At 42.4% G+C, this 72,089-nt stretch overlaps 1 long non-coding RNA gene across 1 annotated transcript; it reads right to left on the bottom strand.

Moving 5' to 3' along the window:
* Positions 1-20,190: 20,190 nt before the first annotated feature.
* Positions 20,191-54,539, bottom strand: LOC310841028. The gene is made up of 3 exons (XR_014562268.1): positions 54,212-54,539; positions 53,415-53,491; positions 20,191-20,440 (listed from the first exon to the last, which is right to left on the bottom strand). It is a non-coding gene; the product is annotated as an uncharacterized lncRNA (long non-coding RNA).
* Positions 54,540-72,089: the final 17,550 nt, after the last annotated feature.

The raw sequence follows: 72,089 nt of genomic DNA on the forward strand, positions 1-72,089 counted from the left end.
AAAATTTAGAGAAAAATCATTGGGGGGAATTATTTGGATGGGAAATTAATTGGCCTTCCATTTTTAAATAAATTCTAGTCAGTATTTTTAAATCTTCAAGTATAGATAGAAATTGGCACATGCAAATGTGTGCCAACTTTCATCCATTTTTTTTTTTTTGGTGGAGGGTAGTTTCTTTTTTGGCAATGAATACATGTCATCCTACATAAAGGACAAGTTGGATCATTAGAGTGTCACACAATTTGTATGGAGCTGACTGAAATGAAATTTACTCTGGTGAAAATGGAAATGTTGCTGCCTCTTTGAGAGTTTCTTTTCCAATGTTTTGGAACCTATTGATTTCCTCCTCTCTTTTTTTGCCCTGGAAATGCCAATTCTTGACATCCTGTGCTCAGTAATACCCATGTTATTACCTGGGGAAATGTGGAATTGAGGTTTAAGCACATACCTTTGGCTTGGCTCACATGTGAGTTCACATACCACATTCATCCCAAAGGTAAGGGTTGTTTTCCTTAACTATTCCTGTTAGTCCCTTCATAGGTTTCTATAATGATTTCCCCAGGCGATTAAAAACCACAAGGATGAATATAAACAACAACTGCCATTTTTGGTTCCACTTTTCACTTTGTTTGCCTTTGTTACTGGAGTTAAAATGAAATGTAATTCACCACTACTCACTTCAGTCATGGCATGTAGTTCTTTCTCACTTCCTTCTTCAGAGTTCATTTGTCAGTTACCCCAACAGCTTTTACTTCAATAAAATTTTCCCCTGGCTTCTCCTGGGGCCCAGCTTTTAGTTTTCCAGGAGCACCATAATCCTTACAGCCATTGTGAAGACTTAGGCACCTATTGCTCCTCACTTCAAGAGACAAGGACTATGACCATAAGCGATGGTGGCACAGCCACAGTCTATGGAAACTATTCTATTGTTGCACGCAATCCCAATCTCTAAGTGGTGCGAGATTCCAGGAATTCCAGGCAGTTACTCATTGTTTGGTTTCCTTGAATGAGGGACAGCAGAGATTGTGGTGTCTTTATGATATATGGTTTATTTACACATATATACAATCTGAGCCTACAATGGAGGGGCTCACATCATTAACACTCCAAGAAGATCTTGCTTCTCCCACAGCCTTGGATTCAGGTAGAAATCAAGCATGGCTTTGTCTCTCTGGCATCTGCCTGCTTCTAGCTCACACATTCCCTGATCAAATCTGATTTCCCACTGGTACACTTGGAGTCCCCTTCATCTTCTTTCGTCTTTCTTCCCCTGGACCAGTCCACTCCACCCCCTGCCCCAAATTGCAAAACAAAGTTATGCCACAAGTCTTTATCGAGGGGCACCTTCTTCTAGATAAGTTAACCCAGTCCACCCAAAATAGTGGCCCTCTCTGCTTACTCTCAAACAATTTCATGGGCCCAAACAAAGGCAAGTAACCTTTCCAGTGGTTTTTGTCCCCAAAGCTCATGGGACTGTGGGTGACCCTGGCTACTTAAGGGCAGCACCCTGTACAATGATTGGTCCCCACCCTGCAAAGCCATCTTGGAGCACCCAAGGGGTAAAGTCATTGGAGGGTTTTATCTCACTCAATTCAGCAGGTGCTGCTGGTCCATGCTCACAGGATTTTCCTGCATGTTTTCTTCCACTGTCATTTCCTCATGTGCTGGCTCCTCCTCCTGCACATTCACACACACCTCCAATTCCTCCTGCTCATGCATGGATAGCTCTTGCCTTCTAATCTTGCACCACTGGCACACATAGAGTGAAGAGATCTATAATGAACGGCTCTTCTCCTCCATCTCTGAGTTCACTCTCCTCTGAGGTACTTTCTTGCTGCATCCTCTCTTCTACAACAGGCTCCCAGGGAGTGCAGAAATACAAAAATGACTATTTTGGAAAACAAAAGTAATTCCTTTCTGACATTACTGTGCAACACACACAAGCAGCAAAAGCATACCAATTTGTTCTTGGACAACGGAGGGGAAAATTATTTTCCTTATGCCATGCAACAGGAACAAGTATTTGTTTGTTTTTAAATCAATTTATTTCTTATGAAATAAAATGGTGCATCTTCCAATTGTTCAGAAACCATATAAGACCACCTCTTGAAAAGCCAGAAAAAATAAGCAGGTAATAAACCAGGTAGAAGGAGCTCTTAAAGGGGTGGAAGAACAGGGAAACTTTTATCCTAAGTTATGGAACTTACTCTGCATTGGGGTATGTGTGGAATCTTCATTAAATGCCTTTCTGCAAATGCTGAAGATATATCCTTTTACCCTGGCTTTTGACACTTGAGCTGTATTTTTAGGGTCCACTTTATTTCTGTGCTTATTAGTTGTTTTTACCTGTTTTTACTATTGTGTTGAAACCTGTCCTGGGACTTTAGGGTGTAGGCTGGGTAATAAATAAATTAAGTGGTGACAGGACTGCACAAAATGAAACTGAGAGCCCATGTGGTATCTGGACCACAGATTGTCCACCTGTAACCAGTCCAATACTAGCAATATCTCAGCAGGGGAACTCCTATTCCTTGAAATCCTTTGTTGAGACTGAAGCTGGTTTTTTTTTCCTTCCACATAAAAGGCATGTGTGTTACTATCTATGTCTGGTCCCTTCTAAATTTTAAGGAAACATTTCTGTTTTGACAGGAACTTAGGGGTTAAGTCTGATATCTGATGCTGTGTATATGCTGATTAGGGGATTTATGACAGGCCTTATGGTTTTAATATTAGACTTGTTGCCTAGTTGCTTCTGTCTCATTTGTTTGATGATGACCTGAAAGTGTTGCTGTGCAATGCCAGGTCAATGATTCATAAGACCACTGCCATCCATGACTTGATCATGGATGGAGGACTTGACCTGGCTTGTGTAACAGAGACTTGGTTGGATGAAGCAGATGGGCCTGTCCTTGCCGCTGCTTGTCCACCAGGTTTCTCTTACGCACAGCAACCCAGGTCATGTGGGCAGGGAGGGGGGGTTGCAGTGATTTTTAGGAAGTCATTAGTTTGCACCAGGCGTCCTATTGGGAAGACACGGTTTTCCGAGTACATGTTCTGGAAGTTGGGCAACAGGGGCAGTACAGGATTCCTTTTGGTGTACCGACCTCCCCGCTGCACCAAGGATTCCTTGCCCGAGCTGCTTCAGGTCGTGGCGGATGTTCTCCTGGAGACACCTAGCTTGGTTGTCCTAGGGGATTTTAACATCCATGCCGACACGGCCTTACAAGGGGCCGCTCGGGACTTTGTGGAAAGCATGGCCTCCATACGGCTGTCCCTGAATAAGTCTGGCCCAACCCATAGCCGCGGACATGCCTTGGACCTGGTGTTTACCTCTATGGATGTTGGTGATCTGACACTAAGTAAAAGTGAAATGAAAGAAGTGCCATGGTCAGATCACTTCCTGGTGCAACTGGACTTCTCTGCGACCCATCCCCTCTGCAGGGAGGTGGGACCGATTCGGATGGTCCGCCCCCACCACTTAATGGATCCAAATGGCTTCCAGAGAGTGGTAGGGGATGCTTTATCCCATGTTGATGGCCTTTCAGCCAATTCCCTGGTGGCCCGCTGGAATGTGGAGTTAACCAGGGCTATTGACTCTTTGGCTCCGAAGCGCCCTCTCCGATTGCATGGAGCCCGGAGAGCCCCGTGGTTTTCCACGGATCTGAGGGCAATGAAACAATCGTTGAGACAGCTAGAGCGCCGGTGGCGGATAACTCATTCCGAATCTGACCGGACACAGGTTAGAGCTCAACGTCGAGCCTACCAAGTGGCGATAGCGATGGCGAAGAAGACTTTCTTCACCGCCTCTATTGCATCTGCAGAAAACAGCAGCAGGAGACTTTTTCAGGTGGTTCACAATTTAGCGGAACCACCTGCAACATCAGAGCCCAGTACGGGCCACATGTTCTCCTGCAATGATTTTGCAAAGTTTTTTGCAGATAAAATCGCTCAGATTCGGGAAGAAGTAGACTCCACCGTGGGAGCAGGGCCGGGGCGGGAGAGTGCTAGAGTCCTGTCTAGTCAAGTTGTGTGGGATCAATTCCAATCTGTTACCTCCGAGGATGTGGACAGGCTGCTTGGACGAGTGAAGCCAACCACCTGTCTCCTGGATCCTTGCCCATCCTGGCTTATAAAAGCTAGCCGGGAAGGACTGGGCGATGGGCTTCGTGGGGTGGTGAATGCTTCCCTCCGTGAGGGAGCCTTCCCCGACCCGCTGAAAGAGGCGGTTATTAAACCGCTTCTTAAAAAAACATCTTTAGATGCGGCCACGATGGCCAATTATCGCCCAGTCTCAAACCTTCCATTCTTGGGCAAGGTGATTGAGCGAGTGGTTGCTGAACAACTCCAGGCACGCCTGGAAGAAGCGGACCATTTGGATCCCTTCCAGTCGGGATTCAGGCCTCATCATGGGACTGAAACTGCCTTGGTCGCACTGGTTGATGATCTCCGGCGGGCTAGGGACAAAGGTGAGAGCTGTTTCCTAGTTCTGCTGGATCTCTCAGCGGCGTTTGATACCATCGACCATAACATCCTTCTGGACCGTCTTGAGTGGCTGGGAGCTGGGGGCACTGTCCTACAGTGGTTCCGCTCCTTCCTCCTGGGCCGTGTTCAGAAAGTGGTGGGGGGGATGAGTGTTCAGACCCTTGGGCGCTCACTTGTGGGGTGCCTCAGGGTTCTGTCCTCTCCCCCATGCTTTTCAACATTTACATGCAGCCACTGGTTGAGATCATCAGGAGGTTTGGGCTGGGTGTTCATCAGTATGCAGATGATACCCAGCTCTACCTCTCTTTTAAATCAGAACCAGTGAAGGCAGTGAAGGTCCTGTGTGAGTGTCTGGAAGCGGTTGGAGGATGGATGGCAGCTAACAGATTGAGGTTGAATCCTGACAAGACAGAAGTACTGTTTTGGGGGGACAGGAAGCGGGCAGGTGTGGAGGATTCCCTGGTCCTGAATGGGGTAACTGTGCCCCTGAAGGACCAGGTGCGCAGCCTGGGAGTCATTTTGGATTCACAGCTGTCCATGGGGGCACAGGTCAAATCTGTATCCAGGGCAGCTGTGTACCAGCTCCATCTGGTACGTAGGCTGAGACCCTATCTGCCTGCAGACTGTCTCGCCAGAGTGGTACATGCTCTGGTTATCTCCCGCTTGGACTACTGCAATGCGCTCTACGTGGGGCTACCTTTGAAGGTGACCCGGAAACTACAACTAATCCAGAATGCGGCAGCTAGACTGGTGACTGGGGGCGGCCACCGAGACCATATAACACCGGTATTGAAAGACCTACATTGGCTCCCAGTACATTTCCGAGCACAATTCAAAGTGTTGGTGCTGACCTTTAAAGCCCTAAACGGCCTCGGTCCAGTATATCTGAAGGAGCGTCTCCTCCCCCATCGTTCTGCCCGGACACTGAGGTCCAGCTCCGAGGGCCTTCTGGCGGTTCCCTCAATGCGAGAGGCCAAGTTACAAGGAACCAGGCAGAGGGCCTTCTCGATAGTGGCACCCACCCTGTGGAACGCCCTCCCATCAGATGTCAAAGCGATAAACATCTACCTGACATTCAGAAGACATCTGAAGGCAGCCCTGTTCAGGGAAGTTTTTAATATGTGACATTTCAGTGTATCTTTTATCTTTGTTGGAAGCCGCCCAGAGTGGCTGGGGAAACCCAACCAGATGGGCGGGGTACAAATAATAAATTATTATTATTATGATAGATTTTATTGCTGCTGGTTTGTTTTTAATGACTGTGCATCACTTTCTTTGCCTGCTTATGGAAGAGCAGTATATTAGGGTAGTTGAGCTTTGTTTTAGGCAGACCCCAAAATTGTTGAACCTTTTTAAAGGAAACCACCAAAATTGTTGACAACCCCCCCCCCCAAAAAACGTACAGGAAAATCGAAAGTCAGGCACCCCCAAACTCGGCCCTCCAGATAGCTTTGGGACTACAGTTCCCATCATCCCTGACCACTGGTCCTGTTAGCTAGGGATGATGGGAGTCGTAGTCCCCAAACATCTGGAGGGCCGAGTTTGGGGATGCCTGTCTTAAGTATATGTATATTAAAAATATAGGTGCTGACCCGTAGCCTCCTCTCACAACAAAACAGAGCTGAGCCTCAAAGCCACAGGAGCTGCTAAGGAAGGGAAATGGGGTCACTTTGCATGCACAAGGTCCCAGGTTCAATCCCAGACATGCACAAGTAGGACTGGGAAAGATTTCCTGCCTAAAACCCTGAAGAGCTGCTGCCAGTTGATGTTGACAATAGTGGTCCCCACTCTGCCTGGTGCCTGCTCAAATAAATGCTGCAGTGAGGCAGCAGTGATGCCAGAGTATGTCAAGTCACCAGAGCACTACATGGCGCATGTATGGTGCCTGCTGGAATGCATAACCTGGCCTGACTGCCTCTCTGACTGCTTGTTCCAGCAGAGACCCTTCCAAGCTGTCCTGCTATGAGGAGAAGGCACCGGGAGGAACAGTCTATTTTTTTTTATAATGATTTTTTATTGATTTTCCAACACAAATTAAAACAAAACAACACAATACATAGACAAACAAAACATATAAACATGTATAATTTCAAAGCCTCTTTTTCATAAACCTTACTTCCCAGACTTCCCCTTACCTCCCCCTTTCTGCATCTCTGTTTTAAAATTTCTTCAACAACCCCTCGCTCAATTAGGAACAGTCTAAGCCCGAAGAAGGAAGCACCACTGCCTCTGAGTCACCAGCTCAGGAGAATACAAATAGCTAGTAGGCTCAAGACAACCACTCATGGTTGGCATCGTGGGGTTGGTATCTCAGGTGTAGCAGTAGCATGAGGTTCACTGCCAACCTTCAGATCAGATGGCCCTGCTGTTCTCACTTCCTGTTTACCTGCAGGAGTTGCAGGAGCAAGGAAAAAGAGGAGGAGCTTCCATTAGGCTTTTCTTCTGAACAGAGAAGAAGAAGGTGAATGGGCACAGTTACTAGGATGGGCAGAAGCCCTATCTTAGACTGGGTAGTCCTCTTTTGAGGGACCAGCCCCATATCTTTACTTGTCCTCTACAAATCTGTTATTCTGGGTGCTGTGTGGTTTTGATTTTTTTCCCTTAAACCCCTTGTTTGGTTCTGCTAAGCTGCTGGGCCATGGCAGTGTGGCCAGCTTTGTTCCTGGTGGCAGCAGCTGTGTACACCGTCAGAGCTGGATGGGAGGAAGAAGAGAAATGGGTGTAGGAAGAGTGAGCAAGTGGGTACTTCTTGGCACACACAGCAAGCTTCGAAAGAGCAAGAGAATAGGGCATTGTCTCGGAGTGAGATGTGGCTGCTTTAGCCAACATTTATTCTCTCTGGCGCACACAGCACAGCAGCAGCCCCTTCCCTTGCCAGGCTTTCTTGCTTCTGTGCTACAAGATCCAAATCGGCACAAAGAAAGGCACCAGTTGGTGTGACTGCTGAAAGTGAGCCCTAATTAGTCTGCCAGTGGCATGGGGGAATCTTAAGAGCAAAGGATGGCTCCTTGACTGAATACACCCTCTCTTGGTTGCTTCTGCTGCCGCCCTGTTTGTATTTCTCACTGGAAAGCCACAGAGGGCAGCTGTGGCACATGGCACTGAGGGTCATCATTACTCAGGATGGCTGGATTTGTCCATTACACCTCCTGTCAGTTTTTCCCTTTTTCCAATCTCAAGTTCAGTTTTCACTTCACATTTGCACATCAGTTTTTAAAAGAAGTCTTCATGAAAATTCATAGGCATGCAGGTCATGTAGTCACAGCCTTCCCCACAACCGCGAGTTGTATTGTGCAATTTTATTTACTATACACGTTAAGAGTCGTTAAGAGTCGTCAACAGGCTCATCACAGCTATCTGCCAACCACCCATTCCCACCACCCTTCTGAGTAATACCCCTCCCCACCTTCTCACTATATAGAAGCGTCTGGAAACTTCTGTTTCAGTGTATCTGAAGAAGTGTGCATGCACACGAAAGCTCATACCAAGAACTGACTTAGTTGGTCTTTAAGGTGCTACTGGAAGGATTTTTTTTGTTTTATTTACTATAGTTTCATACTGTATTGTGCTATTTTAATTATAGTAATTATTCCTAACTTTGCATCTATAAATATAAATTAACAAGCAAGTTTTATGCAAATTGACATCCTCTTGGGTTCTCTCTTTTTGCAAGGCATATCCTATCAGTTTGTTTTTGGCAACATATAAACATATAAACGGCTACCCTACCAGCAACAGGAGTGAAGAGAAAGGGGTCTCACTAGAGCCTGGCCTCAGTGCTTTAGGTAACATTGTTGTTATTTAGTCGTGTCCGACTCTTCATGACCCCATGGACCAGAGCACGCCAGACACTCCTGTCTTCCACTGCCTCCTGCAGTTTCTTCAAACTCATGTTGGTAACTTCGAGAACATTGTCCAACCATCTCATCCTCTGTTGTCTTCTTCTCCTTGTGCCCTCCATCTTTCCCAACATCAGGGTCTTTTCCAGGGAGTCTTCTCTTCTCATGAGGTGGCCAGTATTGGAGCCTCAGCTTCAGGATCTGTCCTTCCAGTGAGCACTCAGGGCTGGTTTCCGTAAGAATGGATAGGTTTGATCTTCTTGCAGTCCATGGGACTCTCAAGAGTCTCCTCCAGCACCAAACCCTAGTTTGCCCCTAAATGTTCACTCAGTAGAGATCGACACCAAAGCCCAGTATCTTGCCAAGGCTCTTCATACAATCAGGTGTGTTGTGTACAAATGGCATATTAGAGAAGGAAGGGCTTGGCAGTGTATTCCTACTTCTGCTCACATTTTTCTTTACCTGTCAGACTGAATGCCTATTGTTTATGTGTATATGTAAAGTACCTGAATAAAGCTGTTAGGGGGTTGATAAAGTCCACACTGGGTCCACCAATCCTCACAACTCCCCTGTGGACAGGTGGAGGTTGAGTCGTTCTATGGGATAATGCCTGTATCATGTATGGACAGCAGGGATTAAGTGTGTCCTAATGCAGCAAGTCCCCCAGAATAAGTCAAGCACAGACATGCCATTAGGGTACATAGAAACAGTAACAATAATGCATTCTGAGTGGCTAGCTGCTGCAAGAACCAGAGCATCTGCTTGGGGCCTGATTATCCCCCACGCAGGGCAAACCTTATACAAACACTTCTGCGGATCTAATTGTAAAGTAAATTTTGAAATACTTTTTCATGGAACTCTCCACCCCCGTTCTGTCCACACCAAACCATAGGGGGAAAGCAAAATGGTGAAGAAATCACTTTTGTGTGTGCAATGTTTATTGAACTAAGAGAGGCAAGTTGTCCAGTGTGATGAGAAACAAATGTAAAAATCCCTGGCTTCGCAATTCTTTTGCAGCACACAGAGGGTTTAACTAGCAAGCAGCGCTTTCTATTTCCAAAGAAGCGAAACTTTGGTGGGTTGCTAGCACTTCCTAGAACAAAGGCCTGCAAATAATTAAAAAGAGGAAATGCAAGGGAGAGAAGGACTCTAAGAGTTGCCTACAGAGGAGTTGCTTGAAGAGTTGCTTGTTTGTTGTTTGTATCTTTGCTTAGTGATTTGCGCTTAATTGTCTGAAGGAACTGAAAATAAGGAAAATGAAACATGAAAGGCATTTTGGAGTGATCCTGGCATGCCCTCCAACAGTTCTCTGATGAAAATAGGGATGTCTTATTCCATAATAATAAAAATAATTTTATTATTTATACCCCGTTCATCTGACTGGGCTGATAAAAACACACTAAAACATTAAACATAAAAAACTTCTGTATGCAGGGCTGCCTTCAGATGTCTTCTTAAGGTTGTACAGTTACTTGTCTCTTTGGCTCAGGGGTTGCATAACTCCCTATCCTCCAACATTTCTCTGATGAAAATAGGAACATCCTACCACATGCTCCAATGCAGAACATTCCGGGACCAAAGCAGAAACTGGTGTGGCTTTTGTAAATCTGGGACATCCCTGGAAAATAGGGAAAATAGGGACACTTGATAGGTCTGTCCTGGATTGATATAATTTTGAGAAACATCATGCAAATAACCAATGCAATGTTAGTCATGCTCAGATGTTGAAATTAATGGCTGTAGGGTTGCCATATGTTCGGAATTTCCCGGACATATATGGAAAATCCGGATGTATGACAAGCCATATTGATAGTGTCATTTTTGCTAAATTTTATATAAAAATAGCTCTAATTAGCTCTAAAGCAACAAATTTGTCGGGTGGTTTTGCAGAAAACGTTCAACTTTGGTCAAAAAGTGTGGGGGGGATTTTCACTTTTTGAAATATGGCAACCCTATACTAAATTAGGTCCATAAGTTTCAATGAGTCTATTCTAAGTAGCACTAAGTTGTATGTAGCCCAAAGAGTGAGATCCCAATTTCCTCATCTCATGGCAACTCTAAAATATGTTCCTGGCAAAGCTGGTATTTTCACTGGAGAAAGGGTGACTTCAATTTTGTCACAGATAGGTAGCCGTGTTGGTCTGCCATAATCAAAACAAACAAACAAAAAATTTCCCTTCCAGTAGCACCTTAAAGACCAGCTAAGTTAGTTCTTGGTATGAGCTTTCGTGTGCATGCACACTTCTTCAGATACCAGTTGGTCTTTAAGGTGCTACTGGAAGGGAAAAAATTTTTTTTTGTTTCAATTTTGTCATCACTTTCCTTCTTCTTTTTAAATGGGAAAATATTATTATTTCATTGTTTTAAAAAATGCAAGGAAACCAGTACAGTGGTACCTCGGGCTATATACGCTTCAGGTTACATACGCTTCAGGTTACAGACTCCGCTAACCCAGAAATAGTGCTTCAGGTTAAGAACTTTGAACCTGGCTTGATAATAATATACAAGTCTGGTAACATATACAGTGGTACCTCAGGTTACATACTGTCAGAGCTGCCCTAGGTCCCAGCTCACAAAGGACCAACGCCAGTTCTTATTATACACAAAAGTCTTTATTGAAGTTCAGTTTCGATTTCAAAGCCGTGGCGCGCAGCTCTACGTCTTGATCTCTAGACCGCTGAAGCTCCGTCTGAATCTCCCCCCCCCCCCAGGCACCAGTTTAAGACTCTAGCCCTGCTCCACCTCTTCCTCTGCTCTTTCCTCCTCTGGGTCCGCCTGTCCGCTGGGGTCTTGTCCTTTCTGGACTCTTCTGACGCTGACTCCCCTGAGTCTTCCCCCTGCATCCGACGGGCTTTAGGACCTGGTTCCCAATCCGGGTTTTCTGCTGTGCCGCGCGCCTGTACATTTGAACTTGGCGCCCGCGCCCAGCCGGCAACCTTCCTCCTGACCGTTACACTGCTCCTGTCACTGCTTCCCCCTTCGGGGGGGCTAGCTGGGCCTGACCTCCCCTCCGTTCCCTCACTCTCCAACAGAGGCGTGGTCAGCCCTGACTCATCCTCTCTCCCCGCCGGAGGAGACGCTGGCCCTGATGCATGGGACTCTTCCCCCCCACTACGCTCTGATGGGGGAGCTGGCCCTGATCTCTCACTGCTGCTTTGGGAGTCCCCGCTGGCCCCTTGCTTCTGGTGCTTCCCCCCTGGGACCCCCCTTGCCCTGGCCATCGGCGCCCCCTTCTGGGAATCTTCTGATTCGCTGGAGAAGCTCATGGAATCTCTCGGGCCACTGTCATACTCCCCTACGCTGCCCTCCGATTCTTCCCCTTCGCTCTCCATTTCCTCTCTCCCCTGTCCCTCTGCTCCTGAGCCCCTGACACATACGCTTCAGGTTACAGACTCTGCTAACCCAGAAATAGAACCTCAGGTGCTTCAGGATGAGAACAGAAATTGTGCTCCGGTGGCATGGCGGCAGCAGGAGGCCCAATTAGCTAAAGTGGTGCTTCATGTTAAGAACAGTTTCAGGTTAAGAATGGACTTCCGGAACAAATTAAGTACTTAACCTGAGGTACCACTGCAATTACAGTCACTCCATGCTGCAGCAATGGCAACTGACACTTGGGCAATTAAAAGGGGTTATTAAAGGTGCTGGTGGTGAGAGGGGATTCATTCATTACTTGTCCCCCAGCTGTAATCAACAGGTAGCAATAAAATAGGCAAGTCATGCAAACAGGAAACTCTTAACATAGGAGAAGAACTTTGATGAACTGAACCTACTTGTTAGAAACACAGTAAAAGTATATTAGCTTTGGAGAAGGCATCCCTTTCTTATATTGCACTATATTAAATATGTTGTGTGAAATCTGTTTTAATACGACTTCCTGCTATTATGGAAAAGCAATGCATCAGTGGTGCAAAGGCTCTGGTGTGGAAGCAATGTCTGTGTTTATGCAAAGAGTGCCTACGATGTTACCACTGTGCTTCTGGATCCAATCATGAAGAAATCAGAAACTGTACCACATATGCAATGCATTAATTAATCCCAACATCCGCTTATCAGCCATTCTTCTGTCTGAATAAATATCATCTTATCTTTGAGCAAAAATAATGGTGGCTTGAGTATGCTCAAGTGTTAGCAGATACAGATCCATCTGTTTTAATGACTTATATCTGCTCATGCAGCAAATGGGCTTGAATTTCCTATCCCGATTCAAATCCAAGTTTAATCATAATGATGTAATAATTGCTATGTGATCACTGCAATCACACTTTCCATTCTAAAACACTCCACCCTTTCCGCTTAAACTGCAGGTTTCAATGCAAAAAAGTGCAAACAAAAACACCTCCTTTCTTTTTCTTTTCCCTTTTCCGCTATTCTGATGTGCGCACAAAGTCTGCAGCCTCATTGATGCCACACTGCTGCACAAAAATGCTCTTGCTCACAAGCCAGCGCTCAGCGTCGAATCACATCATGCTTTTAGAATCAATTGTTGCTTGACTGTGTTTTCAGTGTGGGAAAGGAACATTTTCAAAGTTATCTTTTATTTAGAACAAATGACATCTTAGAAATGCTTTTAGAGTCCCGAAAATAAAAACAAAGCACTTTTTTCAAGCGACATTTCACTGTGGCTGCAGTTATTTTTCAAATCCAATTTCCTTTGTCTACACATTTCAGTGCGGATGACATGCCGCTCACATCAACGTGAACATATCCTGCTATGAAATCTTCTTTTATTTATTGTGGTGTAACACTTATCCAAGTAATACAATGATTTCCATTCATAGGGGAGTTGTGTGCAGATCACTCCCGTCATAAAATTGAGAATGTGGGAAGAATTTATGCCTATCTTCCACTTCCAAGTCAGACATGGATATTGCAAGCCACTCCCAGTTTTGGCATTCCTGTCTATAGTGGCCCCAGCCAACGTTATCTTTAATCACATGGGAGCTATTTCTGGGATGAGTCCAGCGAACACCACTCAGTAATGGCAGAAGTTTGAAATAACATGGAATAAACTCACAGGAAAGCTTCTTTCTCTGCTATGACAATGTGCCTCAAATCACACTTCTCTCCCACACTTCCAGGGGAAGGGATTTTCTGCTCAAGTCTTCAGGCTATATTCAGCCCACCCTTTACGAAAGAAGTATTGGCATGCCTATTAAAGGCAGATGTGCCTTCCTTTAGTGGATTACTGTAGCAACCCACCCTCCCATCTATATTTTAAGCAGCAAAGGTTTGTCCAGTGGCCCTAGGGATCCACTAGAAATGGTTGGACTCCTATTCCTATCAGAATGGATGGGCGCTTTCCCCACTTACTCTGTGTTGTGAGATTGTCAGGTTTGTTGTTGTTTAGTTGTTTAGTCGTGTCCGACTCTTCATGACCCCCTGGACCAGAGCACGCCAGGCACTCCTGTCTTCCACTGCCTCCTGCAGTTTGGTCAGACTCATGTTGGTTGCTTCGAGAACACTGTACAACCATATTGTCCTCTGTTGTCCCCTTCTCCTTGTGTCCTCCATCTTTCCCAACTTCAGGGTCTTTTCCAGGGAGTCTTCTCTTCTCATGAGGTGGCCAAAGTATTGGAGCCTCAGTTTCAGGAACTGTCCTTCCAGTGAGCACTCAGGGCTGATTTCCTTAAGAATGGATATGTTTGATCTTCTTGCAGTCCATGGGACTCTCAAGAGTCTCCTCCGTTGCCATAATTCAAAAGCATCAATTCTTCGGCGATCAGCCTTCTTTATGGTCCAGCTCTCAAGTTTAATTGGCCAAGGCTGGAGAGAAGGAGGGACATGAGGGGCAGTGGCTGTCCTTCCAGGGTTCCCTACCCTTGCATTAGAACAACCAGAGCTGTTTCAGTCCCAAATATAGGCTGGGAACCAGCATGGAATGTAGGGGTAGCCAACAAGAATCATGTACACCACCTTGAACTCAGTGGAAGATAAAGGTGGTATATAAATTTAATAAATAAAATGAAATAAACAACCTGCCCTCAAAATGTTTTGAACTACAGTTCCCATCATCCCCAGACTGCAGGACCAAGAAGAAGGGAGTTATAGTCCATAACAAGTGGAGGACACCATGTTGTTCACCCCTGGACTAGATAATCGATGCCATACAAAAGTGATAGCACAGATTGAACTACCAAATACCAAATTCAGAGTGAAAAGCAGCCCATGTCTTCAGCGATACAAAACAGCAAACAGGGTTCTGGCTGCTCAGGCAGCAATTCCTCCCATGCACATGCCATGGCCGTCATCATTAAAAGCCTGGCTAATAGCTTCGTTTCCTTCATTCCTGCAATTTTTGTATTTTTTTCATGTTGTAAGCTGCCTTGAGCACAATTTTAACTATAGAAAGGCAGCATACAATAAAATTATGTCTGTCTGCCTGTCTGTCTGTCTGTCTGTCTGGACTCACTGGTCCCTGGATATAGTCTGAAGGCATATGAGGGCACTGCCTTGCTTAAGCTGAAGCAGCTCTGGGCCTGGGAATCACATGTACATTGCTTGGGATCCATGATGGAAGAAAGGTGGAGAAAATAAATAAGAAAATAAATAAATAAATCTGAGAAATGTACCTCATATGATTTCCCTGTGTTACATAACGGAGGCCGTAAAACCTTGTGAATCAGACTCTTTCTGATTTGGAGTTAAAATGATTCTGTTGCCATTGTTCATTGGCATTCAAGCAAATGCCACAACATGATATTCAAATCTCCATGTGTTTATTTCACTCAGCACTAATTGCCTTGCTGACAGCCGCAACACTACCTCTGCAAAGAGCAGTGTGCATTGTTGTGGACACCCTGCATACTCAGCACTCCTGCCTGCTGTGGGTACTCTAACCTTCCCGGCAGAACAACAAATCTTTTGATTTTCTTTTTTTCCTTTTTAACCAGCTTTGCTTGAATATAAAAAACAATTCACTCAACACTTCCCTACATGATTAAAAGAACACAATTTAGTCCTTTCAACAGAATGTGGTGTGTGGAGTCCCCCAAATGCTTCAAAGTCCCTTGACGCATGACTCACCACATCCTGATTCAGCCCAAGATACACGTCAAACCATTCACAATATCATTTAAAAGCACACCAGCTTAATAAAGAAGGCAGTTTGTGTTTGTTTCACTGCATGGCTCTTTGAATTGGCACCAACGTTGCCCCTTCAACGTTGGTGTTATGTACTGAAGTTCTCACCCTGGGCCAGCAGGGGGATACTGTAGTTTTCACTCAGGTCCACATATGCAAATAAGGGATTGAAAGTGATGTTCAGTGATTGGATAGTTACAGAAAATAGTTACTGTTGCGTTCTAGTGGAGCTCTATATAAGCAGGCTGGCTGAACCCTTCAGTTCAGTTCTGTTCTGGCCTGTGAATAAACAAGAGCTGTTTGAAGAATCCCTGTGTCATCTGATATGTTCACCCACAACCTAACACTTGGTGCCCCAACTGCACCCATTTGGAGGAAGATCAGAACTTGCCGTGGTGACACAAGTCTTGAGTGCATTAAGATGGGCTAATGCAATGCGCTCTACATGGCGCTGCCTTTGAAGAGTCTCCAAAAAATCCACTTGGTTCAGAATCCAGCAATGGTGCTCTCAGGAACATGGATACATAGCATATTATGCCAGGTTTAGAACAGCTGCATTGTTTACCAATATGTTTCCAGGTTCAATACAAGGTACTGTTTATAAAGTCCTAAAAGGCTTGACTTCTGGGTTCCTAAAGAGCTGTGTCCTCTCATACCATCCTGCCCACAACCTAATATCTGGTGGAGAGATGCATCTCTACTTCCTAACACAGGCTATGGCAATCCTGGTCAGGAGGCATGAGGGGTTCATTGGCTGCACCACTTCCATGCCTCATTTCCTTTGTGATTACTACCGCCTGGTTCTGATGGGTTTGCTTAGCTTAATGTGGCTGGTCTTTCATACTTTCTACATTATCTGTTAGCTTATACAGTGGTACCTTGGGTTACATATGCTTCAGGTTACAGACTCCGCTAACCCAGAAATAGTGCTTCAGGTTAAGAACTTTGCTTCAGGATGAGAACAGAAATTGTGCTCCAGCAGCGCGACAGCAGCAGGAGGCCCCATTAGCTAAAGTGGTGATTCAGGTTAAGAACAGTTTCAGGTTAAGAACGGCCCTCTGGAATGAATTAAGTACTTAACCTGAGGTACCACTGTATAGAGAATCTGGTTTTCAACATGTGGCACTGTCTCTTTTATAGCTTTCCTGATTTTATGTTGCTCTTTGTATTTTTAATTGTGTGGGTTTTTTCTAGGAATGGAACTGTTAGCCATCTTTGTATCTCTATCTCTCCATACTAAAATGTGGTGCGTACTGTATCTTAAATGACCGGATTGTATCTGAGCATTTCTGGCGAAAGCACTTTGCCTTTGGCTCTTGGCCCTCTTGTGTGTATTTATGAGTCTGCACCCTGATGACTTGTGTGTGCCCCACAGGTACCCCATAGCAGGCAGTATACTGCCACTGGGAAAGGCAGAGAAAGCACACAGCACCATAACTTCTCAATTCAACAGTGCTTTTTTTCTAAAATAAATATGTTTAGGGGTACTATCATCCTCAGTGTTGTTTTCATGGGATTGTTCCATTCTGCGTTTTAATTATGGGTGTTTTTAGTTAAATGTTTGTGTAACTGGTTTCTACACCTTGTAAACCTATTTTGGCAATAAGTAGTACATAAAGTCAACTAAAGACAACTTACCATGCCCTGCCCCCCAACCTCTCTCACTGCCAAGGAAAAGCAATAAATGAATAGAAAGATAAGCTACCCAAGTGATGCTGACACAAAACCCCTACACATACACTATGTAAAAGAATTTTATCACCCCCACCCCTTGCCCTTCCCTTCCCTTCCAACCTTATACTGTATACAATATAAATATCCTACACTAAACGTAACAGATCAGTAGAAATGATTCTATGACCTGAAAAAGAGACAACACATGTACTTTTGTAACCCCCCCAAAATCCTTAATAATAATTATTTTTAAAAGAATCTCCCATGTGATTATTTGTCAAAAAAGGAAAGGAAGGAAGAAGTTTGTTCCATTTTCCAAGAACAGCTATCAGAGCTGTACCCCACTATCCATATTAGTCCTGAATGATATTACATTTTATATCCCAACCTTCTTCTACAAAGGATTTCAAGACACTATACCCACAGGGCTATATCTAGGAATTTTCCCTTCCAAGCACCGACAATGTACAGACACAGTTGTGGCTTCAAGTTCTTCTAGACAATACATGCACGAACGCTTCTACTGGTAAGATTGAGATCAAGGGAAGAAAATCACTCCAATTGGTCAAAAGGGCAGTGACTGTACAAGATAGGACTGTACACCTGTACAATTCCTCCTACCAATAGCGCCTTGAATGTATTTCAGCAGAACCTGATGCTACACTGGTAGTGGTTCACAGGGCAGTAGCTTCAAATGTAAATGACAGCCTGAGACTATGGATGTCCCATTTCCTGCTTTGTATCTCATAAACCTGCCTGGGTGATTTAGTGAAGCTTTGCTGGTATAAATGGTTATTAATAACCCATGCACAACAGTGACAGCTGGTTGTAGTTGCTAAACCAGACAAAAGCAAGCAAGATTTGTGGTCAGCATTCCTCAAACATTTAATGAGAGACAGCTTCCATCCCATAGAGTTTGGCTGCAAGCTGACTCACCCAAAGCTGACTCTCGAGTTTCATCTCTTTCCAAGGGACTCCAATCCCAGTCCCTTAATTTATGATGGGCTTCAGTCTAAGAGCAAAAGTGGTGGCAATATGTAAAAGGAGACAGGAAAGGGGGGGGGGAGTATTTTTACTCTCTATACTCCATGGTTGTTGTTTTTTTTTAAAAAAAGGAATTTCCTGTTGCTCCATGTGGGTCCATTAACATTTCAGTTAGGAAGCAATGGAATGGCTTATTTGAAAAAGATGTATTTATTTTCCTTCACCACCTGGGGATTTCCAATGTGGAAATGCAGTGCAATTCATGACAGCTGTCATTCCGTTTCACTTCCACTTTTCCTTTTGCTCATTTTGCTTATGTGAGCTACAAATAAAAGGTTTTAAAAACAAAACAACTAGTTGCCTGTAAATGTCTGGTGTGTGTGTGTGTGTGTGTGTGTGTGTGTGTGTGAGTGGAGGAAATTCCAGACTTGCTTGGACATAATTTCTCACAGAAATTTCCTTGAAATGCAAAATTTCCTAATACTGAGGCCCATCAGCAAGACGCAGTCCCAGAGCCAACTCTACAAGAAGGAAGAGCAACCACAACACTGTGGCACTTTTAAAGCTTAAGGTTGTTGGCTGTGACATTTCAGAGATTGTCACAAATGGTTACTAAGGATCTATTTTACTTTAAAAGTATCATGTCTGAATATTGTGAATGAAACATCCGAATGGAGAGGTGGGGCATCTATTTTGAAATTGATTGTACATTTTTTATAAATGTGGCTTTTGCATTTGAACCCAACATCACTCGTGTCACTGGTGTTAGCATCTCGCTTGTGATGAACAGCCTTCAATGCTTAAGGGTGGCTGATTGAAATGTATCAGTGAAAACGCAAGAAGAGCCCTGCTGGATCAGGCCAATGGCTCATCTACTGCAGCATCCTGTTCTCACAGTGGCCAACCAGATGCCTATGTGATACCTGCAAGCAGGACCCAAGCCCAAGGGAAAACCATCCAGAGCAAGGTGCGCTGGAGAGACGTAAGCATGGCCAAAGAGAACTGCCTGAGCATCAAGTTAGGCCGTAGCCATAATGTGTTTTCTACAAAGTCAGAGAGTTAATCCATCTAGCTCAGTATTGGCTACACTGACAGGTAGCAGTTCTTTAGACAGGAGACTTTTCCAGGTCTTCACGGTAAGGGGCGGAGCAGTAAAATTCTGGACTGTACCATTCAGATTGCAGGTGAATTCTCTCCATGCAAAAAGCTCCTTTCATATGGTTAGCTAGCTGTATATGTGGGGTGGTGGTGGGGTGGTGGTGGGGGGTTTCCTATATGGTTAACTATCACATCATAGAAAAAGGCTTAGCCTTCTCCATAATATGTTTGTGTAACTGCATGAAATGTGCATTTTAGGTAGATAAATCTTACAAAATAAGAGGCCCTTAGCCTCATAGTCTAATGTGGCACAGTCAAGAATTCAATTGCTTCAGTCCAACCTATTTTGTATAAAATATAGATCAACTCTGAGTGTTATAGTCCCCACAGGGTGGGCTGATTGCAACCCCCACCCCCCACCTTTCCTCTTGCCCGAACCCCATTCATATAGATCATTTCAAAGTATGGCCATTTCAAGTCCTATAAAAACTCAGTGTGAATGCGAATGCACCGTTTGACAGCAAATTGAGTGGTCATCAGAACTTTCCCGCAATGTCTTAAATATTCATAGAGCATGAGGAAGTGCTGTGCAGTCATAAACTCCTTTTGATGTTTACATAAGAGATTGTGAAAGAACTATATATCTCACAGTCACATAGCAAATACCACAGTGCCCAAAGGGCTTCAGGCAAGCTGCTTTTCCTTGAATCTAAAGAAAAGTCTGCTAGGACCCAAGAGAAGCAAAAACCCTCACAAATGCTTGCACAGGAAGTTCATCCTAACTTGTACAGAGAGACCCCCAGCAAACTCTTCACAAAGGAGCATGAAAACATTCCCACAGACTAAGTAGCAGTGCAACTCTATACATGACTACTCAGAGGGATGTCCCACTGAGTTCAATGGTGCATGCTTCCGGGTAAGTGTGTTTCTGGGATGTGCATATAGGATGTCAGTCTTAGTCAAAGGGTCTGCCTTTCCATATACATAGCCTGAGATTTCTATTATGAATGAACAATGAAGACAGATAACAGCATTTAGAACAGTCACAGTAGATTTTTTCAGCCTCTTCTGCCTTCATGAGTTAGGAAGGCTATTTCATGGTACACATATGTTCATTTATGTAAATGTTTGTTCATCACCTTAACAATATGTGGGTGGGTGTCGCACACACACACACATATAACTGTTCCAGGCATTGTAGAAGAGGAGTTGGTAATGGCACAGGCTCTAGCCAGTCTGCACCTGCCACAGCTGGATTTGCTTCATTCAAACTGTATCTAAATCTGTGGGAGACAGACAGAGAGAGAGAGAGAGAGAGAGAGAGAGAGAGAGAATGGATAATGTAGTGAGAGATGTTAGGTAAATGAGGAAAGAAGAGTACTTGCATACAATCACTTTAACTCCCAATTTGCTGCAGCTCCCTCCTGTGGTTGGCCTGCTTTGGGTGTCCTGCATGGCAAGAACCCAGGAGGCAGTGGCTATCTGCCTTGCTGGCCTGGCTTCAGAAGATTCCCTGGGCGTTCCCCAACTATAAAAGGTGGTCCTGGCAGCAAGGCCAGGCTTGCTTGGAACATGGCTTCCCCACCCACCCTTTCTCAAGATGAGGTCTTCTGTTGAGAACATGGGTTGCTGTTGCCTAACAATTTTAGCTCACACCTAATTGGCCCTTGGTGGTGAGGATTTTGCCTTCCACCCAATAAAAGCTGTCCCAATAAAAGCTGTTTGCATTGTTAGGCATATTTACTGGTAATACATATTTCTGTCACAGCTCCAGTGGGAAAAGGCACTAGGCAAGATCTGGACCTTAAGTGAGAGCCTCACATGGGGTCTTGGGGACAATGTGTTAGTCCTTGGTCTTTGCCCTGGTTTGGGTGGGGGAGCTTTTGCCTCACAGCCCACATTTCCAGCTGGAACCATGATGCATGGCCTGCACCACAGTAGGGTTAGGCTGGCAACACCCAGCAAACAGGTTGAGGGTAGGATCAGACAGTAGGCTGCACAACCATTGAGCCTTGCCCCATGCTGAGCTAACCCCATGTACTTCTGAAATCAATGCAACTGTGGCCTATTTTTGTCTATATTTGGTCTGATTTACTCTCATTCTGCTCCTGGAGGCAAGGCATCCGTGCATATGGTGCACAGTAGTAAGTATTCACAACATACTATTCAAGAACTGGATATGATTTCCCATTTACTCTGGGTGCACTCAAAGAGCCCCTGAATATTATGGTCCTGTTCACTGGCTGCAAATTTGGGGGCCCATTTCTCTGACTTGCAGGAGGGTGGAATGTGCCTCTTGCCTTTAGCAATGATGGCATGTGTGGCTTCTTCTACTTTTATCTTAACTTTATTTCGCTATCAGGACTTCCAGGTACCCATTGGCTCATGCCATATTCTTGCTGCTGTGTCGTGAATGAAAGGCAGGCGATGGGAGAGGAAGAAGAGCTCTCTCTATAAAGTGCTTCTACCACTGCTGAACAAGGAAATAAATTCTGTCTTCACTTACCTGACCTGACTATTTCTCTTTTCAGCTTCATGGCAAGCTACAGAAGAATCATGGTGGCACGATAAGACTGGACCATGATCCTCACTTGCACATTTTTCTGTAATTCTCCCCTCACTGTGGTGGCTAATGCTCATTGGGAGTGGTAGAATAGAAGGGAGAGGAGCCAACAATAGGTGGAGACAGAGTCAATGCCAAGTGGAGCCAATTTATTTTAGTTTTGCTCCCTTTGTCCTCCTTGTTGAGTCCTACCAAGGCAATACTGAGATGGAGGAGGAATAAGCTGACAACTAGCCCCAGTGCCTGGAGTGGACATAAGTAAAGAGACAGGTGGGTGGGGACTCTGAAGACATACTGAGGTTGGTGGAACAGTGCTCCATTTGCCGTACTGGACCAGCCTCCACTATCCCCGCAGGGGTTGGATGCTGGAGGAGGAAGAAGGCCAACATTTGCCGAGTGATGCTCTGAACGCTCTGAAGAACTGGCCAAGCTGTTCCATCTTGGCTGGCTACTCAAGTGTATTATTAAAGGATACTGGGATATGTTCTCTGGCACACACTTTCAATTTTCTAGGGGAGCTGGCCAAGGGAGGAGTGGATTTGCCAGTCCCCTGAGCACATTGATATTGTAGCATTAACAACATCTAGTTTGAGAAAGGAGGAGTGGAAGAAGGATAGGTCTCTCAAATCTTGTTTCACCCCAGGGGCTTTTGGTCACTGATTGTTTCATTTTATAACTGAATAAAATAAAAAGTGAAACTTCCTTCCATAGTAGAGAGAACCTGGCTTGCTTCAATCTATAACAAAAGTAAATAAAATGCATTACAAGAGGTTGGTATGCTAATACTTTATTGACGGGCATGCCAGTTAGTTTGAGCTAAAAAAAACCCCCACCCCTGTTCCTAATAAGAAGTTACAGCAGTTTCCCCCACTGGGTTAAAACAGCTAAAACCTTCAGGATTTCCCTTGTGTTTTGAAGCAATTTACTTCTTGAAAACAAATCCCTCACTTCCTCTTCTAGCAAGGGAAAAATGTTTTATTGCTGCACTGCTTGGTTTTGCAATGGCATGCTGCCACACACACACACACACACACACACACACACACACACAAAGTTTCAATAAACACAAAACAAACTGTCAGCATGGTCATATCTGTAAAGTTAAAATGAAAAGCAGAACTTTAGCAGTGACCATTAGCTTTCACCAGGACAGTTTTTTCAAGATCTTTGTTCATGTTGAGACCACCACTGGTTCTTCACACTAGTCTTTATGGTGAATCTTCACCCATTTCTATTTTCAATTAAAAAATAAACCGTTTGGGGGCAAAATATTGCCTGGAGTATTTGTGGAATGCCTCAGTGAGTCATCTTTCCCCACTCTCTCCACTACTCCACTGCTTCCTCCTCCTTTTTTCTGGTTAGGGTTTCTTTCTCCTTCCCTAGAGTAATCCTTGCCATTCTGAGTCCACACAGTGAAGTGGCGACATCAGGTTTGGCCATATGATGATGTCACTAAGGGGGACTGATGCAAATTTAAATGGAAAGCAATGTTTCCAGAACCGGTCACAAAGATGTTTCCAGACAACTGGATTGCAGATTTTCTTCATTTTGAATAAATGAACACATTTGTTTTCTTTCACTGTAGTCTCTGAAAAATCCCTGGAAGGTGGTTGTTTGAAAATATCCCCATTCAGCAAGCAGCAGTGATTTACCTGCTAGGTGGTGAGGTAAACACCTCTGCCCCAACATGATGTCTACAACTGTGTTTTAGTCTGTAATTCTCTGTTAAACTTTTGTTCTTATTTGTTTATTTTTATTTTTATTTATACAATTTATGCACTTACTTAGTTATACCTAAGCCGTGTACAAAAAACTCAACACAATGAATAGAAAAACCAGTTAAAATTATAAAATTAGAATTCAGTTAAAATGCCTGCTAGAATAATAATAATAATAAAGCCTTCAGTAGATGCCTGTTGTTTAACTGAAAGGGGGGCTTTTTGACCTCAGCGGGAAAAGAGTTCCATAAAACTGGGCCACATGGCTCCTGGTGGATACAAACCATACATCTGAGCTATGGGGAACCACTGACAGTCACACTGCCCCCAGATACCTCCGTGATCAAGCAGGGCATGGATGGTATTCTGGACCCAAGTCGTTATAAAGGTAAAGGGACCCCTGACCATTAGGTCCAGTCATGGCTGACTCTCACTTAATTGGCCGAGGGAGCTGGTGTACAGCTTCTGGGTTATGTGGCCAGCATGACTAAGCCACTTCTGGCGAACCAGAGCAGTGCACGGAAACGCTGTTTACCTTCCCACTGGAGCGGTACCTATTTATCTACTTGCACTTTGAGGTGCTTTCGAACTGCTAGGTTGGCAGGAGCAGGGACCGAGCAACAGGAGCTCACCCCGTCGCGGCGATTCGAACCGCCGACCTTCTGATCGATGAGTCCTAGGCTCTGTGGTTTAACCCACAAGAACCTATGCTGTTATCCACTTCAAGAATTACTTTCCAAACTGAAAAGTGGGCTCAAATATATCTTAAGGAAATTAATAACCACATTCAGGAAGGCTTAGCTCATATAAAAGATGAAAGGGAAAATTACGTATTTCAAAAAACAAAATACAGGTCTGCTGATGAAACTTAGTCCCGTTTTTTGTGGCAACCCTGTGTTTTCCGTAATATTCTATATGCATGGATTTTGCTACTTTATTTTTTCCTTTAAGAACATATTGTATGTTACCGAAGCCTCTAAACACCAAAGCCAACTTCACCAAATTACTGTGCAAAAATATTAGAGATTAATAGAGCTGATGTCTTAAATTTCCACCAAATTGTTTTTGCTCAAATGACATAATTTAACATTATATTTTCAAAACTGCATATTACATAAAAGTCCGAGATATACCTCTGAGAGTAGTTCAGAGCTGCCCAGCTCTAACCGAGGTGGGATTTAATGCATTGTGTTTTCAGTTCAGAGCGGGGCTGGTTCTTTTACCATTCTAGTTTGTCTGCTCCTAAAAATCACCAGTGAAGAGTTTCACTAACCAAATATTTGTTTGCAGAAAAACGCTATTTGCTGGCGTTTGCATAATTGACCACAGTAATTATAGAGAAAGCTATTTGTGTGTTATTTATAATTCTGCTGGATAGCTTGTTTTGGCAATATATAAAATCTAAGTCTTTAATCCACAAGAAACATGTTTTCCAAAGCCTATTTTGAAAATTATGGGGGGTTTTGGGGGGGGGAGGGGAGGAACTTGCAGTTCCTCATATATTCCATAAACTATACAGTTCTTACTTAGTACTTTGAATTTTAAGGAACTAGATAGCTGTGAGTGTTGAATGGCAGTTTATTGAGGCAGCCTATACACAGGTAATGTGAGCTACCATCACTGCCCAATCAATGTGCCTTAGCAATGACCTGGATGGGCTATATCCAAAGGTGAGAAGGTCATTCAAAATGTCAACAAGGCCAGCTGGAAAGCTTGGATGTAGACAACATCAACTCATTAATAGACTTAAGGCTATATTCAACAGTCATATGGTACGAATTTTGGTTACCATACTAACCTAGACCAAATTCAAACCAGTGACCTAGGGCTGAAAGACTCCATATCATATTGCCACCCCCCTGGGCCATTCAGACTTTGCAATTGTAGCTTTTAATGCTTGGTTAGGAATTCATGCAAGAGACTAAGAAAATTAAAGCTGTCTACTTCCCTGGTAGTAAGGAAGCAGACCCCCTCCCAAAAGTAGACTCATTTAGAAAGACATATGGAACTTGTCAAGTTTTTGATATTGCTTTTGGATTTTGCTATTGAAGATACCTTAAACTCCACAGATTGGAGAGAAGAATAGTATTTTCTCTGTACACCAGTCATTTTGGGAACAGATTTCTTTCTTTCTGAATTAAAATGAATTACTAATGTTTTAGTAGCCGTGTTGGTCCCATAAATTAAGACACATAAACCAAAAAGTGCACTCTTATTATTCCATTGTGTTAAAAAATGCTTACTCCAAGGGAAGGGTGCATAGTTTCAGAAGTCCAAATATGGCAGCTAAGATTCCAAAACACATGGTCCTTTCTTCATAATGTAGTTTGCAGCAGGTTTACTCAGATGTCCCATTAACTTCAATGAGCCTCACTCACTAGTAAATGTGTATAGGAATGCAGCCATATTCTCTCAGTGGAATCAATATCTTATTTTAATTCCTTCCTACTCCATGTAGATGCCATTTTATAGCATTTGACAGATGTAAAAGATAGAATATATATATGCTAGGCTTCCTCACTGTTTTTATTGTTGTTCTTGTCATTTCCAATTTTTACTTGGGACCGTTGGTCTGAATGGAATTTTATTCTGTTATTATTGTTGTTTATTGAATTTATATACCGCCCTATACCCAAAAGTCTCAGGGCAGTTCACAGCATAAAATCAAAATATAAAACCACCAAATACATAATCAAATTTAAATGTAAAAACATGAGCAAATCCTGAATTTATCACAATCCACTAACCCACCTTTGAGAAGTGACAGTGTCCCACCATTTCTTCTGAAAGCCACCACCACCATTCCCCTCTGTTGCAGGATGTTCCTCTTTGTTGAAGCCCCCTAAGCTTGCTGGCTATCCACATGTGAGGTGGAGAACACCAGGTAGTCTCCAGTGTAGGATTTCTGCTTGTGCAATGGAATGTTCTCCCATTCTCCTTCTCCTGTGCACCCCCAAAATCATCTCTAGGGGTTCCCCCAACCCTCTAGAGCAGATTTGGAGAGTGTGCAGGGTGCAGAAAAGTGGAGAAATTCTTGTTGCACAAGCGAAAATCCTTGTACTGTCGGGATGCATTCACCGCATATTGCCCACTGTCCCATTCCCAGCACTGAAGTATGGTCCAACTTCTAGTATGCTTGGCTTCTGAACATGGAATGAGTGGGTACTGTCTTTTCCTTCATCTCAAGCAGCAAAATGTCTTGGAACAACCCTGGGTCTCTGGGAATGTGATGCCTATGAATAGTTGGATTAAGCTGTGAAAATTAAATTTGGGCCACCGGGAAATCCGGGGAGAATCCTGTGTGTTGTATTTTGCTCGTTGCACCAATTCCACCCCCACAGTTCTGCAAGGTGAAGATGGAAAATCGGCATAGCTCCTGCAAGTCACCTTGTTCACAGGCCATCATGAGGCTAAGGCTTCAGAAACATTATGTGTGTACAAGGTCACAACAAACACCTCAGTAGTTCCAATGTGAGATAAACTGCAGAACTTTCCATTTCTTTGTAGGACAGAAAGGCTTGGCTTCAGGTTGTTTGTTTTAATTTGTTTGTCAGTTAATCTAATTTGCTGATTATTTAAACAGGAATTTAATTCTTACTGATGCATGGGAGCTTGTCTGTTGCAAGAGAAAGTATTTGCAGCTGTCATGCCTGCCAGCTTCTGTTTGGACACTAAAGCAGACTTAACTAATTAGGAGAGCTTTCCATCTGGTAAACTCTGTGTGAGTACAGCTCAGAGCCAAGTTCTGAACCACGGCTGCTACTGGTCAACTGACATAGGCCAAAAAGAGGTAGAATGGAAGCTCCTGTCATTTCTTTCTGATATAAGACCACATGAAGAAATGCGGGAGTTAGATACTGTAAACAGCATACATCCGCAGGATAATAAGTGCTATATCACTTTCACCATATGCAAATCATGTAAAGGATCACATCCAGGTTCATTTGCCATTACATGAATCACTATTCTCTCCCTCTAATAAAAAGCCCATGTGCTGTTGACAGGACTGTAGCCAAAGCAGGACCATTGAGGAACAAGGGAGAGATAACAGTGTTCTTGGGTGAACTCCATTTTGGAAGTACTTTTTAAAAAGACACCCAATAGAACAAAGAAGATAAAACAACAGCCGCCCAGTGAGGTCTGAGGATACTCAATAGTCACAGGCTATCAGTTGGAAAAGAAACAGCTCCCTGTTTGTGGACTGCTCTCCTCAGTGAGGTTTGCCTGGCGCCTTCATTATACACCTTTAGGCACCAGGCAAAAATGTTCCTCTTTCTCAAATTTCCAAATGGGGCTGAAGCCAAGTGATAATGATGTATACAAGACCACATAGTGCTCAGAGAAAGCACAGGTAGAACTGCACTGAGCCAGGGCTACATTAGCAGTCCAGGTTAGTTCCTGCATGGTTGATTATTCCTGCATATACAAAAATAAAAGAAAAATCTTTGCTGTAGAAATGTAGCATGTGGGATGGAGAGCAATCTATTCTAGATGTCTTCCTGACATACTAGATTTCCACATACAAGGAATTTCCCACAGGGGAAGCATTTCTTTAAACAAACAAACCTTCTTTGCATGCTGAAGCAGTTTAGTCTCAGGGTGGGGATTTTACCGGTAGTATAGATCAACTCAAATGCTATAATAGTGGACTTCCAGTTTGAAATCTATTTATAAAGCAAACATTAATATGCATTGCCTTCTGTGTTTAGAAAACCATTATGTCAACGCCAAAACATTTTATTTTAGAATCAGAGGATAAAAGTGCTGATAAACAGTATGCTAATCATATTTGTGGAGAAGTAAACAAGTCAGCTAAAGGGTGACCTCACTCAAAGGGATGTGGTTTGGATACTATATGTAACACCCTACACTGAGTAAATAAAATAGCCCTAATAGCAGGAGTAAGAAATGCCTAACCGCAATTTGCATGTTACCAACAAACTTGATTACACTTGCTGCTTGATCCCATTTGGAAGAAAGTCCTGATGTGATCAGTTGGATTTAAGGGCAAATAAGAGTAATTAGAAAATAAATAAACTAGTATATAAATAAATCAAAAGACAAGAGGCTTAAAGCTAGAGTTTACAGAAGGTCCCCAGTTCTCCAAATTCAACATCTAATTTCAAATGCATTTTGCCTTAACTGAAAAGTTTCAAGTCACAACTGAAGGTTTGTCAGGTGAATAATAAGCCATAATGTAGTCATAGAACAGTGGTATCTCTTAGGGACGGGCATTTGTGGCCTTAGTATCAAGACAAATCAAAGTCAAAGTGTGATGTCAAACTTAGCGCCCCTAAAAAGCCACAGTGTTATGTTGTTCTGTTTCTGTGACCCATATGTTAACATAGCTGTATGCCTTCCTATATCTCTTGACTTTAACCAACTAAGTTTTACTCAAAGTTGGTTCACTGAAATTAATCGACCTAAATTAGTCATCTCCATTCATTTCATTGAGTGTATTCTGAGTATGATTAACAATAGATAGAACACACACTGTTTCCCTAGATCACATCTTATTAGGCAACCAGTGGACATCTTTTAAGTGACTGTCATTAACAGCAGAACAGACTATGCTGTGTGTTGTATTATTTTCTATTCTTATCTCTCATTCATGGGATACAGTTAATCTATTTTCTGTGCAATATTTTAATCTGCATCTGGCTACCCATAAAACCATTGTTTAAAAAACCCAATAGGCTTCATTTCCTTGCAAAAATTTATTGTAGGAAGAGGAAGACTAATTTATTTTACTAGTGGAAATGGTCACCCTTGTGTCTCCAAAACAACAAAAATCTCATAGAAGCATTCCCCTTAAGTAAACAAATAAGGCTGCAATCCTATCCACTCTTTCCCAGGAGTAAGTCCCATTGAATTCATTGGTCTTACTTCTGAGTAGACATACACACATAGGATTGTGCTGTTAAAGTATTAGTGATGATGTGCCACTTAATGGTGATATTTTATCCCACTTCAGTGTAATTCCCCAAGGCAACTTTGATATATCTCATCATTCATGACAATTTGTAAGTGGGAGCTCATTCTCAAGATGAAGGATTTCTCCCTCTAGTTTATTCATGGTTGTCTTCATTTTTCCGGTATTCTAATTTTTCCATTGATTAATTAAAATCATTCTCGCTCCACAAACTTAGCTAAAAGAGAGAAAGGGAAAGGAAAGGAAGGGTAAGCATAAATGCCAAAACATATTTTTTTCTCAGGGTTTTCACACAGCTCTAATTCACACTGCAGTCACACACCAGGATGTGTCTGAAAGAAGTTTGGCATTTCCTGCTTATGAGTGCTTGGAATGCCTAACCTCTGAGATGTCAAGAAGTCAAGTGGGTCATGGGTACAAGGCCTGATCCACAGGTTATGTTTTTGTGGTTTGCAGATATGAAGCACGTAAACAGCCCTTTGATGGTTTAGGTTTGATAGATTACACAGTTTAAGGAAACCACCAGATTAGCTTGTGGGTGTTTCTGAAAACGAATGGCGTATTTTGCGTTCCTGACTTCAAGGGAATATTGTAGTTCGTAATGAAAACAAAACAAAAGGCATAAAATAAAAAGGGAGGCATATTGGAGCAGGCATTAGATAACGGAGCAATACCTCATCACAACTACAGTTGAGGAATGGGGTTCTGTTAATCCTTTCACATTTTTATGTGTATATTTGAATTCCCCTCTTGTAAAGGTGGCCATCAAAACAGATTCAACATTGCAATGAGACATGTCTCAGATATTGTTACACCCAACTGAGACTTTAGGAGCACCCCAGGTGCCTGTGTGTAACTAGCTCTCAATTCATTTCCCTGGGGAAGGAATAAAGCTTGCACATATGAAGGTGAAACAAGAAAGGAGATGCACACAGGACTGCACCTTCCATTGAAATAAATGAAGAAGCCTCGTTTTGGGGAATTTCATATGCACATTGGAGTTTCTGCACTCTCAAGAGATTGCTGAATCTGAATAGAGATGTTTGATGCAACCATGTGGTTGCATTCTATGGTTTTGGAAATTTTTTTGCCTTAAAACGGTGCTCATACATAAAACACCGTGGGAATGAATCTTCAAGGCACTGCCTTTGCTGGATACACACCCACTTCAAGCACTTCTGTCCCATGTCAGTCAGATGATATTTTTCTCATACATCAACTACTGAGAAGTTTGCTTTTTTAAAAAATATTCCGTAAAAGAACACTGGGCTGCAGATTACCAGCCTCTATCAAATGCCCATTGCTATTTGTGTGCCATGCACAGTTCTTTCACATACAGACTAAGGGCACATACCATGGGTTGAAATTGTAAGGACTTTATTGTACTCAATATAACTATCTAATCACAACAAGCAATATATTGATTTGACTGCCCCTGTATTGATCTCCTTTAGGTTATAGATGGAGGAAGGAAAGAGAGGGAGACTGCATACACACTCCCTTTTATGCTTCATCCAGCACATTCCCACCATGGTTTGGGAAATGGTGAACATGCTGTTATCCACAATTAATATCTATTTTGTCATTTCTTGTGCTATATGACTTTGGATGCATTTTTATTTTGAGAATTAACTAAGAGGGACAACCATGAGGTGTTGTTGTTGTTGTTGTTTGGAGAAAAGGTGGGATATAAATGCAATAAAAATGATAAATAGAGAGTAAATAAGTCCCAATGAAAATCATGCACAAGGCTGGAATGTGAAGGTCTTAGGAGGCCAATGCTTCTTCTGGTTCAGTAATCAGCACTGGTAGGAGCGAAAAGTATTCACTCCAGCCTAGAAATTGTCCATCCTTTACCTCATGCTAAATAGGCCTTATCTCATACCAAAAAACCATGGGAACAAGATGGAGCTCTGACAAAAACATCCATGATAGATGACAAATTTATGAGCCTCTTTTAAAATTACCCCATTACCTGGCCTGTGTTCTGGCTTGCCAAGAAAGGAAAAGCAGCTCTAGCTTTGTGCTCTGAGGTAAGTTCAGCCAGACAACTCATTTCTTGCCTTTTCTGTCAGTTATTGAAGGCCATTCTATACCAGCAGATATCTATATCTTTCACTTTAGATAGGGGCATGTTGAGGGCTGGATTTTTCTTATTCTGAAACACCTGCCTAACTTTATGCTATGAATTTATTTTATTGTGATTTTAATTTATGTCAGCCACCCTGAGTGGGGCATAAGCCTCAGAAAAACAGGGTAGAAATCTTGGGAGGAAATAAATAAAATTTACTTCAAGGCTTCAAATACACTCAAGAGCCTCCTGTTTTCTCCCCCAGAAGAGCATAATCAAGTGTCGTTCTTGTTGTTTTTCACATGACTTTTCATGACCTTCTTCACTCTTTCCTGGAACTTGAATAATATTTCTAAATGTTACTTCCCAACATGGTAATTATGATGTCTTATTTGCCTTTGCCTTCGTTTTAATAATACCAATGCTTCATCTTTGTGGGAAGTGCCTTCACATAGAAAAATCTTCACCACTCCTTCAACATACAGAAATCTAATAAGCCTATATAATTTTTTTTACCATTTAGAACCGAGCTACTCATGATGCTAATCAAAGGGAGCTGGTAGAAATGTGCAGGATGTGTATTTTGTTCCCCGGGGAGTTAAAAAAACAACAACCCTCCATCTTCATCCTATCACAGAGATCTTCCAGCTGAGGTCAATGGGAGTTTCATCACTTTATCACTTGACCAATAATAGGATTAGACCCCTGGGCAGTATGTGGCATAAAAAGGGTTTTGGTCATAGAACTCAAAGTTAGAATAGCATTAGAAACTGTCCTACTGTGTTAGCATCTATCACATCAATACTACACACAAGTCTTTAGTTCCTAAGTAAGCATTACTTTTTATCCAGTCAGGTCATATAGATAGTTCCTTTATTTATAGGAGAGCACAGAAGTGTTATTATAGGTCTAAAGCCTCAGCGCCTAGGACTTGCCGATCGAAAGGTCGGCGGTTCGAATCCCTGTGGCGGGGTGCGCTCCCGCTGCTCGGTCCCAGCGCCTGCCAACCTAGCAGTTCGAAAGCACCTCCGGGTGCAAGTAGATAAATAGGGACCGCTTACCAGCGGGAAGGTAAACGGCGTTTCCGTGTGCGGCTCTGGCTCGCCAGAGCAGCGATGTCACGCTGGCCACGTGACCCGGAAGTGTCTCCGGACAGCACTGGCCCCTGGCCTCTTGAGTGAGATGGGCGCACAACCCCAGAGTCTGTCAAGACTGGCCCGTACAGGCAGGGGTACCTTTACCTTTACCTTTATAAATATTTTAATTATTTATTTTTCATTTTAAAAAGACTTAGGACTTTGAAATTTCAAATACAGTGGAATCTTGGTTCTTGAACACCTTGGTACTTGAACATTTCAGCTCCTTAATGCCAAAATCCTGAAGTAAGTGTTCCAGTTTTTGAACATTTTTCAGATGCCAAATGTCTGATGTGGTTGTTGGCTATTGTTTCCAGGGCGCCTGCGCCAATCAGAATCTGTGCCTTGGTTTTCAAACATTTTGGAAGTGAAACGGACTTCCGGAACAGATTATGTTTGAGAACCAAGGTACCACTGCATACAATATACTATGGCAGTCACACTATATGCTCAGTTAGAAAGCAGTGGCTTGCTTTGTACACATTAGAAGTGGATTATGCAACATATTTTTACGGGGGGATGTCACTGCAAGGTGGAGTCCCCCCTTTCTTTATTCATGATTATAAATGTATAAATGTCACACAGTGGGAAATGGTATATGTGCACTGAACACTGGTATATGTGCCCCTGGATGCAATAATGCTATTTTATTGCAATACACACAAAAGGGAAACAGAAAGGTCCATGGCTATTACTAGCTCAACTCTTTCCCATATCAACATTTTATATAATAATGACTTGCAGCCTGAAAATCCCACAGAAGATAAAAATAACACATGGGTTTGGATCCTAAGCCTTGATTCAATAAATGAAAGGGCTCCTTACATTCAAGGAAGGCTTTCAGTCCATGGTGGATCCAACTGGCAGAAGGATAGAGAAAATTTCCACTCATTCCCCTCTTCCTCTGAAGCATCTCTCCTCCATTGTTGGTAGAGAGATACTCCCACTGGTGGAAAGAAATCTGAACTCCAAGTGTCGTATTCAACTAAGTTGAGTAGACCCATTGAAATTACCAGACTTAACTTCATCATTTATCATTAATTAAAACGGGACTACTCTGAGTTAAACTTAGTGGAACCTTCCATGTACTTTAGGAGAAAGCTCCCAAGAGGCATCACCCTAAACATCAGTGCCTTTGTGAAATCAAATACTAATTTTCACTCTTATAATTACATGCCCAGCATTTTTCATGCCTCGTGCTACAAAAAGGGTGAACACGACCATTCTTGACAGCCTCGGAAGCAAAGGATCAAGAAGCAAAGGATCAAGAAGAGGTGAGCAACAGCCAGCACAGCCATTTCAATTCAATGTATGTATCACTTCACACTGCCGTAAATAGCCCTGAAGCTATTTACAGGGACAACAGCACACAATAATCAATGAAAGTCCACTTACAGTGAAACAAATATACTAAAAGTATTTGTCTGCAAAAATCACCCAACAACATAAATAATCACCCCATCATCATAAGGATGAAAATAACAAAATACATAATGAAAAGATTGATCATTGACACTGTCCAAATGATTGGGAGAATAGAAATATCTTTGCCTGGTGCTGGAAGGATGACAAAATCAAGCTTTGAAATATAATTTTCTTTCAATGGTCTTATATCCTTCTCTTCCTCCTCCTATTATTGTTAGTAATAGTATATTAAACAAGTTATTGGTTTATTATACAAAAAGTTCTTCAAGTGATTTACAACATATTTAAATACAAAAGCATAAGTAACAGTATGTTATGATATGAACACATTTACACAAAAGCATGTGCAATTCAGTAAAAGCAATAATACCCCCCTCGCCCCATTGCAGGAGCAGAAAGCTTTAGCAGCACACAAGCTAGGAATGTCATCATTGTCTATCAAAAACCTGAGGGGAAATGTTAAGTTTTTACCTGATGAATATCAGTGGGAGCAGTGAACGGCTAACAATATAAATGAATAAGATGATCATAAATTACAATTAAAATAAATAAAAACATCATTCACACAACCAGAGGAGCCAACTCTTAGGGGCTGTGGGGGCTTTCACCACCACAATAAAATATTTGATGGGGCTAGCCCCCCACAAAGTTGATGGGAGTCTCCATCAAATGGTGTTTGTGCACTGCATCATGTGATCGATTATGCAGGGTGGGGCTTACCTAGGCCCCCACAATATTTTATTCAAGTTGGCACCACTGCACAAAATTGTAACAAAACTGCCACAGAGGTAGAAGATTTAGGGTTCATCTATATGTCCACTTGTCTCATACCTAGAAAGCACGGTTTTATACTTGACCCCCCCTGATTCTTTCCCAAGGAAAACCTGCTCTTTAGTTCTAAATTGGAGCAAACATCAATCCAGAGAAAACCCAGAGCGATTTTCCCCAGGAGAAAGGAGCTGAACAAAAGGAAGTATGGATGAGCCCTTAATAATTACATTCCAAAGGCCTTGAAAGGTTTTTTAACTGTGCCTATGTATTGCTAACATGTGGGGTAGCCAAACTTGCAATTCCACACCCACAGCGCCTAGTGCAAAGGGTGCCACCGCCACATAGACCAAAAAGGTTATTTGGGCAACTTCTATTTGTAATGGGAAATCAAATTATTTAGTTACAGATAGGTAGCCGTGTTGGTCTGCCATAGTCAAAACAAAAAAAATTCCTTCCAGTAGCACCTTAAAGGCCAACTAAGTTAGTTATTGGTATGAGCTTTCGTGTGCATGCACACTTGAAGAAGTGAGTATCTGAAGAAGTGTGCATGCACATGAAAGCTCATACCAAGAACTAACTTAGTTGGTCTTTAAGGTGCTACTGGAAGGAAATTTTTTTTGTTCAAATTATTTAGTTTGTTTGTGAGATATACAACTGGCTGGATATTGTTTTTCATTCAGGCTGATGGGAAAGTTTGTGTCACAAAATTAAATTGCAAGAGGCACATGAGGCTTTGGCCTTGAAAAATGTGCTGTCTCCCCAATTGCTTTCCTGAATGTGGCCAAGTATCAAAGAGCAACATCTGCCCTCATTTTAGCTTTAACAGCAAGATGTTGCTTTAGGGTGGTTCTTTAAGATGATCGCTGCCTTCAGGCTTAGTTAAGGCTTTGAACTATGTAGATGCTTGCTGTTCAAAGCCTTTCTTCTCTGCTTCCCCACCCCCTCAGAAAAAGCAGAAGCTAACAGTTGCCATATTTTTCACTTTTACATCCAGATGCACTGCCCCACCTTTCATATCCTCTCTCTCTTCTCTTCTCTTCTCTTCTCTTCTCTTCTCTTCTCTTCTCTTCTCTTCTCTTCTCTTCTCTTCTCTCTTACCTACCCACCCGGCTTCTGCAACCAGTCTCGTAAAACTATCAACCAAACACAACTGAATGTCACATACACACACACTTAAAAATAACATTGTCACCTTGGCTTCTTTCTTGTTATCTGGTTGACAGGAAGCAGTTAATAGAAACAATGTGCGCTGCCACTTAAAAAGAATTGGGAATTTTAAAAAAAGAAATCTATCAGACGCAAAAATATTTTGTGCTTAACAGAGACATGCATCACACACAGAGAAAGACACACACACACACACACAGAGAGAGAGAGAGAGAGAGAGAGAGAGAGAGAGAGAGAGAGAGAGACATAAAGAGTTTAGATCTGAGTTTTAAGTAGGTGGAAAAGTATATGACATTGTTGCAATAATTTTGCTCCATGCCAGCGGCAGGGGAATGTGATCCACCACTAGGTATGTTTTCACAAAGGGTTTGGAAAATATTTGAGCAGGGCCTCTTGTACAGTATGCCATTTTTACAATCTAAGTTTTTCTTGGAGGCTACTTTCCGTGTTGGTGCTACTTAAAATTTTGAGATGTGAAGGTTGGATACAGGAAGTGGGGGTGGTGGGGGCTCTATATTTTCCAAGGCTCAAAAGAGAGAGAGAGAGAGAGAGAGAGAGAGAGAGGGGGGGGGGGGAAGGAAGGGGAGACTTATTTTTTAATGGTAGAAAAATTGAAATGATTCTTTTGCAGGCAGGGAAATACAGAAGTAAAATAATTTTAAAGACTATATAAAATAATGCTCCTTCCCCTAATAATATGGTTCAGGCTCCCATTCCTGCCAGAACACAGTTGAGTGGGGCCCTGTCAGTGTGCCAGCCAACCTGCCAACTCTTCTACACTCCAAGCCTACTTCTCTCATCCCTAGGTATGGACTGGATGGATCTTGATGCCTCCCCACCCCCCAGTTACATGCCATATTTGGACTTCCCCTGAAGACACGGGTGTAAACACAGGGCCTAGGTACATTGTCTGCTTTTCAGATCTTTGCTTGATTAGTGTCAAGGTCTGGAAAGAGTTTTTGGGAATTTGGTTGAATAAAATTAGAAACTCCATGACTGAGAATTCTGAGAGAGGTTTTCAAGTGTGTTCTCCTGAAGGTGCTTTGAAACCTTATTCAGAGCTTTTCCTAATTACACACAGGTCTCAAAAGCAGTCAATAAGCCTAGGGATGTTGTGTGGGGGACTTGCATGCTTGCTTCCACCACCTCATCTATTTCTTTTACACGTTGTTCATTCTGCTGAATGCCTCAACATGGCTCCTTTCGATGCTTCCTTTAAGTTTTGAGATGAGGTCTTTGCAAGGTGTCCTCAGTGGGACCCAGTCCACACCGCCTTTCAGGGGGAGAGGACAAAATGGGCAAAGAGTGGTGCTCCATAAGTTTTGATTTCACTTTGGAAACCAAAGTGAGTGCTGCTGTTGAGTGCAGACCATTTTCCTTCCCCTCTGCTTTTGCCTTGTCTTACCCTCCACTGCATAGGAATCAGGTGTGATAGGTGAGGAACAGCTGGTTTGCACTGCAGACATGCCAGGGTTGCCCATTGCTTTTCATAAAAAAGAACAGATGCTCATTAAGGTGTGGAAAGGCAACCACTGCTCTGCTTTCCTATGGAAGACACCATTGCCTTCTGATGTCAGCTATAGATACACAGTTTCCATTTACAGAACTATTTGAAAGCATTTAAAAAAACAAAAACATATGAGTGTCTCTAGATCCCCTGCACACTTTACAAGCTGTAAGTTACATTAGCATGAGAATCGGTCATGCTGGGAATTTATGTAGAAAACACAGATCTTGGGCCATACTGACCTGCCAAGTTAAACCTTCATTTGTTTGCAATAACCATGTTGTGTAATTCCAGAAGCATGGAAGAAATATTACCCAGCCTCCAAACCATCTCATTAGCAAATGTGCTAACAGGAAGACTTTTCCACTGGGTTTAACACCTTGCTCCCAACAGCTTTAAACAAGGAAAGTGAGAAGGTGACACACAAAATGACTTGCTGGACAAAGGTTAAGATTTGAATGTTCTAGGTTTTGATTACTGAAAGACTATTTCAGCACCTTATCCTTTCAACTAGCCATCTTCAAATATCTAATGGGCTGTAACATGGCAGACGGAGCAGGCTTGTTTTCTCCTGCTCCGGAGAGTAGGACCCAAACCAATGGATTCAAGTTACAAAAAAGAACATTCCAACTAACCATCAGGAAGAGCTTTCTGACAGTAAGAGCTGTTCAACAGTGGAACAGATTCCCACAAGAGGTGGTAGAATCTCCTTCCTTGGGGGTTTTTAAGCAAAGGTTGGATGGCCATCGGTCATGTGTGATCTAGTTGACATTCCTTCATTGCAGGAGGCTGGACTCGATGACTCTTGGGGTCCCTTCCAACTGTACAATTCTGTGATTCTATGATGATTGACCTATTCAAAAATCCAGTTCCCACACAGAATTAGAATATCATGGGAATGGCTGGCCCTCCCCGTCCAACATGCCCTTCCAGCCAACCTGCTTTCCTCCCCACATTAGAGAGCAAAACATCTGCTCTGGACAGCCTGGTTTACTTCTGGAGGTTTCTCGTAATTTTAAACTCTGCTCATGTAGTATAGTTATGGACAATGGGGATGGGTGGTTGGAGCAAGGTGGCTGGATAAATAGACAACTACTTGATCCTCTGCTTGTCCTGTTCTAGAATATACTAGAAGAGTCTATCCATGGCTTCAGTTTGTTTTGGAGGGAATAAAGTCTACTTCCAATGTAATATATTCTTCCTCAGGTATTCTTCTGACACAAAAAAATGGCCCTCGGTTTTCTGTTTATGGTTATAGTTGCCTCACTATACCTAGCTCTCTATACCTGCATAGAATTTCAGACGGACTTTTGTGAGAAAGAATGTTGAATGCCATTTTATTATTCCTCAGTAATACTTATACCCTACTTAATATGCAAAACCTTAACCTGTCTTGAGGAAAACAAAATAAGATCACTTTTTAAAAATCTATAAGCAATACAAAGAAATACATCAATAAAAAGTTCAATAAACATTCAGCAAAGCATCAAAAAAATAATAAAACAGAGTAGTTTGATGAACCTTTAGAAGACACATTTTATAGGTAAATCTAGAGTGGGCCACAAAGAAGCAAAAGAATAGCCAATAATTTATTGGTGGCTTTTTGAAGAAAAGAGAGCAAATATGGCATTCCCATGACTGCAACGGTCTTTGTAAACAGGAACAAGATTTTCATACACTATCTCAGGGAACATATAAATCCATTCCTTTAGAGAACATTAACACGTAAATCACAGTCACGCTCATTTGAGGGTGGAGGTTACTATTTAACCAGAACTCTGTGTGCATCATCATGAACAAGACAGAACGCTGTTTTGGCAAGCAGAAACGCTGCACATGTTGTTTTGAGTCCACAGTGGCTTCCAACGTGAAGCACAATTCTTTCAATTTTCTGTGGTGGCCGAGACTGTATTACTAACAGGAGGGCTCATGAAAGGGAGAGGAAATGAAAAGAACAGAAAGAGCTTAACATGACCCAAGCTGGAATTTTAGCAGGATGGCCAAACGGTGGGTCTTGTTAGTCAGTGCACAATGTGTTCTATTAATAATGATACACAAACTATCATTTTGGAATGGTGTTAAGTTAGTACTAATAAAGTGAAATGGATACCTGTCCTGGAATCATAGAATCACAGAATTGAAGAGTTGGAAGTGACCCTGAGGGTCTCTTGTGGACATCCAAGGAAGCGGAAGATTCAGGAGCCAAAAGAAAATACTTATTCACACATCAGATAATTAAACTTTTGAATTTGCTCCAGCAGGCAGTGATGGCCACCAACCTGGATAGCCATAAAATACATATTCACTAGCCATGATTGTTATGCTTCTCCTCCACAGATGGGTGGCAATTGGCTTCTTAATACCATTGGTGGAAATCATAGGAAGCCACACTCAGGTCCTGCTTGGAGGCTTTCTATAAGCATCTGGTTGATCACCACAAGAACAAGTTGCTAGACTAAATGGGCCATTGGTCTGATCCGGCATGATCTTATTTTGAAGCCTTAGAACTTATCATCATCATCACCATCATCATCAATATAAGATATTTTCTTCTGATGTTTGAAATGTGAGTCCACATTTTTATAAAGCCTTCCGTGAACAGCCAGGAAAGTGGTTCTTCCCAAGAGATATATAGAAGAAAACAAGGGAAAGAAATTGATTGCAACTCACTAACACCTAACACAATGCTGTTTATTTTTATACATTGTTTTTTCATACAAAAGTCTCACAAAATGGTTCAAGTTAATCTATACCCATGCCTGTAGACTATAAGCAAACTATTTCATATGCAGGAAGCATCTGTCGATGCTGGAGGGCAGGGGGTGAAGTGAGAAACAATGGTGCAGTTTAAGGGGGAATGATTGACTGCAGGGAAATCAGGAAGTTCAGGCTGGAGGTGAGATCCACAAGTCCCACTTTAAACATTAATTGCAGGGAATCAGAAGTGTAAGGTACTAGTGCTAATGCAAACTCTACAATTCAAGTAATGTATGAAAAGGCTTTGATTATTTTTTTAAGAAAAACGAAGAAGCCAAGTCTTATTCAATAGTGCTTGCCGTCAGATGGAATTAAGCTCGGTTAGAAAAGCAGGATGAAGAGGGTATTTCAGCACTGATGAGAGCAGAGAATAAGCATCAGTCTTGGATCATTACACCAGGCAACCCACTGGTGGTGCAACGGCCAAACTACACATGATGCTTATCTGCACGTACTTTGAGAACAAACTTTTTCTTTCACACAATGTCAGGTCAGGATGCAGGAGTGGGGGGTGAGATCTATGTGAAGACCCTGGAATGGGGTGGGAGGGATTCACTCCTTCCTGCAATGCAAACTGCATGTGGAGGGACTGTTGCAGATTGGTACTATAGCCGGGGACAAGGGTTAAAGCCCCCCACAATCCCCCCATACCAGTTTCCCAGTCTGGATCCGGATCCCCATGCTGCCAATTTGTGATAAACGTGACATGCAGTTTGGCCCTTAGCAATAGAAGTAGCAGCAGCAGTACAATATTTGCAGAGCTAAAATATTATGTGATTTGACTGCTACTTTGAGAGCCAACAGGCATTTGCATTAATAAGCAACTATGTGCGTTCTACAGCTAAGAATTTAGCTATCATTCCTTTCTGCCTGGATTAAAAGTTATGTGAAACCTGACAGGCTGCAGAGGCTTTAATTTAAAATAGTTCAGTAAAGGACCATATTATTCCACAAATCTGAATTTTTGCTATACAAAAGCATCGCTAAGGGTTTTCACCAGTGAGGCCTAATGAAGTGTGATGTCACAACAGCAGCCTTACTAAAACTTAGGATGAGACATAGTCTCATGCTTTTTGTTCATGAAAACCTCCTATCTCTTCTCAAAACCATTTTAAGAGAAGAAGAAGAAGCAGAAAAAGCCAGCAAACGCAGAGCCTGTAGGGCTCCAAAGGGTGGGGGGGGGGGACATGGCTTACTGACATGGCCCATTTCCTTGGAGATAGCTGTGAAGAGTTATTTTATTTTGGCAAGTCAGAAGGGCGAGGGCTCTCTGTCAACATGGGACAGGCAATGAGGCAATTTATCGCCTCGTGAAGCCTGTGTAGAATAATGCACTGAAGTCAGAGTCAGTATTTTTATGGAATGTATGACTGGAACAAGAGGCCAGACTATATACGACCCATTAATTTCCCTGCCATCAGTGATATGATGCAATTAGGAATACACCCACAGCACCTGCGTGCATTGTAGCACAGCAGGACACCTCTGTCAATGACCTTTTCATAGCTCAACACTGTATTTACACAGTCACTAACCAGATTAGGGTTGCTGTGCAGCTGTTTTCATTCTATTGTTCATGGGTGGCTTTCAAATACTAGCTTTGCCAGGATCCTTGAAACAACAACAGGATGAATCTCCTTCAGGGATACTTCCAGCCACATTCTTTCAGTGAAAGGAAGCGGTGTTTTCTGTCTTGCCGTCCTTGAACTCTCAGGCTTTTTATGTCCCCAACTTACTGTAAAATGAAACAGATCAATATAATAATAATATAATATAATAATATAATATAATATAATATAATATAATATAATATAATATAATATATTGATCTGCCCCTCCCTTTTAATGCACCCACCTTAAGATACAACAAAGACATTTCAGATCACCAAGAAAACTGGCAAATCTAGAAACAAGCAAAGCCTCTTTTACTTAAAAGCTGAAAGTTTGGGCCGGTGTAATGTCTGCATTCTCTTGGGAACAAAAAATTGTTGTGCCCCGAATGGAAAATGAAAGTTTTGCCCATGCAGTTTCCCAACAAAGAGGGGATATAGTGAGCTAAGCTGTGCAGATGTCATCAGTCATGAACCCGTCTGAGAATGACTGCTGCTGAAGCAACATCTGAGGTTGGATCTCACAAGGTATGCAATCTGGGCCCTACATGGCCCTGTCCAGGGTACCCTGGCCTTGCCTCTGCTGAAGTCAGTGATCACAACAGAACACACAGAGAGACCTTCATCCTCCATCTAGGCAAGCAAGAGGCATGGCCTCATACAAGGACACATTCCAGCCAGGTGAAGGTACTCAAGGAGAGTGAGGAATGCCACCTGGAGGGTTGGACAAAGAGAACTGAAAGGCTACATTTGGACCCTAGAACTGAGGGTCTGTACCTCTGCTGTATATGTTTCCCACTATGTTCAATGGTGCTGACTCCAAGGTAAGCGCCATAGGATTTCTGCCTTGATAAATCAATAGGTTTGATTAATTGGTTAATCCTGCCTATCAAAATGCTGCCCTCACATTTCCTGGCTGGCGTGGCTAATTTACTTCTATTTTTCCTTGCCTTCATAGTTTTTCTTACAGTATCTGACTTTTCTGACATAGGAAATAAAACTGCACAGAAGACATATACTGTATATTATTTCAAGATGTCAGTTCTGCTCCTTGCGAATGATCCAGCATTCCAGGCCACACAATGGCTGGCATTGTTATGACTTCATATTCATATTGTTGGGGTGTTAATGCATTGTTGTATGTTTGGCCATCTTGATTACAAGGCCAGAGGGGGAAACATGGCAGAGCAGATCCCTGACAGCCAAAAGTTTTACATCAAATAATTTACTAAGAAGCCATGTGCCTTTTACAAATTATTCTGAATAATATAAGAAAACTGTAATACTGGGTTTTAATTTTTGGTAAAAAGAAAAAGAAAGAAAGAAAGAAAGAAAGAAAGAAAGAAAAGAAAGAAAGAAAGAAAGAAAGAAAGAAAGAAAGAAAGAAATGATTTTTACCTCTGAAATGATTAGAGGCGCTCTCTAATGACTGTACTTAAAAACATGCAACACAAGACTTTTTTTTTTAAAAAAAGATTCCCCTGCAATAGGATCTCTGAGCCAGAAAATCTTGGGCTAGATTCCCATGCTGAGTGTACACATTTCCTCTTTGGCAACAGGCAGTGCATCTTAACCTGTCTTGATTGCTTTAATGTCCTGAGGGAGCGCTTCTTATTTAATTAAGAATTAATTTCCTCTATTTAGCCATTTTGGGGCCAGTTCATATGCAATCAAGTAGCATAAGATCTACAGTCTGATAAATCATAGCTCTCAGGTAAGGCCCCAAGAGTTCAGATGTTTATCAATGCATTGCAACCCTGTAAAATATGACTGGAAACCAGGCCAAAATCAGACTTGCTGATGAAATTTCCAGTGTTTCCTATTTTGGTTAAGAATCTTAAATGTCATTCAGACTGTTCCCTATTCTTCCAAGTACATGGCAATTTGTTTTTTCAACTGACACCCTGATTGTAACACTTGATTGAAAACAAAGACTCATTGACTTCTATGAAACATATTGCCAGTTTGCCATACAGGCAAATGGAGGACTACATATGGAGAAGTGAAAGCGGATTATCAGGTATTGATGTCTCAGGGAGATCAAATTTTTCTTCACATTTTATCTTAGTCATCAATTATTTGGTAGTAGCAGGATATGTGTACAGAAGGTTGCTGACTTTCCAACTCAGTGTGCGCAAATGAAGGGTTTTATCTAAAGTAGATCAGCAGTGAAGAGCTGGTTGAAGATAATTGGTATACCTGGTATAATAATCAGAAAAGACTTTGAAGCAATGTGCAAGGCAAAAGTAACATGCCTTAGGCATGGGGTGAATGAATCCATACTGTAGGAGTTCATAAAATGTTTATCGGGCAGCTTCAAGGCAGTGGCGGAGCTTCATGCTCTGGCACCAGTGGCAGAGAGCAGGCAGGGGAGGGACTGGTGTGCGTACCAGGGGCTGGGCGCGCTGCCCACAGGGGTGAAACACGCATCCTGGGGATGAGGGGAGAAGCCGCCTGCAGGGGCGGGGGGGGCAGCTGCGATGGCACCCTGGGGATCGCACTGCTGGGGGTGGGGCGCTCCCCCACACTCCTCTTCCTCTGCCAGTGCTCCAAGGTAACTCCAGCTGAAAACTCAACCTCCATTTCACACACCAGTGCCTCTCCTTTCCTGAGCTTGTGGAATAGGAGCCACTGTAATGCTTTGAACCCCTCCATTGTAGGCTGAGGTATAAATGTGTAAATAACCATATATCATAAAGACACCACAGTCTCCACTGTGCCTCATTTCCAAGGGAAACACAAACCCTGGTTAAGCACCTGGAACCCCTGGAATCTTGTACTGCTCAGAGATTGGGAGAGCGTGCAACAATATGTTGTGCTCCAAACTCCCATGAGCCCCAGCCAGCATGGCAAATGGTCAGAAGTGATGGGAGTCAAAGTCCAACACCATCCAGAGACCTCCGTGTTGGCTATGAATGATTTTAAAAGACTCACAAAAAGAAAGGGCACTCAACTGTTAAACCACACTCAACTGATTTTGTGAAGAGACTAACTCAGAGGAGGTATTCTCAGCTGAAATAAGTGCCTGCTGTACAAAGGGGGGGATTTTACCTTCCCATTGGCTCATCTTCTCCATTCCCAGCATTGTGCTGACCTCCGCACTGTGTCACAAATCCGTCCCACAAGGCACAACACAGCTGCAACAGCAGCAACAGCTTAAAGGTTTGCAAGGCAGGAGGCAAACATCTAATTGAGTTTTCTAAAGCTTTGGAGTGAAGCTCCCACTGTACACATCCAATGGTCATTGTTATCCCGGTGTTATTCTTATAACCAAAACCATTCCAAGTATTGATTTCGAAAAGACTCACTATGCCAATGAAGGGCGGGGAGAGGAATCACATCATGATCAACCTAAATTCAATAATATTCCATATTTATGTTGAAAGTCATAATTAGGCCCCTTTTCTCCATCCTTATTTGTTCAGCTGTCACAGGGGTCAAGAGGCATTTGATGCCATCAGGAAAATAACAGAAAGAGGAATCTTGGAGTTACAGATGTAATGCAGCCCCTAGCTACTAAAGAAAATAAATGAAGGCTGGAATTTAACATCCTCTTTGTTGGCTTGAAGTAATTGTAGAAGGTTCTTGGAAAGGTCATTTCACTTAAAGGAAAAAAACCCCATTTCAGAACCATTTTCCCCTCCAGAAATTCCAGTTATCTTTGTAAACACCATCAGTCTTCTCCCACAAAGGGTTCATTCCCAGTTTTGGCTTATCTCTGCAATCCACCACTCAGGTGAAGTGTGTATACTCTACAGGCACTCAGGAGTAATTGATTCTTGCGCCTTTTCAATCCAGACATCTTAAATGGGAGTAAAACTCAACCTTTACAAGAACCCATGTTTTTTGTAGTATGGCTATAAAAATGCTGCTGATTGCTTTTGCTCCCCCTGTATTTTAAAGATCAAGCTGAAAGTGTGATTTTGTACACCTAGGCTATAAAACCTTATCACATCAGAGACAAAGGTTCAGCATAGTCCTCTCCTTGCTATTTTAGTTGCTACCTGGAGAGAATTCTCCATGCATAGGAGCATTCAAAATTGTTTTCAAAGTGGTACATTTAATTTTAGTAACTCCAAACACTTCCACCTCAATCTGATGCATGTGTAAATTCAGCTGAACTGTTGAAAAGGCTACCCTGATAAAGATCAGCAAAATGCATTGGGAAATAGTAAATAAATATGGAACCTTATTAGTTTTGCTATTGCATTTTTATTTTCTGGTTTTCTTTTGGAGGGTGGTTCATTCCCCCCTTTGTCTGGTCACCTGTATTATTGCTCGTGCTGTGATATTACACATCCTTAAATTGTCTCTTGAAACATGTCTTGGCCTACAAAGTGGAATTTTTATTCAAAGGCCACTTTGATGAAGTGAGCTCCATCAGCAATGTTCCCATGACACGGAATGTCTGATATAATGAAATATAGTTGAATACAAAGTTCAGTTGAGCCTGCCTCTAGCATCCCATGGTTTGGCTTTGTGGAAAGCAGTAAGTGGGTGGCATTCCACTAAGCTTTACTCAGAGTAGCCTAAGGTTAATTAATTTCAGTAGGTCTACCTTAAGTCAAACTTAGCTTAGTACAACCCAGAATGTCTGGTAGCCTGGAAAGCTCAGTTCTGCTGCCTCTGGTAACCCCTCTCGTTGCCTGCTTGGCACCAAGATGTTCAAAATGTAGGGAAAGGAGGATAATTCACTCACCTTCCTAGCAGTTCTGCTAGGAAGAAAGGATAGAGTGCAAGGACACACTCTAAAACGTATATACCCAAGCACAGTGCACACATCAAAACACTCCCATTCCCAAGCTTTTTTGATGCCTGTATGGTTTGTGGTGAAGTTTTCCAGCTGCAAATGCAGTACAGTGTAGATGGTCTGTTCCTCTTTGTAATGTGGGTTTTCATCTCACCTTCCAGCCCACCTGGGTCCTCCTGATGACTAACAGCATAAGAACGTAAAAGATGACAGTCACATTGAAAAGAATAACACCAAATAAAATAGTATGAAACTTTTTTTAAATAATACTAATATACATATAAAACTCTCTGAAAGCCAATGATAAAACACATTTTGAAAAATGAAGCTACAATGTGAAGTTATCTGAAGAAAACTTCAGCGCTCACTGAAACACATTGCCAGCCCAAGAGATGCAAAGCAAATCAAGTTATCAAGAGCACTAAATAAAACCTGACAATCCATCAAGGGACTGGGAAGTAAACCTTCAGCAGACATATTTCCTCTGCTTTGAGGGAGACCAAATGAAGTTCCTTCAGTCCATTAAACTCTGCTTGCTAAGAACATTGTCTTGGTTGGTTTGTTGAATCTATTGATTGGCTTCCTACAACTCATCAGGAAAAAGACAACTCTCTGACCTAAAATAACTTTGCATTTTAGGATCTTCTTTGCTAGAGACACTGCTAGCTGTAGCTCTATCACCAGTGTCATCTTCCTTCTGGTAGCAGTGCTGGACCTCAAAGGAAAGGATGTTGCGGAACACCAAAGACTCACATGAAAAGTGACTGAGGACAGCCAGAAAGAAAAGAAGCCCGAAAGTGGCCATAGTTGTCATGCAGTAATTTTGACATAGTGTTTCTAAGGTGGTTCCCCCATACTCTCAGAAGGCTTGAGGGGGATTTTGAGGCTCCATACATTGGCCTTGCTGGAATTACCTGCAGTTCAGCTCTTCCCCTTACAGACCAGACTCCACACGACTTGCTTTTCCAACTTGCAGCTGTCAGAAGATGGAGAGAGACAGCAAGGCTCTCACTCCTTCTCTGACCAGCCTGCACACCTATATGCTGACATACATTTCATGTTTCATCATCTTTATTCTAATTTATGCAATGTGATGATGGAAATGTTTCTCTCCTTCCTTTTGTTTTCACAGCTTTCGTTCAAATTGGAAGACATTCTGACAGGGATATAGTTTATCCTTTGTATGGTTTTAGGCAATTAATAGGATGGCCATATGTCCTACTTTACAGTGCATATAAGTGTAAAATAAACCATATATATTAAAACACTGCAGTCTCTGACATGCCTGAATTCTCAACAGAAACATGCCTGGAAACCCCTGGAATCTTGCTACCACTCGGCAGAGATTTGGGGTGGTGCACAACCACTGTTGCAATACTTACACACCAACTGCTTTTCTTCCAGGCAGCCTGAAAATGCATGCAGGGCTCTCTGGCTCAGGCCTAGATCAGTTCACAATTCAGGAAGGGGGGTTACATGGTGCCATCTAAATATTTTGGACTACAAATCCCACCAGCTCTTGTCAGCATGGACAATGGTCAGGGATGATGGGAGCTGTAGTCCAGCAACATCCAGCTGTAGGCATCACACTAGCTAATCTTGTACATAAGTGACCACATCAAAACATATAATCAACTTAAAATTTCTCACAGAATGTACCTTTTCTTCTTCTTAGAAACACTCTGCAAATGAGATTATGCATGGTGTGGAATGCTTTAACTTAACTCTTTCATTAACTGGCCTAAAATCTATAAGGCTTTCCTGCGCTTCTGAATATCACATGAGAAAGAGCTTTCCCTTTTTGTTTTGTTTTAGTAGGAGAATGTTATTTGCGTACCTTTCCAACAGTGTCCCTGTAGCTTATTCTTCTTGCATGCCAAGAAGCTATTGGTTTTTTACATTTAACAACAGCCCAAGAAGCAGCAGCACAAATTGCTTCTGAAACTCTCCTGAGTTTTATTTTTTAAGTTTGCCATGTAGCATGGGGAGCTGCCTTTCAACAACACAAGGGAAAACTCCTTTTGGAAGCATAGAATTACTTTCACAGTTTTTTGGTTCTGGACAATGGAGGAGGTCACTGTTCCCCACCCCTGGTGTCTTAAGAAGAATATTTTGGTAGAAAGCTATCAAAATACCATTGCATATGACCATCCACATTCAGTGCCAGCAGCTCCTGCTCCAGATGTTGGGGTGGTGGATGCTGGGGGTCCTGCCAGGGTGCATTTACCCCAGCAAATGTCCCAGGATGCCAGGGGCTTATGCTAGACTTGGGTGCCAGCTTCCCTGCAATGAATGAAAGCTATGTAAGAGCACTGCACCGATATTAATCTAACTGATTTGCAGGATTTTCTATGCTGCCAACAAAAGAAAAAAATACAATGTTGGTAAATAGCAACCATGAAATCACATTTATAAAACAAGTACAAATGAGTACACCATGAACCAGTGAAGACATCATCATAGCTGGATCATCCCTCAAGGAAAGCCTCGTCAGTCAGCAAAGACTTTAAAAGGAAATGAAAGAGATTTTCAATTCTGTACAAAGCTTATCTGTAGTTTTGAAGCCTCCACAAAGTTGCCTGGGCTTATGCAATGGCAAAGGGAGAGAGGGAGATGTTTGTACTGTTGCTTCTGGAAGAGGCAGTGGAGTTGTCAGTTCTGCTGTGATTAAAACTCACAGGGGGCACTGCTGAAGGCTAGGAAGAGGTTTTTAGGAGATGGGGAATTTCCTTTTCCCCACTCCCTGCACTACAATGCAATAGACCAGGGGTGTCCAACTTCCAAGAGACTGTGATCTACTCCCACTGTAAATAAACTGGCAGTGATCTACCCATTGGATTGACCAGAAATGTTGAGCTTTGGGGGGGGGGTAGGTCACTGGCGATCACACGATCAACCGGGATCGACGAGGGACAGCCCACAATTGACCGGTAGATCTCAATCAACTGGCAAATCTAAAAAAATGCAGTATAAGGATGTAAAATTGGGAAACACTGGCCTGTGAGTGCTCCAATTGAAGAACAGCCTTTGCCAAAGGTGCCCTGGACTTTGAAGAAGCACGAACTCAGAATGAAAGGCAGAAACGAGTGAAGAGGAAAGCACATTTGGCAAAACCTCACCATGATCAACTCCTGCCCGAAAACCTATGTCCCCACTATGGAAAGATGTGTGGATCCAGAATTGGCTTCCACAGTCACTTACGGACACACCATTATGGAAGATTGTTCATGGAAGACAATCTTACTTGGCCACAAGTGATCACTAAAGAAGAAGATTACCGGTATCAGCAATTGGAAGACTGAATTGTAAGTCTTGCACAGTTCTCCAGGGGTGTTTGTCTGCCTTTTTAAAATTAATAATGTCATGTGGCTATTTAGGATTGTATCCAATGTCATCATATCATTAGCAGATATTACTGCAGGCTTCCAACTGCACAACATCAGCTCCTAAGAAGAGCCTGCACAATCAGTGGCCCATCTCGTCTAGCATCCTATTCTCACAGTAGTCAATGAGATGCAGTAAGACTTATCCTCCCTCTCTCTCCACATACCCCTACAGTCAGTGCTTTTTTCCCTGGGGCTTCGCAGGGGTACGCATACCCCTAAACATTTTGTGAATCTAAGTTTGGCCTCATTGAGGGGCAGTATTTCAATACGAGTAGGAAAATAAGAGTACCCCAAAACATTGTTTTTAGGAAAAAAAGCACCGCCTATAGCACCCACTAAAATATGCTCCAGAGAGTTGGGGAAACCTCCAGAGCAGATCTGAGTGGGACACATGCTGGGGAATGCCAGGCAGAAGTCCTGCAAAGTCATGGGCATGTTGCCTCCTTACAAAACTTTTGAAAGTGAGTTTTAAAAGATTTTGAGGTGACTGAAAAGATGTTGAGGGAAAAGAGAGGTGGTGGAGAAGTTGCTCAGAACAAAGTGTGGCTAAAGTGAGTGGGCCAAAATCATCAGTAATTTGAAAAACAGGAACATGAGGTAACAATCATGGCCGGAAAAGTGTAGAGTAAGGATGAGCAAAAGCAATGCATAGAACCTGAAGACAGAAACTATTGCGTGCTTGGCAGAAAAGGAGGTAACAGGTAAGGAAGGGTTAGAACAGAGTCTGACTGCAGAATCCTGCCAACTGTTGCACAGCAAGCCAAAAAGATTAAGCCAGAGCAATAAAGGTGACTGGACTTCACATATTAATTTGAATTACCAACTACATAACCAATCTGGCTGCAAACTTCTAGCACTCATTGTTGTTATTAGCATATCTTTGCATGACAAATAATAATAACTTTAACTTTTTTGTTTATCTTTTCTTCTATAGTTTGTCTTTTCAAATGTAAAGTGTGTTGTTGTTGTTGTTATAACAAATGGATAATTGAGCAGTTTAATTAATAGTAAAATCCCAATTGTACAATGGATGTCTAGAGTTGTTTCGCTCTGTAAATTCACACAAGCAAATTGATATATGTTTAAGTGGCCAAGGCTACAAATATGATTTAAAATATCATTATAATTCTCCAGTTTCTGAATTTGAAGCTCCCAAAACCCAGTGAAAATGGAATATACCCAGTTTTGCACATTGGACTGTTTTCATGTTTACCAGTATAGATTCTATACATTGCTTAGGGAAACACAATGTATAGCGGTGTTTGGTCTCATTTCATGTCAGAATTGTCAACAATCTTGAAAATATGGGTAGTAAAGCTAATAAATAATTAGAATGAATTTGCTACCATGAAAGCACAAAATATGTTGTTTATATGCTTGTGAAAAACTAGAAATGTGTTTTTATTGACAGAATGAATTATATCAATATTAGAACTTCCAAAGCTTCTGCTGTACCACATGCTTGTTTGTGCTTGATAGAAAGAGAAAAATAATTTGCTAGTTATCACACTGTTAAATACATGAGCATAGTTAGCAGCTCATGATGTACATTGCAACATTCAGTAAAACAGTAGGATTGTGTTGGCATATTTTTTATATATAAATATGTGCAGCTTGAGGATACTGTATGGGCAAGATTTCTGGAGATGTGTGGCCCACCACATGCATTCTCAATTCTTGCCCTTTCTGGCTTATTTTGTCAGTTAGATCTAAACTGAGGTGCTTGGTCACTGAGGTAATAAGGAAAGGTGAAGTCTTGGCAACTTTGAAACAGGTCACAGCAAAACTTCTTCTTTAATAAACCCTGGTGTCATACTTCATTTGTGTGCTGGAACCTACAATGTCTAGCTTTTAAAAACAGGGGATATAGAAGTGCAGCAGGTATATAGAACACGCAAACACTTTGAATTCACACAATCTAACTTTCAAATATGGCTTTTAAGGAGATAGCAGTCTATAAATTTTCACTTGTGCTTAAATTATGATACTTTTTTACCCTGTGCAGAAGGGAAGAGACACCACAGAAACACAGCAATTCACATTACCAAAAAATATCCAATTGGCACCAATGAGAGGTTCTCCACCCCCTTATTAATTGCTATGTATGGAAGCAGGTGATTTTACCTGAGATCACGTCTGGTGTGGGAAGGGTTAAACCTCATCTCCTCACACATCATGATGCCAATGATAATTGCTCCCCTGCCCCGAATGCACCTAGTGTTTAAATAATAATAATAATAATAATAATAATAATAATAATAATAATAATAGCACAGCCTGGGTTCCCATGTGTCCTCTTTTTCCAGGACATGTCCTCTTTTCCATAGGTATGTAAAATGAGAGTCGTCTTAGTGATCTATAGTTAAAAGTAGAAATCAGCAAATGTTTTGCTCTTCAAAATATGGCAATTAGACCTTCAATGGTCTTATGGGAGGCCCTCTTTAGATGGCAACAGCAATTATTGTAATTATAGTGGTACCTCAGGTTACATACACTTTAGCTTACATACACTTCTCGTTACAGACTCTGCTAACCCAGAAATAGTACCTTGGGTTAAGAACTTTGCTTCAGGATGAGAACAGAAATTGTGCAGCGGTGGCACAGCGGCAGCAGGAGGCCCCATCAACTAAAGTGGTGCTTCAGGTTAAAAACAGTTTCAGGTTAAGAACGGACCTCCGGAAGGAATTAAGTACTTAACCCAAGGTACCACTGTACTTCAAAATATGGTGGGCCATATTTTGGTGCCTGTATGGCACCACTTGATAAAAGGTGAAATTACGGAAGGCTATGGGCCTATTCTGGCATTCAAACCTCTTGCATTGTGAATTTTGTGAAGAGAAAAGTGGGGCCATGCTGATTGCAGCCCACCTGCATCTGTGTGCCACAGCTGAGTAGGAGATCTGAAGCAAGGTGCCTTCTCCTCTTGTGTGCAGAACTCTAAACCAGGCAGTGAGCGTCAGACCTTTCCTCACCAGGCATGTGGATGGTGCAGCATGTGGGGGGGGGGGGGAGCAGAACCATCAGGGATATGTCTGTGGGGATGAGGGCAGTGAGCCTGGCCCCTCTGCTCCCTTCAGAGGTATTGTAACTTATTGCTATAAAATATTAGCACATAATTGTGCTTTAAAAAAGCTATGGAGGCAGCTGTCTTCATTCTATTGTTTTCAACACCTCCTGAAACAAACCAACCCAGACTTGAATGCAAGTTTGTTCATATTTTCCAAACAGTTGATTTCATCTATATTTAGATAATTTGATTGTCTGCCCTTTTATCATCATTTTGAACGACTGTTTTGCACTATTATGTAAACTGCTTAGATATTGTTTTGTTAAATGGTATATAAATCTTGCTGAATAAATCTGTATGACACATTGTGGTGGTGATGTTCTTGCCAGCAATTTAAAAATACAATATTAAATCAATTTAAAACAAACAATAGTATTCTTTACATACAGTAACTCACCTTGATTTATGTCACCAACACCTAATCTTGAAATGCTTTCCTCCATAATTTTCTGTACCATGTTTCAATGCCTGATTCTAAGAAATGAGGGGTAAAATTTGGCATCAAAGCTAAATTGGTTTTGTGACATTAGTTCACTTTTACTGGTAAATAGGCATCATTATGGAGATTTTGCCCTGCAGACTTTCAGCAACTAATTTCTGCTTCTTTTCTTTTTTCTTTTAGGGCAGCTGGCAAATAATATGCCGAAAAAGAGCAGTGTTCCCAAGACTTCAGAAAGGGAATTTCCATCCCGTGGTAACAAAAATGATGTAAACTGCAGTTCTTAAGAAATATATTAAGACTAATGCTTTCAAAAATGGGGACACGTCATTTTTAATCATTTGGGCATTATTGCAGTTCAGCTTTCTATCTTGACTTATGGGCAAGTTCTCAGGGTGAAAAGCCTCATAGTATGCAATTCCATTGGAATCCTGTTTAATGAAAGCTTCAGTGTTCATTCAAACAGAGGAACACTGATACAGTCATCATGACACCATTTTTAGCAGAGCCCCTCATTTACTAAAAGAGGTTATTTTTAAGAAAATGTACCAAATGTACCAAAATGCTTATAGGAAGAGAGAGCAGTTTGTTGTTTGAAACTGACTTAGAAATACAATGTTAAAAAATAAATAAATTAAAATGGTGTCTAAAAGCAATAAAATCCAGTAGCAATAAAAGAAAAGAAAACAGTAAACAAATAAATAATCAATGTGCAGTCAAGAATCTCTCCCAACATCTTGCTGGAAAAGGGCTACCTTGGCCAGGCACCTGAAGGTCATCAAGAAATGAACAAAGGAATCCCTTGGGAGGACATTCCAGAGCTATGGTACCATCACAGAGGAAGAAGCCTTTTCCTGCTTCACTTAACATTGTGACTTCAAATGCAGAGTGGGCACGATTTACTTCAGCAAGGAAAGAACTAAGCATGAGCATAGCTCTGCTACCGAAATAGATTTGACTGAAAATTACTTCACTTGGGATGGATGGATCATGCATGCCTATATTTTGTATTGCCTTGAAACTGGTTATATACAAAACAAGAGAATGAGGAATTGTTACAGTATGGCCTCCTACAAAAAAAAAGTCTAGCGGTTCTGTTCTTTAGAAGTCAGGAATTTCCCCTTCTCCCCCTCTTGTTTTCTAGGAATCATAAGACTTTGGGTTGTGGTTTTTAGGAGGAGGAAGCAATCCTAGCAAGACAGCTGCCTGTTTCATGACTCTGATGCACGGCACTAGATCATGTGCTGCTTGAACCTATTTCTACAGTGCCCCGCATTAAAATTTTAATATCCTGTGCCAAAAATTAAAATTGAAAATGAATAGTATTTAGGTCAATTAGAAACAACTTTTCCCCAAAACCAAACAAACCACAAACAAAGTAACAGTGTACACTGTACTCCAAATGCATTGATGTGAATTCATTTTCCTCGGCCAACCACATATTAGAGCCTGCTGAATAAGCAATAGACTTTTATCATTGCCTTCTATGGATGGAACTAAGCATTACACTTAAATGCATAGAACTAAATCTGCATGGCAACTTTTGTTCAAGAAAGGGAGGCTGGGGAAGGTACCTCACTTTGAGGGACCTTTCAATTGAAAGGTGGTCTGGAAGCATGCTTTTTTGTGCAAAAGCCGCTTACAAATTAAATGAATGAATGAATGAATGAATGAATGCTAGGGGTATCTCATTTTCTCAATAACTCATTCTTCAGGTATTCCAGCTCCCATGTGCAGCACCAAGAGAGTGGCAGCACCACACCTGATATTTAATGTATTAATAAATTCCTTCCTCCAACATCCACACATCCAGCCCTGCTCCCATGTTGCTCTATATGGGAGTTAGAAGTCTTAGTAGAATACTCATTGAGATTCAGGGTGACAGTCTATTGATTGGATCTAACGGACTCTCACTCATTGTAGCACCAAATCTGAAGCCAGTGAATTAACCTGAATATTTTCCCTCTCCTGCAAATGGTGACAACAGCCATCTGGGGGAGCAGGTTGGAGAAGACTTGATGGGTGGGGAAGGGTTAAGTATCCCTCCACACACATTCACACTTATTTTCTCCAAAATTAAGAAGGAGGGAGAAAACAGCCTTTTTCTAACAAAAGCGGTGATTCAAGTTTTGATACCTACCTTTGCAAGTAATGTTTAGTTCTCACTCAAGCAAGGCTCAAAAAACTGTTACTGCTTTTTGCCTAGAACAAGCAACTGTTTACATTCTGGAGCATGCTGAAGAGAAGGAAGCAGAGTCCATGAGACCAAAAGCCTTAGAGCCAACTCATATATTTCTAATTATACCCTCCGAGATGAATTTAATAATGAGGAAGGCTGGAGGTCGTTTTGGCTACAAAGTACTCAGAGTTAGACGTACTTAAGCTCATTGAACTCAGAGTAGGGAATGCTTATCTAAGTGAAGGATGGTGGCCATGACATTGTTTTCGCAATTTTGGATGATTTCCACAAATGACAAACTGCCTGCCTCCAGAGAATGCGTCTTGTGTAGCATGTACAAATACGAAGACGAAGCAGAAGAAGAAGAAGCAGTTCCTGAGACTGAAGGCCACCACCTCCCCACAGCTGCCTAAATCCTTCCTCTCCAGGGTGCCCCCCCCCAAAAAAAATATCAACCAATCTTTTCTCTTCTCTTTTCAAGCCTCTTATGGATCTGGGAGACAAGCAGGAGGAGAGCTTGTCACCAAAGGAGGGGGAGCCACCCATGTCTCTTCACCAGCCTCATCCCATTCTCCTGCCTCAGCTTCTGCCTCTGATTCTGAACTTCTCTCTGCCACAAACTCTCCCAGCTCACTATGCTCTGTTACCTTTTCTGCTTCCAACACCTCCACCTCCCAGTCTGCTCCCTCTTCTCCCTTTTCATTGTCCCACCACCAATCTGTGGGGTCTGAGCCTTCTTCCCTTGGGGGTTCCCCACCTGGTTCTTCCTTCCATTCCATGGTGCAGTCTTATCCTTTTCCCTTTTCCACATCAAACATACAATTCCTTCCCTTTAAAACTCTCCATGTCCTTGTCCCTCTTAGACTTTCTGCTTCCAATATATTCATTTCTGTGATTTTGGTATCCTTCAGCATTAACTGTCCTCAGACCCACTGCTCTCAAAATTTCCCCTGCTGTTCTCTAGTCACAACCCAACTTCAGATTGTAAGCACTTTGGGGCAGGGACCTTACAAATTGCAAGCACTTTGGAACCAGGGGTCTTTGAGACAGAAACATTTCCATAATGGACTGCTAGTGGATTGATGGTACTATTTAAATAAACAGTGCTATCGTATGCCATAATAATTGCTGCAACAGGGCATCCTAGTGTAATCTGTCCCTATGGTGCAGGACACATTTAAATGGATGTTACAGAAGAGCAAAGCTGGGCAGATTTGAAGGCTAAAGCTGGGAACTGCATTAATTACATACTGTCTCTGCTTGAGTTAAATCAGTGCCTTTGCTAGCCTATCATCAGGCACTTTTTACATCTAGAAGGCGAGACTTATTCCTGCAGATGCTCTGAATGTGCACTGATCCTCTTCTGCTACAGCTTTTGTTTTCAACCCCCCCCCTTTTCTTTTTCAATGGTTGCCATAGAATCTCTCAATTATCATATGAAAGGCACGCGCGCACACACACACACACACACACAATCCCACAAAAGCCTGTTGCCAAAGCCTCGGACAATTTTATTGTATTATTTTCATGTAGAAAGAGGAGGGGAAATAATTGGTGAGGCTGATGCTAATTCTCCACCTAACTTAGAAGATTGTGATGATGTTGATTACTATTATTTATTCTTTTAAATGTGTGAATTCAATTCTTGCTTGATTCCTCCTGATCAGCTGTGTCATAGCTATTATGGGAAATTAATTCACTGAAATACATTTTAATTGCTCTGTGAGTCATGGGACAGACATGCATTTTTCTCACGTTAATGCATTATGCACACAGCTCCAGTTAGAGCTTGCCTGATTTTCACTGAATGTTTCAATTATCAGTTCCCATACCCTCTTGGCGATTGGGGTGGGGGTGGGAGCACACAGCCAGGAAATGGTTAATAAAAGTCCTCTTTGGTATTATTGTTTCAGGACAACTGGCTGCTATTATTTAGGAGTAGTGGCTGTACAATATTGGGGGGGGAGAATATTCAGAGAGTCCAAAAAGCAACTGAACTTTCTTTTTCCTATATATGTAAGAGGAGTTCCTGTGCCCAATAAGTTGTGTTTCTTTTTTAACGGATTGGCTCTTGATGTTGCTTTTGAAATAACACATAATCATCAACATCATCATTGCTGGTCAAGGTCCAACTTAAGCACTTTTAAGTTGAATCTATCCATCCATTTTAAAGGCTACCTTTCAGGCAACATATGCAACAGGGTGGTGCTGTAAGAAAATCAAACTATTGTAAAGCCACTATAAAACAGCAACCGGAACTTTTCCATCAAAGTTCACATGAAACATTTTCAAACAGCTCTGAAATCTGAAAACAAAAAGTCAAGCAAAAGCCTCACTAGCTGCATGAGCCCAAGGAAAGGTCCAGAAAGGCGAGTTCTAAGACTCACTTAAAAGCCTGTATCATAGAGGCCATTTGTCATTGGGTTTGAAGGGTGCTTCTTAACTGGGAGGCCACCTCGTTATTTTAATAATATCCTTTTATATTGTCACTACTGAGACCTGCAATAGGAGAAGATTCTAACCATGCAAAGGTTTACAGAGGAGCCTGTGCTCCTGGGGACATTGGACTTGCAGACATGCCCTTGCCCTCATCCTCAACTTAATTCCACACGTGCTCAGGCAAACACCTTAACAGGGCTATACTTGTTGCATGTTTGTTGTGCAGAAAGCACCTCATCACATTGTGGGTCTTTCCAGCTATCCCCACCCCCAGCCCTTGCCCTTGGAAACCTTATAAGAAGCAGCTGCAGGAGAGAAATTGTGAGCAACATGGGACAGCTGTTTCTAGGACTAAGAGTGGCTGGGGCAACTCAGCCAGATGGGCGGGGTATGCCTGTCTGTCTGTCTGTCTGTCTGTCTGTCTGTATAAATAAATAAATAAGTGAAACAGTGAGGCTCCCGTGTTATTTTTGCTACATGATGCGGCATGTTGTTTAAGTAATATTGTTATATTTATAGTATTGAAATGTGATGTTTTGTATGTTATTATATTTTTGTTTTACTACATTATTGTTGTTTTGTAGTGCTTGCTTTGAATGCATCCCTATTTTTTTGTCATAAGCTGCTTACAGCATGCTTTTTTGTGCAAAAGCCGCTTACAAATTAAATGAATGAATGAATGAATGAATGAATGCTAGGGGTATCTCATTTTCTCAATAACTCATTCTTCAGGTATTCCAGCTCCCATGTGCAGCACCAAGAGAGTGGCAGCACCACACCTGATATTTAATGTATTAATAAATTCCTTCCTCCAACATCCACACATCCAGCCCTGCTCCCATGTTGCTCTATATGGGAGTTAGAAGTCTTAGTAGAATACTCATTGAGATTCAGGGTGACAGTCTATTGATTGGATCTAACGGACTCTCACTCATTGTAGCACCAAATCTGAAGCCAGTGAATTAACCTGAATATTTTCCCTCTCCTGCAAATGGTGACAACAGCCATCGTGTACACTTGAAGCTTTCATTGTCTATCTAGCGTAACCCTGTATGAACCGTCTCAGCACATGCAAACGTAAACATCACTTGAGAACTTCTTTATGAAGATATGTACAAGAGTGAGCAATACATGGCAAATGTCCAGGGTATGGACATTTCTTTTGTTGCCCTGATTGTGTGCACCCATAGGCAATCTGACTGGGTACTGTGGATACAAAATGCTGTACTACATGGGCCTGGCAGCAAGGCAAAAATGTATGTGTTTATGAACCAAATGAAGACTGGAGAGGCTGAAAGCTCTTAATTGCTGGAATTGCAAGCAGCCCTTAAAGCAGCTATGCCTAGTGGCATTTATGACCTAGGCTACAAAAGCAGGGAAGGAGTTGCATTCTTTGATAAATGAGTGGACTGTCAAAGTTAAGCAATCATAGGTCGCATTGGTTTGAACAGCGAACTTACGCAGGCTGAAAATGCTCGACTTTGGCTGGATTGTGTTTCTGTAATCACTATATTCCGTTTTTACTGCGATGTTAGGAATTATCTATATAGGAAAGAAAGCATGCCTTGAATTTTCCATGGAGATAGGGAGACAAAAACATGGACAGGCAGAGTGACTTCAGATAAGAAATCTTTACCAGACCAAGGCTGTTAAATGGTTTCTGTCATAAACATGGCCATCAAAGAAACGAAACCAGCTGAATTTCTCATTATTCATTCCAAGTGCCTCATCTATGGTCCACCCTTACAGAATATGTACATTTTTCCATATATTGTGAAATATCTTGGCTGCTTCTTAAGCATGACACTTATGCTAGCAATGCAGCTGGCGAATCACATCAAGTGATTGTGTTTGAGAGTTAATCCTATGCATCTCTACTCAGAGTCTTTTTTTAGTTTTAAATTGTTTCCCAATCTTCTTCGTTATGTGAAGGAAACATTTGTTTTTACTGAGCCTGAAGAGTTCTACTTTTCTTCCCTCTGTGTATCATCCCACCTTATCTGAACACAAATGACAAACAATGGCATGGAGGAGAGGAAATATTACACTCTCCCCACCAGTGTGGACTTCAGGCCAGGTGTGCTGGAATGTACTCATCCATTCCAAGCAGGCTGAGGCACTTCTGCACCCCACGCCTCAGGTGTGCATGCTATTCCTAGCAGAGCAAAGGTGATGCACAAGGAGGTTCAGGGAACAATGGACTTCAGGGAGAATATGAATGTGTCGTTGGCGTATCTAGAATGGCTAGACCAGAGGTAGCCAAAATGGGACCCTCTAGATGTTTTGGGTTTCAACTCTTATCACCCCTGGATATTAGCAATGCTGGCCAGGTCTGATGAGAGCAGTAATCTACAGTGTCTGGAGGACACCAGGTTGGCTAAAATTGAGAAAAAATGCCCACTTGAAACATTCAAGAAGCCAGACAACTAACTATATCAACATTCAGATTATTTTGTCCATCTGTCAAATGCAAATGAAGGCAGGGAATACAAATCTAATCTGATTCCTCTTTAAAGATATATCTTCCCTATCTCCCAGGACTTCTTTCAAGTCTTCTGTATTGATAATGGAAAATTTTGGAATGGAAGGGGGAATCAGGAACAATCTCCTGCAGTTGAGAATTCCCGGGCTGCGTCTAAATTGCTTCCAAAATTCCATATTAGCCCATAAGGGATTCATCACCAGTGCTCCTCTTTAGCAGCCCTCCCTTTTCCCAAGGAAATGTATCATTGCAAAGGGAACCCCCCCCCCCCCAGCAAAAAGTGTAAACTAAGGAATAAAGAAGACTTGTAGGGGCAACATCCCTAAGGCCCAGATACACCATAGCCTGTTCATCAGTGTTTCATGCTATGTGGATGCATGAGAATTGTAGTTTCCAGTGTTAACAGGGGTGGGAGAGAAATCCATTCAGTTCACATTTTAATGTAAGTCTACCTAGTTAGCAATTCCAGAACCAGTATGTGAACTGAAACACAGCTACCAGCTGAAATTTTCACTTCTCTGAATTTAGTGATGCATTTCTCCAACCGAAAAGCATAACTGTGGGAAAGTGTGCACAAAAATTCATATATTAAAATGCAGTACTTTAGGGGACGTTGTTTGCAAAAAGGTGTATATTAGGAGAAACTCACATAAAATGCTGAATTTTCATGTTGATTTTAAAAAACATTTGCAAACTGATGAGGAAGTGGGGTTAATTGAATTTAAGATTGGGGGGAAATCAGAAATGAATTAAACTGAGATTGACATATTGATTCATCCCTACCTCCAACTTTAATAAATTGAGCCAGGAGGCATTTAAAGTTCCTATGCATCACAGCAGCAAAGGATGCTCCTGAGAATGCCAGGCCTTAAAATGACATTCATGAAACCTCTGCTGGCTCCATCCAGCACTCCTTAGTCACCATTGCCCCCCCATACACACTTTGTGAGCATAAGGACATAGGAAGAGCCTGTTGGATCAGACCAAAGGCCAACCAGATGAGTATGTGAAACCCTCAAGCAGACCTGAGCACAACAGTGCTTTCCCCAGCAACTAGCATTCAGAGGCATACTGCCTCCAACAGCAGAGGCAGAACATAGTCATAGCGGTTATTATGAGCTTGCGTGGCTAACAAAAATAAACTTTGTGGCTAGTGAGAATAAGCTTGCTTGGAATGGGGGTGGGGAAAATCACTTGGAGACTTGATCTTTCAAAGCTTTTCAGAGAACCCACAGAAAGACCCTGAGTATTTTCCAGGAATTTTCTGTGACATCTCAGAAATACCAAGCTAATTATGAAGGGAGCTAGAGGGAGCTTTCCCATCCACTGTGTGAGGTTTTAACCCTAGCCAAACCAACGATAATTTCCCCTTCCTTTGCAGAAGCTGGTCTGCAAACTTCTTTGTTCCCAGAGTAACTGAACATTCCAAGCCATTACACTGGTTCAGCCAGTCAACCAATACAATACAGATGTTGTCTTTTGGGCACATCAGTCAGCAGTATTTTTGTAAAGCCTGGAGTTTCTGTGATTGAGGAAGACAAGCATTTCATTGTGTCTTTGTGAGACATTTTTATTTTTAAAAAGGTCTTATCCATTGCCTGCCATTTGAGCATAACAGAAAGATGCTTGAAATTAAGCCTGTTTGCCAAGATTGTTTTTAACCACACAGAAACATTTTGCAGCCTCCCAGAGTTTGAGGTTGTTCTTCCTGTGATGTGCAGCTGGAAATCAGAGTTTGCATGAAGGTGGCAAATCACATTGGAAATTCAACGCTGCAGAGAGGAATGCTTAAAGATCAGGGAAATGGACGTGAAAACTGGTGATCTGTATCCCATGATCTTAGAACCAGCACTTCTGTGAGGTGAATGTGATACAATGCAATAATGTTAGTTGCTTGCCTCACCTGTCACAGAATACCAAGCAACATCCCTCTTAAAAAGCACTGTCCAAGTGACAGGGCCAGCCCAATACATTTTGGCAACTGAGGCGAACCACAGAATGGTGCCCCCTTCCCTGCTAGGGAAGAAGGGGTGAGTGAAGATCTACATCAGGAACAAGTGGGACATCAGGAACTAGTACACATGCATAAGATTGCACCCTTACTTTTGAGTAAGTGTTTGTAGAATTTCAGACTAAGACTTGGCTAGCTGAACTTCCACAGGGAACACCCCTTGCTTGCATATGGCCACCAGAGAGCAAATGCATCCCTTGGGCCAAAAAAAGGTTACCCGCCCAATCCCCAGTCTAAAAAGGTCAAGCACTGAACAGAGCACATACCGTATTTTTCCCTCTATAACACGCAGATTTTTTCTCCTAAAAAGGAAGGGGAAATGTCTGTGCGTGTTATAGAGCGAATGTGTGGTCCCTGGAGCCGAAAAATTAGGCAAAAATCAAATTGCCAGGCAAAAATCAAATCGCGGCGCTTCACGGAGAAGGGAAAACTGAAAAGAGGAAGCGGCTGCTTTCCTGCATTCTGCCTCTGGGTCTTACTGCCCACCCTCCTCTGTTTCGTTGCTGTGTTTGCTGAAACGGAACAAAGAGCAGGGAAAGCCCCTCCCCTCCAGGCAAGCTCCGGTGCTGCTGGGGGAGAGGGAGAGAGAGGGGAGAAGGGAGAGAGAGGGGGAGGGGGAGGGAGAGAGAGGGGGGAGGGAGAGAGAGGGAGGGAGGGAGGGAGGGAGGGAGGGAGGGAGAGAGAGAGAGAGAGAGAGAGAGCTGGCTGGCTGGCTTGGGTGGGGGAAAACTTTTGCCTTTCTTTTCTCCAACCCGTTAAATCCCTCTCCTGCATTCTTAGCCAGCTGCTTCTCTGCACACCCCTCTAATGTCCCTTCTTTGTTTTTCCTTCGCTCCCCACTTAAAATGTGGTTACAAAGCATAGATCCACATGGATCCTCAGGATCTTTGCATTGGGTCACCCCAAATTCACCATCAGATCACATAGCATGTCCATGGCTACAGCCTGCCCCCCCCCCAAATCACGCACCCACTGTTGCCTGGAGCTGCAATGGTGCAAAAACGTGGTTAAAAAGCATGGATCCACATGGATCCTCAGGATCTTTGCATTGGGTCACCCCAAATTCACCATCAGATCACATAGCATGTCCATGGCTACAGCCTGCACCAAAAAAATCACGCACCCACTGTTGCCTGGGGCTGCAATGGTGCAAAAACGTGGTTAAAAAGCATGGATCCACATGGATCCTCAGGATCTTTGCATTGGGTCACCCCAAATTCACCATCAGATCACATAGCATGTCCATGGCTACAGCCTGCCCCCCCCCCAAATCATGCACCCACTGTTGCCTGGGGCTGCAATGGTGCAAAAACGTGGTTAAAAAGCATGGATCCACATGGATCCTCAGGATCTTTGCATTGGGTCACCCCAAATTCACCATCAGATCACATAGCATGTCCATGGCTACAGCCTGCACCAAAAAAATCACGCACCCACTGTTGCCTGGGGCTGCAATGGTGCAAAAACGTGGTTACAAAGCATGGATCCACAGGGATTCTCAGGATCTTTGCATTGGGTCACCCCAAATTCAACATCAGATCACATAGCATGTCCATGGCTACAGCCTGCACCAAAAAAATCACGCACCCACTGTTGCCTGGGGCTGCAATTGTGCAAAAACGTGGTTACAAAGCATGGATCCACAGGAATTCTCAGGATTTTGGCATTGGGTCACCCCAAATTCACCATCAGATCACATGTCTGTGGCCAAAGCATGAAGCCCAAAAATGATACATCCACTGTTTCATTCAGAATGTTTTTTCCCTTGTTTTCCTCCTCTAAAAACAATGTGCGTGTTATGGTCAGATGCGTGTTATAGAGCGAAAAATACGGTAGTTCTAGGAGGAAAGGTGGGATAAGAATGTAACAGAACAAAAAGCCCTGAGTAACTAGACCTTCACTAAGTTGTCTAAAATATTTTAGTTGACTTCTGAGTCTCTTGGGCTTGCCAATCAAAAAGTTGGTGGTTTGAATCAGCACAGTGGGGTGAGCTCCCGTTGCTCTGTCCCAGCTTCTGCAGTTTGAAAGCATACCAGTGCAAGTAGATTAATAGGTACTGCTGTGGCAGGAAGGTAAACGGCATTTCTGTGCGCTCTGGTTTCCATCAGGGTGTTCTGTTGCTCCAGAAGCAGTTTAGTCATGCTGGCCACATGACCTGGAAAGCTGTCTATGGACAAATGCTGGCTCCCTTGGCCTGAAAGCAAGATGAGTGCTACAACCCCATAGTCGCCTTGACTGGACTTAACTGTCCAGGATTCCCTTACCTTACCTTTACCTTCCTTACTCCTAGAACATAACATTTCCCCCTTCCCAAAAGCCAAAGATGACTTAACACAAAGTGGACTAAACTGGCCCATGTTTAAAAGGCCATCTGCTGAAGCTGTGTGATTGCAGCAAGCACAACTCCACATTTACTATTATAATACTAGAAGCATACAAAATTTGGAACATTCTAGACTGCACGTGTGGGTTCAAATTCAGACATTGTGTGTGTTTTCATAGTCATAGGGAAGCTAACTGGTCTCTCCTAAGTTTTCATTTTGCACTCTCATGCATTTTACACTCTCCAGGGTATGTTGCCCAGATTTGTAACCCTATTTCATTTCTGCACTCATCGCCATTTAGAAGAGATGGACATTAATTCAGCCCATTTGGTGAGGGAGGGTGGTCAGCTGACCCTGCTCCCCCCTTTTCTACTGCCACTCCTCTTCAGGCACTAGTTTCCCATTTTGTCCCCATTAACATTTTGCAGTTTCCTGTCATTTATTTTTTTTAATGGCAATAAATTTTAGACATTTCAGTGCCAAATCTTGGCTCATTACAGGTGATCGATCTGCATTAAGTGAGTGTGAAAAGAGAAATGAACCCTAAATACATGTGAAACTGCTATCGAGGGAAGGGACTTTTATCACCAGTTAGGCAATGAGCACAGAAGCACTTTGAGGCCTCTGAGTGTGTACATGCATCCACTTTGTAAGCAGGTTGTCTGCTTCACCCTGCCAAAAGGCAATGAGGATTTGATGCAAGAATTTGTTGTAATGAGTAGCCATTAATTTGTCCTACAGTGCACTGCTTTTGCAGGTATTTGGAGATGAAACATTTGATCTCACTGCCAGCATGTGAGGTTAATTCCGATTATGGTAGGTGGGCGTGAAATTACAGTAAAATTACAGTGGTACCTGGGGTTACAGACACTTCAGGTTACAGACGCTTCAGGTTACAGACTCCACTAACCAAGAAATAGTACCTCGGGTTAAGAACTTTGCTTCAGGATGAGAACAGAAATCGTGCAGCGGCGGCACAGCAGCAGCAGGAGGCCCCATTAGCTAAAGTGGTACCTCAGGTTAAGAACAGTTTCAGATTAAGAACGGGCCTCCGGAACGAATTAAGTACTTAACCCGAGGTACCACTATACTTTCATCACTTGCAGGATGAATAGTTTTCCATGTGTCTGGTTACATCTACACCATAATAAGTGGCCACTTGGTCAGTTGTTGCCTGTATCTACCCACTGTCAAGAGCCCGTGTCGTGTAGCAGTTAGAGTCTTGGACTAGGGTTCAAATCCCCACTCAGGATTCAAATCCCCACTCAGCCATGAAGCTCACTGGGTGACCTTGGGCCAGTCACCATCTCTCCACCCAACCCACCTCAAGGGGCTGTTGTGAGGAGAAAATAGGGAGAAGGATAATAATCTATGCCACCTTGAGGTCCTGGGAGGAAAGATGGGATATAATAATATTCATAATGCAGAAAAACATCAATTGACTAGTCACCGAAGCTAGTTCAGAAGATATTTTTAGGTCAATTGCAAGCATGTCCAATGGCCAGGTATTGTGGGAGCTGTAGTTCAGAAATATCTGCTACAGGGTCCCTGAACCTGGTTTAAATGATAGTAATTATTTCTAAATTTGCATCCACCTACAATTTAGCATGTACTAATTTTAAGAAAACTTGTGTCCTCTGATTTGGCAATGCATTCCCCTTTTTGGGCCATGCCAGAGTAGCCACTCTACCACAAACACCACATCAAAAAATGGAATCTCAAAGACAGACATATGACAATAATAATACTGAGGCAGGTTTGGTCAGGAGAATGCAGTTCTGGAAGCACTCCAATCTCAAGCCATTCAGGGCTTGTAAGGTAAGGACCAACACCTTAGATAGTGCTCTTAAAGAGATGGTAGCCAATGAAGCTTTTAAAGACTGCCCTGATGTGATCCATTTGAGCAGTACGAGTTAGGCTGATCAGGTGCAAAAGCAAGCAGGGCTCCTGCGCCTTTAAGGTTGCACAGAAGGGGGAAATTTCAGTGAGCACTGTTCGCATGATAAGCTACATCTGCAGAAATAACCTCCTCTACATTACTATGAAAGGTTCAATAGCCCTGCCCCACATTCTCCTAACGCCACTGTACTTTCTCCTAATTGAAGTTTATGAACAATCTTCAAGGGCAGCCCTGTACAGCAACACATTACAGTAGTCCACAGTTGCCACAGCATACCATCTGATGCCTTGATGTAGCTTGAGCTTTCATCGACAAGATGCTTGAAGCCGATACTGACTGCGATCAAGATATGGACACACTTGCAAGATATGTGTCATTTGGGAGTGGGAATCTGTTCGATGAAATGACATTAAAGGAAAGGGACACATCCAGAAAGCAAAGCCCGTGTGGCATTTGTCCTTAGAGAGAACTGGACTCAGAATTGCTTCCTCCAGTTTCTAATCCTCCACCACCACCCTTCTGTTATAGTGTAACAGAGACAGACTGTAGCTAATGTGTGAAGGCAGAAATGATTTTCCATCTGAGCGCCTCCCCTCACATGTGATGGGGAAAGCAGCGATCGACGCGTTGTAATGTATATTTATGAAGTTGTGTTGAGTTGACGAGGGAAGTGGAGATGAGGGGGCTGGCAGAAGGAAAACCAATTGTCAAATTTACCAAAGCCGATGTGCAAAAAGGATTTTTTATATAGATATATAAAGAAAGAGCAAACACTGAAACATTGATTTAAAGGTACATTTGTACACCTGGGCTAAATATATTCCTGACTTCCGCATCTATTAGATAGTGTCATGTCTACTCTGAATGTCTGCTAAGTATATTGCAGAGAGGGGGGAGGGCTTCCTATAAAAAGCAGCAAGTGTGCTTAATCTTGGAATCCTCTAGGAGTGCTTCTTCTTGGGCTCTGGTACAGCAAATCGGGTTGCCATGGTAAAATGGGTCAGCACAGCGAGCAAGTCAGTATGAGCAACTGAAATCAGGCTCACAATGCTGAGATAGCAGCGCAGGCCCGAGCAGACAGTAATCTAGTGGAGAATCTAGGTCACTGGGATTCTTTGAAGCTGCAGCTGTCCGTGTCGGACCACTCGCTCTCAGTCAGGGCTCACAAAAGAGTCACGGCGGCTGGGCTTCTGATTAACGGTTACAATGCACGGGTTACAACGCACGGCCCCGGTTGCACGCTTTGTCTTCGGCGGGAACAATTCGCTATTTTAGATTTCGTTTTACGATTGCGTATGTGTGGCGTGTGTGCGCGCACATACACATCCAGAAAGGGTAAGCAGAGGTGACACATCTCCGTTCCCACAGATACACACCTCTTTATTATGCATTTGCATGACAGTACAAATTAAAGCTTTCTTTTCTTAAGAAAGCATTGAATTGTTTACTTCACTCCAAAGCAAGAGACAAACATTCATCTGCAAACAAGATGCCACGTTCTTCCATCCTTCCCTTTCCAGGCTACATGCAGCCACATTGCTAAGCCAAACACTTATCAAAATGGAGGCAGGGGGAATTAAGTCGCTTCACAAAATTGACAGACCTCTGTATGTTGCCACACATCTTCATTTCCATCCCTAACTTCTCCATCACCATCTCCAGTACTACACACACACCAATTCACTGGCATCTAATCAGAGGTGTAGAACCTTTTTGTAAAAAACCTGTTCAATAATTACACTGGATAAATTGTGGACTAATTTGGACTTAAGTTTACTCCAAATATGCCCAAATTAGCAGGCCTAACTTAGTCATATTCATTCATTCCAGTAGGTCTACACTGGGTGAAACTTGGTTGAATACCACCCATCATCGGTCGTGGTGGTGGGGGGTTATAAAACTCTGGTCTGTTCAGCAAACCCCTTTACACATTTTGAGAGTGTTTCCCATGCATAGCTGACTTTTATGTTTTTAATTGTTATTATTTATGCATCATATCCTATTATTTAGAAATGGCCCCTTTTAAGCAACAGCTTCACAGAAGTATGCTGGAAACTGCTTGTGAAGTAAGAATCGTCTTGGTTGCTTCTCTGGATGGTGGCCATTAGCAGATGAACAGCCCGCCTTGTAACATCGTCATTACACAATAAAATACATATGGATGTTAGCAAGGATGAAATTGTGGGAAGGATTTAATGAAGTTTCTCAAGCATCAATAACACAAAGGAAACAGTTATTGTTTTAAGAAAATCATTGCTATATCAATATATGCATACACAGAGATTGAACACAATTTTGGCGCTCTTTCAAAGCTCCAAACTTGGTTCCAAACTATTCAAACACCTACATTTTAAACTTAGGATTAAGGAATGCATTAATTGCACTAATCAAACAATTAACATTTTGTGGTTCAAGTGCTATGGAATATTTATGAGAGACCAAAAATGGGCTAGAGCACAGAACGTTAGTGGGTAAAAGCAAGCAAGCAAGAAAGCAAACAAACAAACAAACAAACAAACAAACAAACAAACAAACAAAGCTGGACACTGCCCTTTTCCCCAGCTTGCCTCCTGGCATTTGGTGCCATTTCCAGGTGCATCTGAGCCAGGCCAGGTAGATGGGTGGGTGGGCAGGCAGGCTGGTAGCAGGCAGCAGTTGGAGGCAGGGGCAGGAAGTGGGTGAGCGGGCAGAAACTTCTCATGCACTGGGGCGGGGGTGAGAGGCGAGGGATAAAGGTGCACTCTGCAGAAGTGCAGGGAGGAGGGAGAAGTGTGGGGAGGGGCAAGAAGGACAGGCAGGTATATGCCTACCTCTCACCTGCTTGCTCTGAAAGATGACTAAGGACTTACCTGGATTACTTTGTAAGAGATACCCCAACAGTAATTCTGTCTCAAGTCTAGCTTCACAGAAATTAGCACCCTAACGACCCCGTCCATAATGTCCTATGCCACTAGCCATGTCCCAAACACCTGTTTGTTGACCACAGGCATCTGAAAAAGGAATCCCATGTGCCTTCAGCTAGCTCTCTCTCTCTCTCTCTCTCTCTCTCTCTCTCTCTCTCTCTTTCTCTGCGTGTGGGTGTGGGTGTGGGTGTGGGTGTGTGGACTTCCACGCAACTTGAGGAATCCCAATCTTGCAATGCTCCCAGTTGCACGGAAGCCTATACTCATACAGTTAGGCTTCCCTTTTTTGGTTGTTTGTGTTCAATGTGTGGCTCAGTGTTGAGGTGGGCCAAGTGGTTGTAATGTCCTTCTCTGCCTCCGCTCATTTTGCCTTCATGTAGAGGCTTGTTGCCTCAGAGTGCTCTGAATTCCCTGCTCAACTAGCATCATGAGAAAGTAAATCAAAGTGGAAAGACATACGGAGGAACCCCAAAGCATGCTTCTCAGAAGTAGGTATCAGTGTGTTCAATAGGATTCACACCCTTTAAGACTAGTTTAGGATCACAGCCTAAAGATTACTACTTTATAAATCAAGTTCTATGTAAATTGCAGCACTGTTGTGGGTAATTCACCTTCCATAAACACATATAACAAGTTTCAGTTCACATGCCTAATGAGAACCTGCAGTGAATGGTTCCAACTTACTGTTACCATTCTACAGAAAGCATGATTATCATTATATACAATTAAATGCACCAGTATTTTAGGTAATCGTGCCAAAGGCACAAATCCGTTCCCTTAAAAATAAAGGGTGATGGCTTGACTTGTATAAATAACATTGCTGTTGTTAGTGACCTGAATTAACTGTAGTTTAACAAACCAAAAAGTCATCTAGTTGCACAAAGTGTATATGGAAGTATATATACAAATATAAGACCGGAATATTTTGGCTGGTCTTGTGTGCACATTTGAATGTACATGTGCACATATATAGATATAGATATAGATATAGATATAGATATAGATATAGATATAGATATAGATATAGATATAGATATAGATATAGATATAGATATAGATGATATAGATGATATAGATGATATAGATATAGATATATTTGATTCTCATCATTCTTGTGTTTCAACAATGAGAAAAATACAAGAGTATTCCTTTCTGTAGACTTTATCTTCAACATGTTTTCGTAAGATAAGATCCATATACTTTGGGCTTAAGTCCCTCAATTATTTTGTCATTCTAAATGGCCTTTAGAATCAATATGAAGCAACACAAATGACTGAAATATTTGCTCAGGCAGGCTTCTTCTTGCAAAATCAACAAACTCCGCTTGGTTCAAAAGAGTCTGCAATTGAGGTCAACAGCCTATTGGTACAGAGCATAGCTCAACACGAGCCTGTAGCTCAGAGGAGGACACACCTCCTTAGGTATCTGTAGATGTGTGTTAAAAGATCTCCTGTGATGCTGATAAAATTCTTTCCATTCTTTAAACGCCTAGATAAACAACACTGAAGCATCACAGATACGGCTTGCCTTCCAGACCATCCTACCTGTGGCTGGTATTCTGGCATGACATTCCATTTGTATTTTTGATGAGTCAATATTGCAAGGCAAGCGTGGAGCCCAGTGTACATTTTGAAGGAAATGCCAAGCCCCTCTGTCTGTGGGATTCCCATACATCATTCAAATGAGAGCTGCCCCCATCACTGAAATGAATGAAGAACCTATTGCCCTGAATGTACATATCGCTGATCATTGGATAGGCAGTAGAATCAGCAATGCATTGAGCAAGACGTCAGCGTGAAAACCGTGGATAGCTCAGTCATTAGTGTGTGAGACTCTTACTCTTGGAGTCCTGGGTTGGAGCCCCACGTTGGGCAAAGGATTTCCTGTATTGCAGGGGGTTGTACTAGATGACCGCCTGAGCACCTCCCAACTCTACAATTCTAATATTCGATTTACTCTTTTAAGATAAACTGGAAAGACAAAATGGGAGAGATAACAAATGGCAACCCAAAAGAAGAGTAAGAGAAAAATAAGTAATAAATGTAAACAAGAGAGGGAGAATGAACATATAACTCACGTATATTGCTAATTTGTGTTCAGCTTTATTGCCCAGAAATGGTAATCTGGGGATTGCATGCCATTTGATGAAGAAACCTCTATGACAAAATTCCAGGGAGAGCTGTGTTAATCCATGGAAGGAAAATTGCTAGATAAATTCAGGGTTAGGTCACATTCCATTATTAAAGAGCTAAGAGTTTAAGATGTCATATCTTCCTCTCTGGTCAACCACCTCTTGGAAAAAAATGACACAAAGGAGCAATTCATTCTTTATTTGCAATTTTGTGACAATTCTGTATTATCAGGATGCAGCAGATGTTTAATATAAGGGGAATGA

This window comes from Podarcis gaigeae, assembly GCF_964106915.1.
Source record: "Podarcis gaigeae genome assembly, chromosome: 3".
In the NCBI taxonomy this organism is placed as follows: Eukaryota; Metazoa; Chordata; class Lepidosauria; order Squamata; family Lacertidae; genus Podarcis; species Podarcis gaigeae.